This window comes from Odocoileus virginianus, chromosome 25, assembly GCF_023699985.2.
Source record: "Odocoileus virginianus isolate 20LAN1187 ecotype Illinois chromosome 25, Ovbor_1.2, whole genome shotgun sequence".
NCBI lineage: Eukaryota > Metazoa > Chordata > Mammalia > Artiodactyla > Cervidae > Odocoileus > Odocoileus virginianus.
Genome location: NC_069698.1, coordinates 34,884,421 through 34,956,509, shown reverse-complemented (window position 1 = coordinate 34,956,509; position 72,089 = coordinate 34,884,421).

The window sequence follows — 72,089 nt, the reverse complement described above, 5'->3', positions numbered from 1 at the left end:
GTGTGCATGACGCTCCAAGTGCCCACTGTATGTCTCAGCGCCCATCCTCAGCACCACACTCTCAGCCCAGAACCTGTCAGCAAAGCACCTGACACTTTCTTCCTTGCTGACTCTGAGGCTACTATGGTTTTACCTCCCTCCTTTCAAACACTGTCTTAAGAGAGTGCATTAACTCTGGTCCTCCTGGCTGAGTGGAAGAACCATCTTGAGTACTGAAAGGGTTTTATTCCTCTTACCTCTTACTTCGTGGATTTTGAATTCTTTCCAATCACTCCACCTTGGGTCACCCAGGAGAAGAAAGCTCATTTCACCTTTCCCCTTCTTGCCTTCCATGCCTTCTCTATTAGTCTGACTCCTTATTGCATGCAACAGTACAAGACTCTTGCTGACATATATATCTATATCTATCTATATATCTATCTATCTATCTCTCTCTCTCTCTCTCTCTCTCTCTCTCTCTATATATATATATATATATATATATATATATATATATATATATATCTTTGTACACATATATGGGCTTCCCTGGTGACTCAGGGGTAAAGAATCTGCCTGCCAATGCAGGAGATGGGGGTTGGGTCTTCTGGGTTATAAGGAAATGGCAACCTACTCCAATAGTCTTGCCTGGAAAACCCCATGGGATTGCAGAGTCAGATATGACTGAGTGACTAAACAACAACATTATATATGTGTGTGTGTGTGTGTGTGTGTGTTTGTGTGTGTATAAAAAACATATTTTTGCAGCATCTAGAAAAATTTACTGAATCTCTAGAAAGGTAGGGAAAAAAAACAGGTATGGAGAAAGATAAGAATAAAATAGAAGAAGCAACACTCAGAACTCTAGCCTAAGTCATGCCAAAAAGTCAGTTCCTTGAAATCTTAATGCCAGCCTTGGATCCTTGATGTCACTCCTGGAGCACCACCACATGTGCTCCTGGGAACTTGGTTTTGTCGCTACTGCTGCTGTAGCTCACAACTGCCAAGTGGAATCTCCACTCCCTTTGCTTGCTTGAATCATCAATTACCCTTGTGATCCCATGGTGCCTGCATCTGATAGGCTAACCCTATATCATCTGTACCCATTCTAGCTGGAAGAAAGGCTAGACCATTTATTTTCAGATTCTGTTCGGGAAGGAAGTGATAGGTGTCTACCATGACTCATGGAGTGAGCAATCCCCAGTAAAGAGAATTGAGATGATTGCCAGGGAATGAATCCAAAATAATTAATATAATTCATCCTTTGAATTGTATAGTATCCACATACAACTTTCTTCAATTTTTTAAGGTTTAAAAAAGTGCTTCTACACAATTAATGCCTTATCTATCACCTATATGCTGGAAGCACCTATAGCCCTTATTTAAGGAGGGACAATCCAAACTTTAATCAATGTTCTACTTTAAGTCCTAGATCTCTTGCAACTTTAGGTCTGCTCTGATCCATTTCGATGTTCTGTGACATGTGTACTAAACTGTAAACTGAACAACAGCATGATATGAAAGAATATATACCAAACTACCCGACATAAAAGGAAATAAGAGGAAACACACATGTGTTGGGTCGCCAAAAAAACACTTGCTGAAGTTTTTTCATTTCATCTTATGGAGAAATCCAAATGAATGTTTTGGCCAACCATATGTATGTATATATATACACATACATACACACAAACACACACACACTCACACACACACTAATGTGATAAAGAAGAAATTGTGGGAGAAAACTATAATCCTATCTCTACAGCTATTCATAAAGGCTTTTTTTAATGACTCCTTGCCTTTTTCTCCCTTCTTATAATTTTTCCCAGCAGCAAGCTGGTCGGTTTTCCAGCAGAGGAATCGAATTCTAATTTCTAAAGGGCCCCGTTGGAACAGCATTAAACTTAGACCATTGCCAAGGCAGTACCATATAGCTGCCAAGATATCCAGCGAGTTCTGTTTAGAGACTTTAGATTCTTTAAAGTACATCATCTATGTTAGCACCTTTGATGGCCAAGATCAATCATGAGAGCCAGCATCATAGCTCTCCTTTCCAATGGATAATTTCAGTGGCTTGAGGAATCCAAAATGGTGAGGCAGAAGTTTTCTCTTCTAATTTAACATAAGGGACACTTGCTGTGTCCCTTAGTAGAAACATTTCTCCCCTGAGTACAAACACCTCTGCACTAGTATAGCGTCTTAGGGACAGGAAAGGAAATATTTCTAGCCAAAATCAGATGTTATTGAGAACATGTGATATCCGGTTCCATCCACTAGTTCCTCAATACATGAGCAATACAACATCCTGTGTTAGCTGCTGGTTAAGAATATCAATAGGGAGCTTCCCTGGTGGCTCAGTGGTAAAGAACCCAGCAGCAAGCAGGAGACACTGGTTCGATATCTGGGTCAGGAAGATTCCCTGGAGAAGGAGATGGTAACCCACTCCAGTATTCTTTCAGGAAATCATGGACAGAGGAGCCTGGAGGACTGCAGTCCATAGGTCACAAAGAGCAGCAGCAGCAAGAGTGTCAATGTGTCCTAGAGAACAATATCCTAAACACAATTGTGACTTCTTAGCAAAGATGATAATTATTTGGCCATCCCCTTATTCTGAAAGATCAACAGCTACAGGGGACCCTAATCTCCGGGCCACAGACTTGTACCTCTGGTCAGATCAGCAGCCGCATTAGATTAGAAATAAAATAAAGTGCATAATAAATGTAATGGGCTTGAATCATCCCCAACCACTCCCCGCTCCTTGGGTCCATGGAAAAATTGTTTTCCACGAAACTGGTCTCTGGTGCAAAAAAGTCAGAAACAGCTAAAGAAGATCATGGGGTATGTGGTAAAATTTGTGAATCTGATGGGCAACTTGCTCACTAAATTGAGTTCCTTGGTCAGGAGCAAGATTGTGTGGATACTTCATGATGTTGTAAAAGGAAATCAGTAAGTTCAGGGTTTGGCAAATGCATGAAAAGCAGAGCAGAATAACTTCTACACAGTGGTGATGGCTTAGTCGCTAAGTCATGTCTGACTCATTGCAACCCCATGGACTGTAGCCTGCCAGGCTCCTCTGTCCATGGGATTTTCTAGGCAAGAATACTGGAATGGGTTGCAATTTCCTTCTCCTGGGAATTTTCCAGACCCAGGGATCAAACCCAGGTCTCCTGCATTGCAGGTAGGTTCTTTAACAAATGAGCCAGGAGAAGTAGAAGTGTCTAAAATAATCAACCTGCAATTATATTTCTATTTCAGGGTCATATTTTCCACATACTTATCAATAGTTTTCTCCACTAAGGGCCTTCTGATGAGCTTTCAGGTAGAAGCAAATAGTCTTACATCCAAACACATATTCATTATACATTTTACTTCCTCTTTTTTCATTCTCCTTTTAATTTCCTTAACTTCACCACCAAATACTAGCCATAACCTAGTAAGCAATATAGCTACACAGCTCAAGACATTTTTTTTGTAGTCCAGGCCATATGGACAATCTGGGCTTCTCTTGTGGCTCAGGTGCAATGCAGGAGACCTGTGTTCAATCCTGGGTGGGGAAGATCCCCTGTAAGAGGGTATGGCAACCCACTCCAATATTCTTGCCTGGACAATTCCATGGACAGAGGAGCCTGGCAGGCTAGTCCATGGGGTCGCAAAGAGTCGGACACGACTGAGTGACTAAGCACAGCACAGCACAGCACTCCAGGTTCTGCCCAGTGGGAAGATTTTCATTTTCCTTCAGAGCAAACCCTGCGGTCAGCTATGATACTGCAACAGTACATTTCCATCATGCTAGGCCCACTTTTCCTAGCAACGCTTCATGAGGCTAAAAGATGCAAGCTGAGGGAAGGACAGCATTATGGCAAAATAGAAATATCCAAGCCACTTGCACGATTATTTTTTTCAGAATCCTGCTTATAACACAACATTTATAAGTCCCTTTTATTTTCTGAGATTTGCCTTTACCCTCTGTCACACGTGTGTCTTTTCAAAATGAAAGCAGAACACATCTGATATTTTCTGCTTTGGGAGTAGAGGAAAAAAGGGTCAGCCAGACTGAGAGTTGCATGTCAGTAGCTAGGTTCTCTGTTTATTTGCCCCCATTAAAAGGCCACATCTGGAAAGTGCAGCTGCTACAGGAGCAGCCATCCGATTAAGCTTCCAGCAATTTACTATCATTCTCCAAGTTCATATCCAGCCCCTGTAAGCAATAGGCAAGCAGGCAGATTAAAAGCAAATGTGAAGAACTCATTACCCCTGTTCCTTTCAAAACTGAAAATGGCACTGATACTCGTGTTTCCCTTAGATGTACTATTTGTTAGGGAGATGGAGCTCCAGAGGTTTCCACTTAGTCCTTTTTAGCATAATAGCTCTTGTTCTCTAGGGCAGGAAATAGAAGAGTGGATTCTGCCGATTGCTAAGCGTCTCCTTCACTTCTACATTTGAGTACAGAACAATAACCTCAGGGGAGCATCAAGGTCCCACAGGGCCTGGCATATGGCAGATGAACCAAGACCCCACTTGTGTCTAACTCTTAGGGCATTCTGGGCCCCCAGGAATTAGAATGAACACAGATCTAGTAACAACAACAAAAGCAAACACTTCTGAAGTCTTGGAATAGCCCTTCCAAGTGCCGAAAACCTTCCAGCTACCTAACTGACCACAGACCCTTGAAAAGGCTAGAAGTCAGAAACTCTATTAGTACTTTGACGTTATCAGTGGTTGTATCTCCAAAGACACTATTTTTTTTATTTAAGCCTCCTGGGTGTGTGAACTGACTTAAGTGTGGAAACTGGACATGGATCTATGAGTGTCAAAAGATGAGTCAAGTCAGCTTTCTGTTCACCAGATCTGGAAATTTTCCATTTATATAAATCAAATATGAACTTTGGAGTTTCCCATCCATTTTAGTCCTAGGGTCCCATGATTAATTTGGCGATACCAAAAATCCCAGCTGGACTAATCACTGTTATCTTCAAGGAGGCTTTGCAGACTACTGCAATAACTGCAACAAGCCGTGTAACCATGTCACGGGCTTAACTATTCATAGCTGCTCCGTGTGAGGAATCATGATCCAACAAGATCAAGGCCTACAGAGTAGCCGAGATGTTAGATGTGGCTAGGTGGAAAGTGCTACCTTGCACCCTGCTACCTCCGCTGAAGTCAGAGAACCCACTTCACGGCAATGTCTCCACTGTTTCTGGCTTAGAGAGAACTGTAAAAATGATCTTCAAGCACGTTTGCTAGTCACCCAATGCCTTGGTGAAAGAAGTATACACTGGGCCTTCTTAGGGGACATAATGTGGGGGTGAGTAGACAGGTTACATATAATTAATCCTTCCTGCAACATCCCCATCCTTATAAGTCATTACATTCTCTGTATTAATTCTCACATTGTGTGTGTGTGTGTGCACTCAGTCGAGTTTGCCTCTGTAGCCCCATGGACTGTAGCCCACCAGGCTCCTCTGTCCATGGGATTTCCCAGGCAAGAACACTGGAGTGGGTTGCCATTTCCTTCTCCAGCAGATCTTCCTGAAGCTGTGTTTCTTGCAGCTCCTTCATTGGCAGGTGGATTCTTTACCAGCTGAGCCACCAGGGAAGCCCCCGATTCTCACATTATAATCACCTAAATAATTTTTAAGTGTCAACACCTGGGTCCTACTTCTGGACATTCAATGTGATTGATCTGAGTTTGCTTGAGCACTGGTATTTTCCAAACATCCAGGGGATTCTAACACTGAGCCAAATTCGGTCCACTGCCACCATTTCCCAACGGATGTATAGCCTGAAAACACTCTTGCTAGTAAGTTCCATAATGATCAGGATTCTTAAATCAAGCAATAGAATCCAACTCCAATTTAAGCAGTGATATATAGTAAAATCTGGGAGTTGGTGATGGACAGGGAGGCCCGGTGTGCTGCAATTCATGGGGTCGCAAAGAGTCGGACACGACTGAGCGACTGAACTGAAATGAACTGATATAGTGAAATGATGATCAAGTGCCTCACAGGACTGCAGGGAACACTATAGAAAACATGGCTTGGAAAAAGTCACAAAGAATAATGCAGGCATCATGCAGGATTAGCGTAAAACCCTGCAACAAAACTAGTCTGTTTTGTACATCACAGCTTACTCTATAACAACGCGGGCCACAAGAGTTGGAGGTTGCTACTGTCCTACGCTCTGTAGCCCTGGTTCTCCATCTCACTGGATCATGAGTCCTCATAGCCAAAAAATGATAGATATTTCCCTTATCGTATCATAACATCATAATGAAACATATCAATATATAACACCACTAGGGAAAGAAAAATTATGTGAATAGAAAATCTTGAAACATTTACTTCACAAGTGATACACATTTAATGTTAACTATAAAAGTTAAAAATCTTTCTAAAACAGGTTATACATTCTTTCCTACTTACAGGTGACATAAAACGAAATTTAAACTTGGTATTACTGAAATCATTTGGAACAGCAATTGTTAACTTAGGGTATAAAACCATAGTTACTAAGGTCCTGATAGCCTTCTATGATCCCATTTAAACGTTCCAAATGCTAGAGTTGTAGGGTCCTGTGCTTTATAGTTTTTCTTCCCCTTGGCTTCCAGATTCTTCTATTGTGTCTCTTAGAGATTTTACATGGTCTGAGTCTTGGGTATTTCTGTGATTAAAGTGAAAGCAAAGGTATTAGCCACTCAGTTGTGTCCAACTCTCTGTGACCCCATGGACTGTGTAGCCTGCCAGGCTCCTCTGTCAATGAACTTCTCCAGGCAAAAATATTAGAGTGGGTTGCCATTCCCTTTTCCAAGGAAACTTCCTGACCCAGGGATCAAAGCTGGATTTCCGGCATTGCAGGCAGGTTCTTTTGCATCTGAGCCACCAGGAAAGCCATAAATTTACTTTTGCTATTTTGAACGCTCAGGAGGCAGTTATGTTTACTTCTGTGGTTCCCAGGTAACTAGTGACATTAGGTAATAGAATCTCCACTTGCAAGAAGAAGAAAAGAGAAGGAAATATTCTTTGGTAAGATTCTATGAGAGCCACTTTGAAGACATAACCTCATTGGACCTTCACAACAACTCTTTGGGAAAGCTGAAGCTGGAAGGTTCCAAGATAGATTAAGAAATAGAATCTATTTCCCTTCCTTTTAAATTTTGACTGGACTTTGCATCTCCCTTGATGAAAAGAAAGTGATAGAAGGGATGGAACTTCTAAGGCTGAGTCACAAGAAGGCTTGTGTCTCCTGCCTGGGTCCATTGGGATGTTCACTCTGGGAAAAGCTATCTTCCATGTAAGGAGTTCAACTCCCCTGAGACTGACATGCTGAAGATGTCAGGCACTGGTGTGTTCTTCCACAGGCCTACCTGAGCCACCTTGCCGTCATCTCCAACATGGTGCCAGCCATGCACGAAGCCACAGCAGCCCCTCCACCACCTGAATACCGCTGAGAGATAGTCAATGCTACTTGAAACTAATGAAGCACCAGTTGGGCCCACCCAAATTCCTGACCCGCAAAATCATGAGGTATAACAAAAATTGTTGCTTTGAGTTCCTTGGTTTCTGGGTAGGTTTTACACAGAGCAATAGATAGCCAGAAAAGACATTAAGTTGACTGGTTCTTTTAGCGAAAACATGTGTTCAAATCAGGAGTCAAACTCAGATTGTTTTAACATCCTTTAATTTCATAATGGGCTTTCCAGGTGGCTCAGTGGCAAATGCGGCAGGGACATAGGTTTGATCCCTGGCTTGAGAAGATCCCCTGGAGAAGGCAATGGCAACCCACTCTAGTATTCTTGTCTGGGAAATCCCATGGACAGAGGTGCCTGTGGACTACAGTTCATGGGTTCACAAAAGAGTTGGACATAACTGAGTGACTAAACAGCAATTTCTTACTGTGTCCAATGAGAGACTAGGATATTTATACTTTGAAACTATTTTTTAAATAGACAAAATGTCAAAGTCTCTTTGTTTTTTAGTATCCCAATTTTGTATAAAGTTTACAGCTTAACAAGTGTCACACTTTCTCTTATCTTTCATTCTTACAACCATACATTGAAATAAATCCTATTGTTTCTATTTTATAAAAGAAGAGGCTACAAACAAATGAAACTGTGTCTTCAGTCTGGGTTCTCTTACTCCAAAAGGGACACTCTTACCATTAAGTTAAAATACTTTTTCATCTATTCCATACTTGGTCCTTTGTAATGAAATTTTTAAAGACAAAATAATCTATCTTCAGTTTGGATTCAAGTGGAGGGCTTAGTGTTATTACAATCTTCATGCCAAAATAAAACTTCAGGATGAAAAAGCAGAAATTTATGCCAAGGAAATTAATACTGTTACTTTCAGTTCCAATTCTTACTTTAAGTTTTATAGTATCCCATTTACTAAAGTTGTCCCTTCCTGCACTAAATAGTTTCTGCTCAGCTGAGAAATCCAGAAAGTGTTTCTATCAGCAAAATGTTCATTAGCCCCTTTAAATGCTAAAGTGATGTAGCTGATGGCAGTGGGCATTGATATTAAGTTCCATCCTTTCCAATTAAAATATTATATTCCTCTTCCTGATCATTCTTTTAGACCCTAGCTGATCTCTATGTTCATTTTTATGTTCAGTCTTACTTGTCTAAAAACTATGAAATCAATAAATGAGCTAGACAATTATAAAGAGCAGTAGACATTTCTTCATAGTTTCAGACTATACCTTGCCCACTTCTACTGAGTTTTTTAAAAAAAAAAACATCCATTTTTAAAGATACCATTAATTGCCTTAAAACATTTTCAAAATTGAGCAAAAGAATACATTCTAAATAAACCAGAATAAAAATATGCTTCCATTTACACTGTTATTCACGTGGATGATGGAATAGTAGATGTCACCTACTTCCCCCTAAATCCACCTCACGACACTGATGTAGTGAACAAATATAGTTCATCTCCTTGTACAGTTAAAATCTAGCCAAAACTTACAAACATTCAGTGCACAGTGTACTATTCAGGAACTTACTGTGAAAAGTACATCTAGAAAACAACCAGGTAAAGGAATATCAGGCAAAATAGTGAAATTATTTAAAAAAAATTGTTGGGCATTGCTTTGGTGATTGACAAGGATAAAAACCCAGAAATTGGAAAGAACAATCTCCTAGTGACAACTGCATATTGGCACTTGCTATCTGCCTCTGTAAGGATTAAATCATGTTCTGATTCTCAAAACCTTCTGAAAGGAGTTCAGAAAAGAGGGCACTCTTCTCTGAACTTCTCAGAAAAGAAGCACTGTGTACTCTGGGAGAGACAGGCAGAACAGGTCTTCAGATAGTTCAATATTTTCAGGAGTTGATTTTATGAATCCAACCCTGATATCTCCTAACATCTAGAAAAGCGCTAAAAACCCTTCATGGTGACATATGCTTCTCAAGATGAACAATAACCTTCATGAGACTAGCAAAAACCTGCAAAAAAAAAATGTGTGCTTGATTGCATGTATCCCCCCTTCACCAAAATCACATATATACTGACCTTCCCCTCCGTCACTTTGGAGCAGCATCTCAGAGCTACCTGAAATGCTGTCTCCCTGGCTATAGTCCTCATTTTGCCCCAATTAACTCACAACTCTCATGTTGTGCAGCTTTTTAGTTGACAGTTCTGGGAAGGTCTGTCTGATTGAAGGGAAGTTTTACCCTGAGGGTATAGAGTTAGGGAGATGAGAGCTGACATAAAATGCAAGTTTCAAAGCAGCTATACAATTACTGTGATATTGTGCTTACTCAAATATTTCTTTATCCTGGCAAGATCTGCTAAATTATGTAATATTCTCCACATTAATTCTTGGACCTGAGTAATCAACAGCTACTCATTTTCAACTGGAAATTTTCTCTTTAAATTTTCCCTCTTTTTATTCTTATTAAGTTTTGGACAACTTCATCTGCTTCGATTAGATATATACTTTGCAAAACCGATTTGGAGCATGACCAACTGAATATAGATTTCATTATGAAAACCAAATGTGGATTTCTCTCATTTTTCAAAGACTGCTACACAGTAATCTCATTAATACTCCTAACCCTGGATAAGAAACTTTCTTATGTATGCACAACACAAAAAATCAGCAGAAAACCTGTGGTAAATGGAAATAGACAGTGGTGTTGAAAAATGTAGTTATTGGCTTCTTTTCTTATCTTTCTGTTTTTCAGTATTGACATATTTTCAGTTGTTACAGTGATTCATTTCAAATGCAGGTCAACCATCCTTTTTAACCATCAAAATATTCAAGTATCTACCTTGCAGATCTTTGGGAATTAAGACGAAATCTCTACGTTTAGTATTGAAAAAATTCTAAAACTGCCTACAGGCTAGGAATAAAAAAATAGAAAAAAAAAATAGATGGTGGGTGAAAATTAAAACATCATGAAGATTCTCATTAAAAAAAAAAAAACACTTTAAAACTAGAACAAAGACTGTAATGTTTTAAATCTACATGAGAAATAATTCTCTAGTCCATCTCTAGTCCGATATCCTCAATTTACTGTTGAGTAAACAGGGTTTTTTTTTCCATTTATTTTTATTAGTTGAAGGCTAATTACTTTACAACATGGCAGTGGTTTTTGTCATACATTGAAATGAATTAGCCATGGATTTACATGTATTCCCCATCCCGGTCCCCCCTCCCACCTCCCTCTCCACCCGATCCCTCTGGGTCTTCCCAGTGCACCAGGCCCGAGCACTTGTCTCATGCATCCAACCTGGGCTGGTGATCTGTTTCACCCTAGATAATATACATGTTTCAATGCTGTTCTCTTGAAACATCCCACCTTTGCCTTCTCCCACAGAGTCCACAAGTCTGTTCTATACATCTGAGTCTCTTTTTCTGTTTTGCATATAGGGTTATCGTTACCATCTTTCTAAAGTCCATATATATGTGTTAGTATACTGTAATGGTCTTTATCTTTCTGGCTTACTTCGCGCTGTATAATGGGCTCCAGTTTCATCCATCTCATTAGAACTGATTCAAATGAATTCTTTTTAATGGCTGAGTAATATTCCATGGTGTATATGTACCACAGCTTCCTCATCCATTCGTCTGCTGATGGGCATCTAGGTTGCTTCCATGTCCTGGCTATTATAAACAGTGCTGCGATGAACATTGGGGTGCACGTGTCTCTTTCAGATCTGGTTTCCTCAGTGTGTATGCCCAGAAGTGGTATTGCTGGGTTATATGGCAGTTCTATTTCCAGCTTTTTAAGAAATCTCCACACTGTTTTCCATAGTGGCTGTACTAATTTGCATTCCCACCAATAGTGTAAGAGGGTTCCCTTTTCTCCACACCCTCTCCAGCATTTATTGCTTGTAGACTTTTGGATAGCAGCCATCCTGACTGGCGTGTAATGGTACCTCATTGTGGTTTTGATTTGCATTTCTCTGATAATGAGTGATGTTGAGCATCTTTTCATGTGTTTTTGTGCCATCTGTATGTCTTCCTTGGAGAAATGTCTGTTGAGTTCTTTGGCCCATTTTTTGATTGGGTCATTTATTTTTCTGGAGTTGAGCTGGAGGAGTTGCTTGTATATTTTTGAGATTAATCCTTTGTTGCTTCATTTGCTATTATTTTCTCCCAATCTGAGGGCTGTCATTTCACCTTGCTTATAGTTTCCTTTGTTGTGCAAAAGCTTTTAAGTTTCATTAGGTCCCATTTGTTTATTTTTGCTTTTGTTTCTAAAATTCTGGGATGTGGGTCATAGAGGATCCTGCTGTGATTTATGTCGGAGAGTGTTTTGCCTATGTTCTCCTCTAGGAGTTTTATAGTTTCTGGTCTTACATTTAGATCTTTAATCCATTTTGAGTTTATTTTTGGGTATGGTGTTAGAAAGTGTTCTAGTTTCATTCTTTTACAGGTGGTTGACCAGTTTTCCCAGCACCACTTGTTAAAGAGGTTGTCTTTTTTCCATTGTATATCCTTGCCTCCTTTGTCGAAGATAAGGTGACCATAGGTTCGTGGATTTACCTCTGGGCTTTCTATTCTGTTCCATTGATCTATATTTCTGTCTTTGTGCCAGTACCATACTGTCTTGATGACTGTGGCTTTGTAGTATAGTCTGAAGTCAGGCAGGTTGATTCCTCCAGTTCCATTCTTCTTTCTCAAGGTTACTTTGGCTATTCAAGGTTTTTTGTATTTCCATACAAATTGTGAAATTATTTGTTCTAGTTCTGTGAAAAATACCGTTGGTAGTTTGATAGGGATTGCATTGAATCTATAGATTGCTTTGGGTAGTATAGCCATTTTGACAATATTGATTCTTCCAATCCATGAACATGGTATATTTCTCCATCTGTTTGTGTCCTCTTTGATTTCTTTCATCAGTGTTTTATAGTTTTCTATGTATAGGTCTTTTGTTTCTTTAGGTAGATATGAGTAAACAGGTCTTAAAGCATTCATTAACTTGCCTGAAATTTCAAAAATTGGAATAAAAATCTTAAGACCACTATTTCTATATAAGATGGAATTCACAAGACAAAAGAAGATTCTCAAATATAGTGTATAGGTATTGTCACAAATTATTTGCATGTGTATTCAGCAGGCTTAGGAAAAATCTTAATAAAGTCCGGGTTAATCTTTCCAGTTTTTTCCAACTTACATTTTTGTGTTTGTAAAATCAATATGTGCATGAGATGAAAACATTAAATGATTTATACCCTAGTCCTACTTATCCAGCTCCATCCTTCCAAAGGCAACACATTAAAACTGCTCCTATTTGTATTTTAAGTATCATTGTATCTCTAAATAATTTACTTACACTTATATTTATTTATCAACTTCATGCATTATATACGAAATTACTACCCGACAAGACAACACTCCAGCTGTTATTCCAACCATACTCCCACCACCATCTTCTATTCCCTATACCAGCCTCCTAGTACAGTTATATTTAAACTTCTAGTTATATTTATATTTATGCTTCTGTTATATTTATGTTTCTCTTTTGTTTACTCTACCAACTGCAAGCACTGTATTCCATTTCCATACTTAAGAAGATATGATCACTCCTGTTCATCCCCTCCCTTCTGTTTGCCCTCCACCTTCAATTTTTTTTTTAATCCATACTTTAACTTTCTAAAGTATTAAGGGTGATAATGTGTCCTTCCACCACTTTGTCTATATGTTGACTCAATGTGTCGGATATGAGAAAAACAGCATTTATATTATTCAGGCTAGAAAACATTTTTCACTTAAGTTTGCATAGAATAGGATTACCATCCTCTTTTACATCATTATTTTTTCTTTCCTCTTCCTGGAATCTCTAAAGGTCTTCATTGTTTTCTTGTGTTCTCTGCCTTTGATATGTCCGTAGGTTTATCCTCAGGCTGGCATACTACTGAAGCTGTGCAATGCATGTTTACATTTGGTTACCTTCTAGAGTTCTCCGTTCTGTCCCAATCACTCAAAACCTTCGGTAGCCCTACTTCACTGAAATCTTCTGGGGATTTTCTGTCGTTGGTCTTCAGAGCTATATCTAAATGAAAGTCCTAGATCAGATGCATTCTTTCTTAATTTACTCACTCACTTTACTTAAGCACATCCTCAAGTACCAATCAAAGAAAGGATAAGGAGAATTAAGTTTTCTGACGAAAATATTTTCCCATTAGAGCTTAGCAATCAATCACTGTTTCTTTATCTTCCAAAGCCAGTATCACTAGTAAGAGTTAGAGTTTCAATTGATTTTGACCTCTTATTGGGTGACTTTTTGAAAGATTTAGGATTATCTCTTTATCTTTCTTTTTAAAAATTTCACAGTGATATATCCAGTTAATTCTTTTTATTTTTCCAGCATGTTTGGCATTAGTAGGCCTTAAAGAAATAGAAACATATGTCACATCTTAGTCTCAAGAATTATTATATAATATACATTGTCTTTAATATATTATAGCCTGCTTTAATTTTCTCTGGATTTTTAAACACCTGAGTTGACATTGTATACCTTTCATCTTTTTTTTAATGTTTCCTATCCCCTGTTTTTTATTCTTCCTGTGATAGACATTCTTCATTGAATTTAAAGCTTTTTATGTGTGCATTTGCACACAGTTCTTACATTAGGGATATAATATCCTTTGAAGTGTTTTGAAGTTCTTAACTACATTCTTTTTTTAGGTTATCTTCTATTGCCTGAAATATCTTTATTTCCCCTTGGGATGATTCTTGAGTTTGATCATCAACACACAATCAGTGTGTCCTAGGAAGACAAGAGTCATATTATCTTCCCTAGTTTTTACCACTTAGCTTATTTCATTTCTGTAGAAAATAAGTCACTGTCAGTTTCTGCTTTTGTTTTGTCCTTGTTTTGTGTTTTCGTCTTTGTTTTCCTTTTCTTGCCAGGATAAAATACCAAGCTTCTAGCCACTCTATGCTCCAGTGTAAGTGAGGTAAACTATCACATTTATAGGCATGCAGGAGCTCTAATTAGTCTGTTTACAATGGTCGTGTCATTAGCTATCGTTTAATGTTTATATAAGTAGTTGAGTATTTCATTACGACTGACTTAAAACCCATGCCATTCATTAATTTTACAATCTCTTAGTCTGCAACCTTCTTTCACTGTAGAACTTTTCATAAATAGTTACACTGCAAACTTCCTGTACTGTGGCTCAATGAGATAAACTCATTCATCTGATTTCTATTTGCAATAGATGTGTTGAAAGACCCTGACAGCCATCCCCCATCCTCTTCATTGCTATAAGCTTAAAAGTGTCTTATATAGTTATCATGATTTTAACAGAATCTCAGAAAGAAAAAGTATATTCCACATGGGCTCAATATCTAGCCTTGAAGTAGAAATTAAAAATTATTTAATAATCTAGAACAAATTACAGTTTGATAGAGAAGGGGCAAATTACAAAATACAACATACTCATGGGCTCTATTATAAAATAAAATACAATATAAAATTATAATGGTGCTTTTATATTTCATATGCTGTGACAAATACAACTGGTCGGAGAGAAGTTTATGACACAAATTAGCTCGTAACTAGCATAATTTAGAGTGGACTCCCAGGTGGTGCAGTAGTGAAGAATCTGCCTGCCAATGCAGGAGACACAAGAGACTTCATTTCCATCCCTGGATATGGAAGATACCCAGGAGGAGGAAGTGGCAACCCACTACAGTATTCTGGCCTGGAAAATCCCCTGGACAGAGAAGCCTGGTGGATTACAGTCCATAGGTTTGCAAAGAGTCAAACACCACTGAGCATGCAGCATAATTTAAGGCAATATCAAATGTGAGAGAAGCATTTTCTGCTCACTTTCAAAAATACGAACAGAAGAGAAAATGAACTTCTAAGAAAGTTTTAAAGTTTACAAATTTAACGAGAATATTAAGAATCTGATGAAACTAGAAGTATCTATGTGTTTAAAAGTGGTAGAAGGAAATGGAAGACATTAACAAAACTAAGGAGATTGAGGATAACAAGGAGAAGAATTTGCTAAAAGTTAAGAATATAAAGCGAACACATTAATTGAAAAGAGAACATCAAATCATCTGTCTGCTGGAGTATGGATGCAGCAGGTGATAGTGAGAGACAAGACTGGTGATGTAAGTTAGGACCACACTGCGGAAGACAGTGCTTCTCATGCTGTAGTTTGAGCAATTTTGCTGGATGTTCACATACTCCCTGGACAATATTCCTGGGCTATCAGGATAAGCAACTTAGTGATAAGGACTTAAAACATTATTGGAATATAATGACATATAGTGACAATCATAGAAAAGTTTAAGAATTATCACTATAGTTTTACATTAACAGACAATAAAGATCTCAGGAGTGGTATGATCAGAAGGGAGATTTAGTTCAGCTAATCTGGAAGCAGGATAAAAGATGGAGTCAAATGGCATAAGTGTGACATTCTGGGACCCTGTAGGAGGTTATAACTAGCCCAAACTAGAAATATAAAAGTTCAAGTAGAACAGTACATTATGGATGGGAACATAAAATGTAAAAACAAATTCATTACAGATATTGACTATCAAATTTGGTGTATAACTCCACTTGGAAACTTGGGGGAAAAGTAAATAATCCATAAGATATTATGGTGCCATTGTGGGATGACAAGAAGATGTTTGTAACATTTGGTTTGGTTTAGAGCTCGTATTGCATGCAAATTTAACATTATCATTTCTTGTACTTGTAAAAATTATAATAGGGAAAAGAATGAAAGGATCCTTGGGAAGATACTCTGTGTTAGCAGAAAGGAATGGATATTTTTTCTGATTAAGATGAACCCATTAATGGTTCACCAATTAACCTCAGAATTAGCAACTGTGAATGTTGTAGGGGGAGTATTACTAGATGGACACATAGAGAAGTGAGAGCACCCCTCAGCAGCAGATGCTTAGTGTATGGCTTAAGGTGAGAAGGATGGTGTAGTAGGGAGGTTAGCCCTTCCCTAGACCTGTAGCAAGGAGCTGGCTAGAAAACCATAGTAATAAATCGGAGTGCTAAAGGAAACTGAACAAACCTATGAGGTAAAATAGCATAAGAAATTAGAGTATTTACATATAAAGAGAAACCAATAATGCTTCATTACCATAATCCAGATATTTAAATCACCTCTGAGAGTTTACTCATACCCTACACTTATTTTATCTTGAGTATCACTTGTATTAGAGAGAAATTTATATTTATTCAATACCTGAGATGCCATTTGATTAAGACTCATACTGGATAATTACTTAGCTTGAAAATTAATGTCAGTGGGATTCAAAGAAATAAATCTTGAAGTAAGAATCAGCAGATTCAGCTTTTTTTCTAATCTTCTGATAAGCTGTGATTTTTTACAAAGTAGATATTTGCATTCATTTATTCATTTACTAGGGCTTCACTGTAGCTCAGGCCTAAAGAATCTGCCTGCCATGCAGGAGATCTGGGTTTGATTCCTGGGCTGGGGAGATCCCCTGGAGAAGGGAATGGCAACCCACTCCAGTATTATTGTTTAGAGAATTCCATGGATGGAGGAGCCTGGCAGGCTACAGTCCATGAGGGTCACAAAGAGCCAGACACTACTGAGTGACTAAGTGCTCACAGTCATTTACTAATTAACCGAATGCCTACTTCCTCTGATCCAAGTTCTAAAAGTTTGGGATACATCACTGAAGACAACTATTCCAGCTCTCGTGGAGATTGTATTCTTGAAGAAGAAGACAGAAGTAAAAAGTGAACATAGTATATAAGTAAATTTGGTACATTAGACCATGTTAAGTGCTGTAGGAAAAACTTAACAGTAGAACAAAGAAAACAGTGAGTGCCAGAGCTGGGGGAATAAGTGTCAGTGTTTAGAATGGTTGAGACAGGTTTCATTTCAAATACAACATCTGAGCCGACACTTGAAGAAGTTAGTCATGAGGATATCCAGAAGGTGTGTGTGTCTGTGGTGAGTACGTTTGGGTGGAGGGGGGGAAGATGCTATTAATATTTTCATATTATCCATAGGGTACAGCTTTTCATCACAGTGGTAACAAAATTCTGACATAGGTTTATTTAGTATATATAAATACAGAATTATTTGGTCTCTCCATGCCTCAGTTTTTTTATCTACTGATAAAAATAAAATTAAGAAACTGAACCAGATCCAAAGTTATCTAAGTCATAAAAATGAGGGTTAAGTGGTGATGATATTCAAGAGAATATGTATAAAGTCCCTGATATAGGAAGTACTTTGACCCATTCATGAAACAGAGAAAAGGCCAGTTTCACTGACACAGGAAGAGCATGGAGGATTATCATGTAAGGCAAGACTGGACTGGAAATGAGATCATGGATCAGTGTTTTGCAACATTAGTTGGTGGTGAATTCAAATTATCAAGTCAACATTTACATGCTTTATACAAATTAAATACATTGCACAAAAGATAAAATAATACATTAGTAAAGGTAAATTTTATTTCCTGAAGCATCTGTTTCACATATGCCTGTTAATGCTTGTGTGAATTGGTCTCCACATAAGATTTCTTCTAGGGAACATATTCCAAAAAAATTGAATAGAGATCATGTAGGGCCTTAAAAATGATGTTAAATTTTAGAAAGCATAACACAAAAGAGATGTCCAAACTCTGTCAAGGTAGCTAAAGAAAGCAGATCTTGACATTGCAGGCAGCTGTATATATGCACACCATAAGAGAACTTCCTAACAGCTCCATCAATTCAAATGCACAATTGGTTTTTCATCACTGGAAGTTGGATGGTAATCTGTCAGAGATACTGTGAAAGAATTCTTGCCTACTTGTAGGACATGAACCTCAAAAAGCAAAAACCTTAAAAAGTTCTGCACCAAAGCATGGAGTATGAAATGATACATGATGTCTTTCTGCATCAGGAAGCATGTGATTGATTCAGGTTTAAGTCCTGCACATGAAAAATAACAGTAAACAACCACAAAAAATATCAAAGCGAGTGATGTAGTTCAAAGTTAGGTACGATCACTCTTAGTCAGACTGAACCAAGGAAAACTTGATAAGGAAAAGGGAATTGTAATAGAACCTTACGGTGGAACTTGCTAAGCATAGTTAGAAAATACAAGAGTTCCCATCATGAAGAAACAAATATACATGAGTTGTGATGAGCAGGTGCAACCTGTTTGGTGGCTGTAGAAAAACCCATCTGGCAAAGTCTACTGAGGACAGGGACCTGACTGAGACCTGGCAGGTTATAAATGGGGAGCTCAAAATTGGGCCAGAGTTTGTTGGACTGTATCTTGAAGTACTGACCTGATGGAAGAATTAGTTCAGGAAAAATATTTGGACAGATGTGTCCACTGACATGAGGGAAACTGTAAGAGAAAACTGAATATATATATATGTATATATATATATATATATATATATATATATACACATGCATGTATGTGTATATATATATATATATAAAGGGGTCCATCAAGCTTTAGTCAGGAAAACAACAATATTCCAGGGATTTTAATCAGGAATAAAATACAATGCATTAGTTATTTATAAAAATTCTTGGAAGGGCCGCAGGAATGACTCTGAAAAAAAAAAAGGAAAGGGATAAACTCTCCAGCTGACTTCTGACTTTCAAAGTACTGAACATTGCAGAAATTGGAGGTAACCTAAACCTATGCTGTGAGTTGCTTGTAGGACCCAAAAGAGTGATTCCCAGAGGGATAACTAGAGGCCACTGAAAACATCCCATCTATCAAAGCCTACACAACAACCTACTGCAGATAAAGGAGAAATGGTATGGCTTCAGGTTCATTTCTGCCTTCTGAATCTCATACTAGTGTCTCTAAATGTTGAAGGCTAAACCTTGCTGGTAAAGGATGCAGCATAAAATTAAAAGACACTTACTCCTTGGAAGGAGAGCTATGACAAACCTGGATAGCATATTAAAACGCAGAGAAATCATTTTGCTGACAAAGGTCCACATAGTCAAAGCTATGGTTTTTCCAGTAGTCAGGCATGGATGTGAGAGATGGACCATAAAGAAGGCTGAGTGCTGAAGAATTGATGCTTTTGAATTTTGGTGCTAGACACTTGAGAATTCCCTGGACTGCAAGGAGATCAAACCAGCCAATCCTAAAGGAAATCAACCCTGAATATTCATCGGAAAGACTGACGCTGAAGCTGAAGCGCCAATTCTTTGGCTACCTGATGTGAAGAGCTGACTCACTGGAAAAGACCCTGATACAGGGAAAGATTAAAGGCAAAAGGAGAAGTGGACAGCAGAAGATGACATGGTTAGATAGAATCACCTACTCAAGAGACATGAATTTGAGCAAATTCCAGGAGACAGTGAAAGACAGAGGAGCCTGGCATGCTATATTCCATGGAGTTTCAGGGTCAGCGAAAACCTAGTGACTGAACAGCAACAACAACAAAGGATGCAGGGGCTTCCCTGGTTGCTCAGTGGTAAAGAATTGGCCTGCCATGCAGGAGACACAGGTTCAACTCCTGGGTCAGGAATATCTCCTAGAGAAGGAAATGACAACCCACTCTAGGAAATCCCATGGACAGAGGAGTCTGGTGAGCTGCAGTCCATGGGGTAGCAAAGGAGTCAGACATGATTTAGCACCTAAACAATAACAACAAAAGGATGCAGTCACTAGACTTCTAGATCCTTTGCCCAGAAGAAAGCATAGAAGGGTGTATAAATGAAAGCTTGTTAAAAATGCATCCACTTATACCCGGCCTCTGATCTCTGCAGTGACATCAACTCCCCATTATTTCTTAAAGGCTCCTCAAATCTTTCTTCTCTTGCCCCACAATCAACAGTATTTTTAATCTAGACTGAATAGACATTCTTCCTGAAGTCTTTTCATGACTCATCATGAAGATTTCCATATTCTTTCTTGTACAGGAGTAGATTATTTTTTCTCTGCATTCTTTTCATCCCTTAGGCAATAAACACAGAAAATCCTAATAATAGAATGTGGAAGAAAAAGGGGATGGAGGAAATTTTTAATACTACTTCAGAAAATTTATCGCACCACAAGCTAAGCATCTTTTCCTTTTCCTCTGCAAGCACTTAAATCAATTAGCCAAGTGAAAATTTTTAAAAATTTTAAAAGGAAAAAACACAATATATTCATCTATCTTTATCTCATCTACTAGAGTCGATATAGCAGTGTCTCAATATGTTCATCATTGTCGCATAAATATTCTTCAGTTCAGTTCAGTTCAGTCACTCAGTTGTGACCCCGTGGACTGCAACACACCAGGCTTCCTTGTCCATCACCAACTCCTGGAGCTTACTCAAACTCATGTCCATCGAGTTGGTGATGCCATCCAACCATCTCATCCTCTGTCGTCTCCTTCTCCTCCCACCTTCAATCTTTCCCAGCATCAGGGTCTTTTCCAGTGAGTCAGTTCTTCCCATGGTGGAAGTATTGAGGTGGCCAAAGTACTGGAGTTTCAGCTTCAACATCAGTTCTTCCAGTGAATATTCAGGACTGATCTCCTTTAGGAGGACTGGTTGGATTTCCTGGCAGTCCAATAGACTCTCAAGAGCCTTCTCCAACATCACAGTTCAAAGACATCAATTCTTCAGTGCTCAGCTTTCTTTATAGTCCAACTCTCATATTCATATGACTACTGGAAAAACCATAGCTGTGACTAGATGGAATTTGTTGGCAAAGTAATGTCTCCACTTTATAATGTGCTGTCTAGGTTGGTAGTAACTTTTCTTCCAAGGAGCAAGCGTCTTTTAATTTCATGCCTGCAGTCACCATCTGAAGTGACTTTGGAGCCCCCCAAAATAAAGTCTCTCACTGTTTTCATTATTTTCCCATCTATTTGCCATGAAATGATGGGGCCAGATGCCATGATCTTATTTTCCTGAATGTTGAGTTTTAAGCCAGGTTTCACTCTCCTCTTTCACTTTCATCAAGAGGCTCTTCAGTTCTTCTTCACTTTCTGCCATACATATTCTCACAATATCTTAAAAATAAATTCATTTAAAGGCTACTTAATGTTTCTTAGAATAGCAAATGCAAGCAAGTCAGAACAGTCTAACTGAGAAATTCTTGGTTTAAACAGCACTCTAACACTGAAATGATCACTGCTTAAAATCTGAGTTAATAAGCTTTGCTTATGGACAAGTGACTTGTGGCTAAGTCAAAAGTTATTTAGCAATTATTTCTCATTATTTTAATGGCATGCACACAGCCAGTTAAGATTTCTTGCCAGGGATGATTCCAGAAAGGCTGACTGGCAAATGAAAGCTTTCTCATCACTCAATCATTTGGAGAAGAACAGCTATTTTCTATATAATCAATTCCATCAGCCATTATGATAGTCAATAGCTCAACGATCCATTGAGCAGTAATCAGATTCATTTATCTCAGGCATTGAAATAAAGTGGGTTTTTTTTTCAACATTTCTGTTCATACATTAGTTTAATTCCATGCCTAAGTGACACAAAATTAAAATTTTGTCATAAGAAAATGAAATGAGCTTCTATTTGAAGCTAAACATATGAGATTTATGTTTAATTCCTTATTCTTTAAAAATAGAAGTTATTTGATAAATTGCATCATGATTAATTTACATATAATCTGCAGATGATACAGTATACAGTGTGTTACATGAGTGAATTGAATAATCAAATAAAATGACTAATTGCTGATAAACACACCATATATTGGGAGTGTCTGGATTTGAGAGGTAAAGCAAGTAACACATATCCTCAGAGAAATTCACTCTTTATCCTCAGATGCTTTTTCTAACTAAAAAATATAGACTTAGAAAGGAATGAGTTGAAATCTCAATGTGAATATTATAGTTTTTAATTCAGGTAAATAATGCTGGTTGAATAATTAGAACCCATGTGGTAAAAAGATAAAGCAAACAGGAAAAAACATTTTATGGTTTAAGGTGAATAGTTTAAAGGAGATAAAAATCATAAACTCTTACTGAAAGTTTAAGTCAATTTAGAGTAATCATAGGAAGTACAGAAAGGCTTCATGCCATGCCATGTATTATTGATGCAGAAGATGGGTAATTATTAAAGATAATCATTCAAGAAGACTGCAATTGATGCATTTATTAAAGAAGAACTGTAATCTGAAACCAATTCAAAATGCAACCAGCTTAACCTGCTCCTGCATTTTTTATTCACCTTCCAGATATCATTTTTTAAACTGGTTGTTGACATTGCTCTCAGATTCTCACCTAAATTTTACTTAAAAATTTTACTTAATTTTACTAACCTTGTATTCCAGATCAAAGTCACTAATGTTTTGTCTACATCAGAAAAATTTCCCAATGTTATGGTGTTAATGATAGATACGTCAATACAAACAGAGACTAAAGTCACAGTAAATGAAATAAATGTCACAAATCTGCACTGAGATGGTTTGTAGTAATTCCCCTCTGAAAAAAAAATTTCTTATCTATTGTTATTTTTCCTGAAGAGGTTATACACTGAAAAGTTTCCCAAAGGCTTAACCTTTATATATCAACATATATAATTTAGTAATAAATGAGACACCAAAATATATGGAGATATTAACATTTTTCAAATGACATTATAATAAACTCTAATATAACACAGTTTAAAATTAAGAGAGCTCTGAACATAAAAACAAAATTTTTATATAGGTGTATTTGCAGGAGAGAAGGGGACAACAAAGGATGAGATGGTTGGATGGCATCACTGACTTGACAAACATGAGTCTGAGCAAGCTCTGGGAGTTGGTGATGGACAGGGAAGCATGGTGTGCTGCAGTACATGGGGTTGCAAATAGTCAGATACAACTGAGCGACTGAATTGATTTGGTGTACCAGGATGCAGGTCAGGAAGCAACATTTAGAACTGGACATGGAACAACAGACTGGTTCCAAATAGGAAAAGGAGTACATCAAGGCTGTATATTGTCACCCTGCTTATTTAACTTATATGCAGAGTACATCATGAGAAACGCTGGGCTGGAAGAAGCACAAGCTGGAGTCAAGATTGCCGGGAGATATATCAATAACCTCAGATATGCAGATGACACCACCCTTATGAGAGAAAGTGAAGAAGAACTAAAGAGCCTCTTGATGAAACTGAAAGAGGAGAGTGAAAAAGTTGACTTAAAGCTCAACATTCAGAAAACTAAGATCATAGCATCCAGTCCCATCACTTCACGCCAAATAGATGGGGAAACAGTGGCTATTTTATTTTGGGGGGCTCCAAAATCACTGCAGATGGTGACTGCAGCCATGAAATTAAAAGATGCTTACTCCTTGGAAGGAAAGTTATGACCAACTTAGACAGCATATTAAGAAGCAGAGACAATACTTTGTCAACAAAGATCCATCTAGTCAAGGATACAGTTTTTCCAGTAGTCACGTATGGATGTGAGAGTTGGATTATAAAGAAAGCTGAAAGCAGAAAAATTGATGCATTTGAACTGTGATGTTGGAGAAGACTCTTGAGAGAGCCTTGGACTGCAAGGAGATCCAACCAGTCCATCCTAAAGGAGATCAGTCCTGGGTGTTCATTGGTAGGATTGATGTTGAAGCTGAAACTCCAATACTCTGGCCACCTGATGTGAAGAGCTGACTCACTGGAAAAGACCCTCATGCTGGGAAAGATTGAGGGCAGGAGGAGAACGGGATGACAGAGAATGAGAAGGTTGGATGGCATCACTGACTCAATGGACATGAGTTTGGGTGGACTCCAGGAGTTGGTGACGGACAGGGAGGCTTGGTGTGCTGCAGTTCATGGTGTCGCAAAGTGTCAGATAAGACTGAGCAACTGAACTGAACTGAACAGGATTCCCTGGTGGGTCAGATGGTAAAGAATCTGCCTGTAATGCAGGAATGTGGCTTCTATCCCTTAGTCAGGAAGATCCCCTGGAGAAGGGAATGGCTACCCACTGCATTATTCTTGCCTGGAGAATTCCATTTATGGAGGAGCCTTTCCACAGCCTACAGCCCATGGATTGCAAAGAGTTGTACATGAGTGAGCGACTAACACATTTATTTGGTGTAAGAAATCGTCCATTTTCAGAGAGGTGGCAGGCTGTGACTCTTTTGACATGCAGTATTTGGAATTCCTTTTGCAAACCTACATTCATGAAACTATCTGAACAATCACTGAAGACTATTTTACCCTATGCATGGATTTTTTATTCCTTCCTGAATTTACTTTAGGTAAACATTTCTTAGTCTCTTAAGAAAATACCTACAGAATTGTTACTATGCATATACCAAATTCCAACTTGGTGTTGGAGAAGACTCTTGAGAGTCCCTCAGATTGCAAGGAGATAAACCAGTCAATCCTAAAGGAAATCAACCCTGTATATTCATTGGAACGACTGATGCTAAAGCTGAAGCTTAAATACTTTGGCCACCTGATGCAAAGAGCTGACTCATTGGAAAAGACTCTGATGCTGGGAAGGATTGAAGGCAAAAAGAGAAAAGGGTGGCAGAAGATAAGGTAGATAGCATCACCAACTCAATGGACATGAATATGAGCAAACTCTTGGAGATAGTAGACAACAGAAGAGCCAGGCATACAGCAGTCCTTGGGGTTGCAAAGAGTTAGACACAACTTAGCAATTGAACAACAAAAATGAATGATGTACACCAAATTGGGACCACCCTCTAGTCTCACTAAAAATAGCTTTATTTTCAGTGTTTTAAATTTATTCTCACTGAAATAGCTTACCACTGCCAAATTTCATGTTATTAAGTTTCCACATTTAGCAAAACTTCTAATAATCTTTCATTTTAAAACTTTATTTTAATTAATTATTAATTAAATTTAATAATTTATTTAAATTTATTTTAAATTTTATTTTATTTCATTTATTTAAATTAATTATTTAGGATAATTGCTTTATAGTGTTGTGTTGGTTTCTACCATTCAACAAGGTAAATCAGCCATAAATATACATATATCCCCTCTCTCTTGAGCTTTCTTCACACCCCCTCAATCTCATCCCTCTAGCTGTCACAGAGCACTGGGCTGAGCTCCCTGTGTTATATAGCAACTTTCCACTATCTGTTTTACACAAGGCAGTGTATATATATATCAGTGCTACTTTCTCAGTTCCTCCCACATCTACTTCCCCAACTGTGTCCACAAGTCCATTCTCTATCTCTGCATCTCTATTTCTGCCCTGCAAATATGTTCATCAATACCATGTTTCTAAATAATTTATATATATACATATATACACACACACACATATATATATATATATGCACCACCATATAATATTTGATTTTCTCTTTCTGACTTACTTCACTCTGCATACAGACTCTAGGTTTATACACCTCAATAAAACTGACTCAAAGTCATTCCTTTTCATGGCTGAGTAATATTCCATTGAAATATATATATATATATATATATATATATATATACACCACAACTTCATTATCCATTCATCTGTCAATGGACATCTATGTTGCTTCTACATCCTGTCTATTGTAAATACTGCTGCAATTAACATTGGGGTATGTGAGTCATTTTGAATTACATTTTTCTCAAGGTATGTGCCAAATAGTGGGATTGCTGGGTCATAAGGTAGTTTTATTCCTAGTTTTTTAAAGGAATCTCCATATTTTTCTCCATAGTGGTTGCATCAATTTACATTCCCACCAACACTGTAAGAGGGTTCCCTTTTCTCCACATCCTCTCCAGCATTTATTCTTTGTAGATTTTTTGATGATGGCTAGCCTTACTGGTGTGAGGTGATACCTCATTGTAATTTTAAGTTAAATATCTCTAATAATGAGTGATGTTGAGCATCTCTTTATGTGTATGTTAGCCATCTGTATGTCTTCCTTAGAGAAATGTATATTTAGGTCTTCCACTCATTTCTTGATTTGTTATTGTTATTCAGTCATTCAGTCATGTCCAACTCTTGCGACCTATGCCAGGCTTCCCTGTCCTTCACTATCCCCTGGAGACTGCACAAACTCTTGTCCATTGGGTTAATGATGCCATCCAACCATGTCATTCTCTGTTGCCCCCTTCTCCCCTTGCCTTCAATCTTTCCTAGCACCAAGGTCTTTTCCAGTGAGTCAACTCTTCCTATCAGGTAGCCAAAGTATTGGGATTCAGCCTCAGCATCATTCCTTCCAATGGATATTCAGGCTGTTTTCCTTTAGTATTGACTGTTTGATGTCCTTGCAGTCCAAGACACTCTCAAAAGTCTTTTCTAGCACCACAATTTCAAAGCAACGATTCTTCAGTGCCCAGTCCTCTTATGGTCCAACTCTCACATCCATACATGACTACTAGAGAAACCATAGTCTTGACTATATGGAACTTTGTAGGCAAAGTGGTGATGTCTCTGCTTTTTAATATGTTCTTTAGGTTTTTCATAGCTTTTCTTCCAAGGAGCAATTATTTTTTAATTTCAGACCTGCAGTTACCACTTGTAGTGATTTTGGAGCCCAATAAAATAAAGACTGTCACTGTTTCCATTGTTTTCTCCATCTATATGCCATGAAGTGATGGGACTGGATGCCATGATCCTCGTTTTTGGAATGTTGAGTTTTAAGCCAGGTATTCACTCTCCTCTTTCACTTTCATCAAGAGGCTCTTTAGTTCTCCTTCCTTTTGTGCCATTAGGGTGGTATTTTCTGCATATCTGAATGTACTGATATTTCCCCTGACAATCTTGATTCCAGCTTGTGATTCATCCAGCCTGGCATTTCACATGATGTACTCTGCATATAAGTTAAATATGCAGAGGGTGACAATATACGGCCTTGATGTACTCCATTCCCAATTTGGAACCAGTCCATTGTTCCATGTCCTGTTCTAACTGTTGCTTCTTAACCTGCACACAGGTTTCTCAGGAGGAAGGTAAGATGGTCTGTTATTCCCACCCCTTTAAGAATTTTCCAGTTTGTTGTTAGCCACATATCAAAGGCTTTAGTATAGTCAATGAAGCAGAAGTAGACATTTTTTTGGAATTCCCTTGTTTTTCTACAATCCAAAGGATGTTGGCAATTTGATCTCTGGTTCCTCTGCCTTCTAAATCCAGTTTGTAAATCTGGAAGTTCTCAGTTCACGTACTGTTGAAGCCTAGCTTAAAGGATTTGGGGCATTACTTTGCTAGCATATGAAATGCATGCAATTGTGCAGTAGTTTGGCATTGCCTTTCTTTGGGATTGGAATGAAAACTGACCTCATTCAGTCCTGTGGTCATTGCTGAGCTTTCCAAATTTTCTTACATACTGACTGCAGCACTTTCACAGCATCATCTTTTAGGAATTGAAACAGCTCAGCTAGAATTCCATCACCTCCACTAGCTTTGTTCATAGTGTTGTTTCCTAAGGCCCACTTGACTTCACATTCCAGGAAGTCTGGCTCTATGTGAGAGATCACACCATCATGGTTATCCATGTCATTAAAACCTTTTTTGTACAGTTATTCTGTGTATTCTTGCTACCTTTACTTAGTATCTTCTGCTTCCATTAGGTCCACACCATTTCTGTCCATTGTGCCCATATTTGCATGAAAAATTCCCCTGGTATCTCTAAATTTTTTAAGAGATCTCTAGTCATTCCCATTCTATTGCTTTCCTCTATTTCTTTGTATTGTTCACTTAAAAAGGCTTTGGAGACATTTATTGATTGGGTTGGGTTGTTTGTTTTTCTCATATTGAGCTGCATGAGCTGCTTGTATGTTTTGGAGATTAACCCTTTGTCAGTTGCTTCCTTTGAAATTATTTTCTCCCATTCTGAGGGTTGTCTTTTCACCTCATTTATAGTTTCCTTTGCTGTGCTGAAGCTTTTAAGTTTAATTAGGTCCCATTTGCTTAATTTCGTTTGCTAAAGCTTTTGTCCTCAATCCCCACCTGAAATTTGAGGCTCTTCTTTAGATAATGTCAAACCTTTCAAAATAAAAAAGACTGAGGGTGGGAGAAGTTTCATCCATGTAACTGCCATTCCTATCCTAAAAAATATTTCTTAAAATGTCAAATGCTTTCTCTCTAGATGAACTGTGTGCGATTCAATATTTGTCAATAGGCACACCGTGCATTGAAGAGCTTCTAACTAATCAGAAGTCTTTAAAATTGCTTTTCAATCACCATTACAAGTTTGTTTGTTTGCTAATTTATGATTATCATTTTGAGAAATAGAAACTTCAAGGCCTGCTAGTAGCTCAATACTCAGCATACAGTTCTGTAGTTTAAGCTATCTTAAAAATATATTTGTATAAACAGGTTACTATATTATTCTATGAAAAGAACTTTGCTTTGAAAACCCATAATAAAGTTTTTACCACATGTTGACCATCAGATTAGAAACATTAACTGAGCCTAAAGTAAGCCTTATATTTGAAGAGGGTCGTGACATATGTAATATGCATTAGTGAAAGTAAAACTTACATTGGACATTTACTATATAAAATATAGGCATGTATAATTGGCTACTAAATGACTAGCAATGTATAGTCCAAAAATAAGGTCTCTTTTCACCTTACTTGGCAAGAAACATAACCATATAACAGTCTAGGGGACAGAGAAGAGTCACCAAGTGCCATTAAAACAGGGAGTTACTAAAGAGTTTTGATCCTGAAATGAAATAAATACATTTTTAGAAAGACTACTCAGACAACCATGTAGAGGATAAAGCTGAAGTGCTGAGCAAAGCAGCAGAGAGACCGATTAAGGAACTATAGTCACCGTCCTCAATAGGATGTTTAGGGCTGAACTAAAACAGAAATGGGCAAGAGGTGTTAACAACTGGAAAGAAAACAATTAAAGAAAACTGTACAGGTGTTGAATAACTTATTACTAAGTAGGGGGCACTTTCCCAGTGTCTCAACAGTAAAGAATCTGCCTACAATTCAGGAGATGCAGGAGATGCGAGTTTGAACCCTGGGTCGTGAAGATGTCCTGGGGCAGGGCATGGCAACCCACTCCATTATCCTTGCCTGGAGAATCCCATGGACAGAGGAGACTGGTGGGCTACCGTCCATGGAGTACAAAAAGTCCAACACAGCTGAAGTGACTGAGGATGTTTGCATGCATGCACTGAGGAGAGCAAAAAGGTTCAAATAATGACTGTAATTTTACTACATTTGAACAATAAATATTAACATCATTTACTAAACTGAGAAACATAGAGAACATAATCAAAGTAAAGAAAAAAGGTTCTATTTTGGAGATATCCTCCAAGTTGCCACAGTTAGAGTTTAAAGAGAGGGAGCATTTTAGGGGTAATTGGGTACAAATGGCAGCTGAAGTCACATCTCTTGGGTTGGGAGACCGTTCTCCATGAATCTTTCATAGTTTTGCATGTTTTGGAAGCAGATTCACTGATGGCCTTTGCTCTGGACTATATTTTCAAGGATGTTTGTGTAGCTAATAACCTTAGAAGACAGACTTGGTGTCTCCCTCCTGGCACAGGGAGTTTTCATTCCTATCCAGTAAAGAAAAGATAATGTCTTCCTACGGGGCAGAGATCAGGCAGACTTAACAGCCCACTACAAAATATTTGCTTTCTCTAAGTTCAGGATTCCTTCTACAATGCCATTCACAGAAGGGCCTTCTTTGTGTCAACCTATGGGAATCAGAGCTCAGAGAACAATGAAAATTCTAATTCTCTGGTCACTGCCAGTGCTGTGAATAAAATGATCCTATGTCTCTGACCAAAGAGTTGCATGAAACTGTGGTAAATGAACCGGTAATTAAAGTAAAACCTCAGGCCCTTAATAGTTCTTGACATCTGGAAAATTTCAACACTTAAGGGTTAAAAGAAACTGCCTCATGATATTGAAAAAGGCCAGCCAACTAGGCAGAAAGAAACAGGAGCTTTCTTCCCAGAGAGAAGAGAATTTTCAACAAGGAAATTTTCAACAGTGCAGAGATGTCAAGTAAGATGAGGACTTCAAAAGGTCAATTCAATTTGGTAAAATCAACAAGAACACTATCAAGGTGAGATAGGGTGCAAGAACAGCAACCAGTGGACTGAGGGATAAAGTTTAAGGAAGGCTATAGTGAGAGCAGATTGAAACAGCTATTAAAGAAGTTTGTTCTTGACATAAATTGTACCAATGTTTTCTTAGGTCAGTCTCCCAGAGGAATAGAAATAAAAGCAAAAAAACAAATGGAACCAAATCAAACCTACAAGCCTTTGCTCAACAAAGGAAACCATAAACAAAACAAAAATACAATCTATGAACTGGGAGAAAATATTTGCAAATGATACAACTGACAAAGGGTTAATTTCCAAAATATACAAAAAGCTCACATGATTCAAAAACAAAAATCAAAAAACCCAATTTAAAAATGGGAAAAATACCTAAATAGACATTTCCAAAGAAGACATACAGATGGCCAAAAGACACATGAAAAGATGCTCAGCATCACTAGTTAATAGAGAAATACAAATCAAAACCATAATGAGGTATCACCTCATAACAGTTAGAATGGCCATCATTTAAAAGTTCACAAATAATTAATGTTGGAGAGGGTGTGGAGAAAGGGAATCCACTTGTACTATTGGTGGGAATACAAATTGGTGCAGCCATTATGGAAAACAGTAGGAAGGTGCCACAAAAAAGTAAAAACAAAGTCGCCATTTGATCCAACAATCCCACTCCCATGCATACACCCAGACAAAACTACAATTTGAAAAGATACATGCACCCTATGTTCACAGCAACACTACACACAATAGCCAAGACATGGGAAGCAGCCTAAATGTCCCTGACAGATGAATGCATAAGGAAAATGTGGTACAGATATACAGTGGGCTGTTACTTATCCATATAAAAGAATGAAATAATGCCATTTTGCAGCCACATAGATGGACCTAGAGATTATCATACTAAAGAAGTAAGTTTGAAAGAGAAAGACAAATACCATATGCTATCACTCATATGAAATCTAAAATATGACACGAAAGAACACATCTAAGAAACAGAAAGCAGACTCCCAGTCACGGAGAACAGACTTGTAGTTGCCAAGAGGGAGAGAGAGTGACAGAAGCAAGGACTGACAGCCTGAGATTAGCAAACTAGTATATGTGCATGGGTGCTAAGTCACTCCAGTCACGTCCAACTCTTGGTGACCCCATGGAGTGTAGCCCATCAGGCTCCTCTGTCCATGGGATTCTCCAGGCAAGGATACTGGAGTGGGTGGCCATGCCCTCCTCCAGGGGTTCTTCCCAACCCAGGGATCGAACCCAATTCTTCTGCAATGAGGTGCATTCTTTACAGTCTGAGCCACCAGGGGAGCCCCCAAGTGCATATCTGTGTCCAAATGTCCCCTTTACATAAGGATGTAGGTCATATTGCATTAAGATCCATCCTTAGGACCTCATCCTAACTTGACTACATCTACAAAGACCCTCCTTTCCAAAAACGTCACATTATGAGGTACTGGGGGTAGGACTTCAACATATCTTTTGAGGGGGACAGGATTCAACCCACAATAAAATCTATACTCATCTTTCAAACAGAAGTCTGCTCCCACTGACTCTGATCTCTGTCTACACTGCTTAAAAGTGACACCAACATGTGCTGAGAAGAGCGCCTACCGGGAGCCCCTAATGCGTCTGACCTGAAGCAGAGCTCACTAAGTATTTTCCATGCGTCTGTATGTTTGGAATGGGGTGCCATAGCAAATAACCACAGATTAGGGTAAACAACAGAAACAGTAGACTTAAACAATAGACGTTTATTTCTTGGACTTGATCTAGAGTCGGAGACCACGGTGTCAGCAGATGTGGTTTCTCTGGAGGCCTCTCCTTGGCTCGCAAGTGGCCCCCCTCCTGCTGCCTCTGCACACAGTCGTCCCTCTAGGCATGCACAGCCCTGGTATCTGTAGGTCCAAATTTCCTCTTCTCTTAAGGATACCAGTCAGACTGGATTAGAACAGAAAGTGTTAGCCCCTCAGTCATGTCTGACTCTTTGCGACCCTATGGACTGTAGCACACCAGGGTCCTCTGTCCATGGAGTTCTAGGGCCCACCCTAAATTACCTCTTTAGAGAGTCTATCTCTAAATATGGTTACATTCTGAAGTACTGGGGGTTAGGGCTTCAACTAATGACTTTGAAGGAGGCATAATTCAGTCCATGGGACTTTCCAGGTGGCTCAGTGGCAAAGAAGAAAAAAGTGAAAGTGTTAATCACTCAGTAGTGTCTGACTCTTTGCGATGCCATGAACTGTAGCCCACCAAGCTCCTCTGTCCACAGAATTCTCCAGGCAAGAATACAGGAGTGGGTTGCCATTCTTTTCTCCAGGGATCTTCCCAGCCCAGGGGCTGAACCTGGGTCTCCTTTATTGCAGTCAGATTCTTTAATCTGAGCCACAAAGAATCTACCTGCAATGCAGGAGATGCTGGTCAATCCCTGAGTCGGGAAGATCCCCTGGAGAAGGAAATGGCAACCCACTCCAGTATTCTTGCCTGGGAAATCCCATGGACAGAGGAGCCTGGTGGGCTACAGTCGATGGGGTAGCAAAAGGATTGAACATGCCTTAGCAGCTTAAAAACAACAACAAATTCAGCCCAAATGGGCCCTAAGTTATACTTCCCAGGAAAATGTGGTAATAAGAAGCCAGGCATATTTCTGTTTGGTTGATAGCTGGGACTTTCTTCCTCTCCCTACCTGATTTTCTCTACCTTCATTCTAAGGTCCATTCCACAAAGTTGTTATGAGATCTCTAATTCATGGTGAAAGTACAATGGCCTCTCTCACTAGTTACTGGTACCTGGAAAAGGTCCTTAAAACTTACAGCATCATTAAAAAAATAATAATACAGGCACAAAACATTCAAATGTGAATTAAACAACAGTCAGACTTCCCCTTAATGTGGTCTAAAAATTAAACACAAAATTATGTAACCAAGAAAAAGAAAACTGCTAGAGTCCTTCTTAGAACTGAACAATTTCTGGCTTGAAAACTTTAGTTTACAGGAAAGGAAATGTTGCATATTTATGAAATAAGATTGGAAATCAAGTACATAATTTCCTAGTTTTTTACTAACCTAAAATAAAATATACGACCTTATATTTCACAGAAAATGTGATTTAGTGGCATAAATCATGAGTTGAGGGCATCAAAAAAGAAACTCCAAGTTTCCAAGTTAATTTAACTCTAACTCAGTTTTAGAGTCAGCAATCAATACCAAAATCCTCCATAACCTCCCCAACAAAATTTGCTAATGATTTATATATTGGGTGATCATTTAAATACAACAAATATTTGCCTTTCAAATTTTCTGATGAAGTAGCTGAATTGGATTAGGTTGCTTATGTTAAATAGCAACAGCAATGCATCATTATCAACTGTGAGCTTCTTTCTCAAATATGCCATCACAGCATTCATGTTAAAAAAATTTAATGCATTTCTTAATACCCTCAAACAATTATTCAAATTTTACTTAAACTTTTCTTGCCAAGAAAAAAGAAAATGCCTTAGTGTCTTGTATTCTATCAAATTTGTCTCCAATATTGTATTCAGCGAGTACCTCTGTATAGTAGGCAGTGGTTTTGCTATAACTGATATTTTCCTCCTAAATTTTAAAGAAGTTTTAACGTAATGTTTGTCCACCTGGTTCTTTACTCAGGCTTCATTAGCAACTTGATTATAGTCTTAAGGAGTGCAATGCTTTGATCAAAATTCATCACTTCTTCTTACATAACACTCTACTCATCATCTTATCAGGAAAGAAATAACACCACTGACACTAAATTTCAAGTCTCCAAATATCTGTGGCATTCTCCACTCTCAAATATCTTTGTGCATCAGTACCAGTTGAAGAGCTCCATGTCTTTTGTACAGTCACTTATTCGTTAAATTTACTCAATTATCATACAATTTTTAGAGTGTGTTATGAGCCAACTATTCTATTAGAGCTTAAAGACACAAAGATGAAAGAGAAAATGTATGCCATCAGGTGGCTTTCAATACCCTTTAATGCCTGTTCCAATGCAGAACAGACACCTGTGGACTAAACCGGAAAGTGGGCATGATTGACTACAAAGAGAATCTGGCTATGTGTGCATATGCATTTGTGCCCTGTGTTTAAACAGGAAGATAAGGTAAGATAACCATGATATTATTAGCAGGCACAAGCATCAATCTTCTCCATGAAGTCTACTCATAAAACCTATCCCTCACTTGGTAGTAGCAACCACCATTTTCAAGAGCCTGAGCTGTACTGGATTCACAAATGACTTAATCCACCCAACACAGGACAATGGGATACCTGCTAGAACCATATATACAAATCATTTGAAGCTATGATCCCATTTGTGTTAATAGAAATATTCTTGTTTACTCTCACTGAATTGACTTAACTATAAACAACTGAAATATTAATGAGGCATATACTCATCGCATGTTTAATTTGGATTAGTTTTTGTTAATTTTATCAAAAACTATCAAATCCCTACTGTGTGTTAGGCATTTTATTAGGCACTGGGAATAAATTAATCAGTAAAAACTGACAGAGGGCCAGCATCCTGGGAGCTCTCATGGAGAGAGAGGGATTATTTAAGTGTAACACAATGTAAATTATAACTGTGTTAAGTGCTGACAAAGTAAGACACTTAGAGGAATCTTTGACCCAGAGCAGGAGGCCCGTGAAGGATTCTTAGAATAAGTGAAGACTGATCCTATAGTCTCAGGGAGGAGAAATATGTTATGAAGAATTGCTTCAATGTAATAGGTAGAGATGATCCAGAAAGAGGAAATGAGCTTTAATGAGAAGTAGCCAATCACACTGAGGAATAGTGTGGATGAAGAACAGAAAGTAAGAGTGATAAAGGTAAGAAAAGAAGAATGAGATGCAGAAAAGGAGGATGGGGGCCAGGCTATGCTTGTACCAGGGGGTCATGTTCAAAATTTTGTTCTTTAGCCTACAAGCAATGGAAACCCATTAAAATATTTTTTTTAACTAGGTATTTCATTGAGGTATGATTGACATACAAAAGTTTGCATAATGTAATGATGAGTTTAAAAATAACTATGTAGCCATGTTGATAACATTGTATAAGAGGTGGTGATCAAAACCATCCCCAAGAAAAAGAAATGCAAAAAGGCAAGATGAGAAGGCCTTGTCTGAGGAGGCCTTACACTCAGCAGTGGACACAGGACTGGAAAAGGTCAGTTTTCATTCTGATCCCAAAGAAAGGCAAGGCCAAAGAATGTTCCAACTATCGCACAATTGCACTCATCTCACACACTAGCAAAGTAACGCTCAAAATTCTCCTAGCTAGGCTTCAACAGTATGCAAACCAAGAACTTCCAGATGTTCAAACTGGATTTTAAAAAGGCAGAGTAGCCAGAGATCAAATTGCCAACATCTGTTGGATCGTAGAAAAAGCAAGAGAGTTCCAGAAAAACATCTACTTCTGTTTCATTGACTACACTAAAGCCTTTGATTGTGTGGATCACCACAAACCATGGAGAATTCTTCAAGAGATGGGAATAACAGACCACCTTACCTGCCTCCTGAGAAATCTGTATGCAGGTCAAGAAACAACAGTTAGGACTGGACATGGAACAAAGAACTGATTCCAAGCTGTGAAAGGTGTATATCAGAAGATGAGATGGTTGGATGGCATCACCAACTCGATGGACATGAGTTTGAGCAAGCTCTGGGAGTTGGTGATGGACACGGAAGCAAAGAGTTGGACATGACTGAACAACTGAACTGATACATCCATGAAACCATCACCACAATCAACACCACGCATATATCACATCCAAAAGATTCCTCCTGACTTCTTTACTCATGGAGTATTTTTGTGATAAGAACACTTAATATAAGATCTATCTCTTAGCAAATTTTAAGTGTAAAACACAGTATTGCTAACTATAAGCTATATGCTGTACAATCAATCTCCAGAACTTACATAACTTAAACCTTGTACCCTTTGACCAAGATTCCCCCTCCCCCTAGACCCTGTATTCTACTTTCTGATTCCATTAGTTTAACTGTTTCAGATTCCTCATTTAAGTGAAATCATGTAGTTCCTTGTCCTTCTGTAAATGGCTTTTTTCACTTATCATAAGATCCTCCAGGATCATCTATGTTGTCACAAATGGCAGGGTTTCCAGAAATGTCTACTTCTCCAAGTGTTTTTCATAATAATATCATTTATATGATTCCTTGATCATATAAACAAATAATTCTTTGAATGTTTACAAATCTCAGATCTCCTAAATATATTTTATGTCACACTTATGTTAGGGGACACTCACTGATTGAAACTGCCCACCCTGGCCAGGCACCATAGTAACCATTTGCATGAGTTGTTTTATGACAGGAGATCCTGATAAGGAATAGGGAACTAATAAGCCACCGCCAACTGCAGGAGTTCAGGAAAGGTCAAAAGGAGACACCGCGTGTCCATCCACTTCCCAGAATCCCTCTCGCTAGCATCCATCTTGGCTGAGCGATGCGTGCGCCACCAGGAAAGCCTGAATTAGAATGATTGGCCAAAGATGACTGGGAAACTAATCCCATCACCATAAAACCCAAGACTGCAAGCCACGCAGCAGAGCAGTACTCCTGGGTTCCCTCACCCTCCTGCTCTCCACCCGGGGGCCCTTCCCAATAAAATCTCCTGCTTTGTCAGCACACGTGTCTCCTCAGACAATTCATTTCTGAGTGTTAGACAAGAGCCCAGTTTGGGGCCCTGGAAGGGGTCACCCTTCCTACAACACTTATATTTAACATCCCCAAATCTAAAATCATCATAACATTTTAATTTGCTTCAAAGTGGTTGTGGTTACTGTTCTTTTTCCTCAGATAGTGTGAACCTGGGTGAGATTCTTGCAAATACACCGATTTTTACCCTAAGGGCACATGATTGATTCTCTCTTAATTATTTATCACAGAGAAAAATCTGTATACAAATAGGGACAGTCTATTTTAAATTAATTAATGTCTTACTGTTTGTTTTCAATATATCTTCAGTAAATAGATGGAAGGAAAGCATGGTTGTAAAGTGTGGCAGTGTGCTCACTGAATCCTAATTACAAAGCTTGTTTTCCCACTGATATATCCAGTCCTCACTTTCAGCGATTTTCTCTAAACACTTTGAGAGGGTAACAGGCAGGAAGGCCAGGGGTCTCCAAACAGAGGAAATAGGCTGCAAGTGTCAGACATTTTTTATCTCTCTCTTAAGTGGCAGGAGGGAACAAACTACCAGTGTTATACTTTTTCCCCGTCTCTATACAAATTTAAAAAGAGGTTTCTTTTAAAATTATGTGTTGCCATGACAACACCTGGTTCCACCTGAACTTTTCTCAAACCTTGAGTTAACCAAAGTGGTTTTTCTTATGGAAATGTTTGTCTTAAGCTATGTTAATGAACTATGTATTTACCCTAGACTCTGTTTTCTGACTCAGAACCTGACTTGACAAGCCAGTATGTTTTAATCAGGCAAATGTTCCCTTAAGCTATGTTAATGAGACTGTATTTGCTTGAAAACCTGCCTTTCTTCAAGAATTGTGTAAATTTTGTGTGTGAGGGCCCTCGTGCCAGTCTAGTTTTGAGACATTTCCTTTCTCTAATTAGTAGACTGCTAGTAGCTATATAACAAACAGCTAAAGACTAGCGGGGCGGGGGGTGGGGCACTCCTTCTGCCCCCTTCTGATGTCTATGTCAGAAGCTTTCTCTATCTCTTTAACACTTTAATAAAACTTTATTACACAAAAGCTCTGAGTAATCAAGCCTCGTCACTGGCCCGGGATTGAAGTCTTCTCCTCCAGGGGCCGAAAATCCCAGCATCTTGTAAGCTCAGCAAAAACCTTTCAACTTCACCCTGAACTCTGAGTCCACCAGCAGATCCTCTATATTGATTTTGTTACTTTGCTCCCCCGGGATTCATGAATGGTAAACACAGCTGGATTGTCAGCAAACCTCTAATCTGGAAACCGTTGCTATCATCCCTTTTGTAAACTTTTTTGAATCCACATTAATTCCATCTTCAGTTCTTTGATGTGATGTTTCAATTCGGCCTTTTTTTTTTTTTTGAACTTTCACCAAACCAGCCATACATATCCTGCTGGTTTTGCCACTCATTTTTTTTTTTTTTTTAAGTTTCTCTGGCATTGTAATTCCCTACATCATAAAGTAGTTTTGTTTTCCTAAAAAAATCAGATGAAATGATAGTTTTCTGTAAGGGATACTTTGTTTCTTTTTTTCTCACTCTGGGGGATGATTTTCCTTTTAGAGTTACTTTTTCCGAGTCAAAATTAACATACCCACCCTCAAATTCTGATCAGGGTGTGGCTGATTGCTGTTAACATTCCAACTTTGCTAGTTTTCCCCTACTATTCAAAAGTAGAGTTTTCCTATAAAACCTTTCACAAGCTGAGATGGTGGGAAAGGAGGGAACAATTACCTTTGGGCGCATTTTGCTAACGGATGCACAGAATAAATCAAGCTAAAGCACAAATGCTTAGAGTATAAAAGCACGGTGGCCTGCTGTAGAGAAGCTGAGTGTAGTTCCCAGGGAAGCGCTTGGTGGCGCCACTCCTGCTGCTCAGGATGCGCACTGCTTCTCTAAGGGCTGGTTGCAAAACAAATGCTGAATAGTATTTTTGCTATTCTCCTTTTGCCATAAAAGCAAAAATTCGCTTAAAGGTTTTTTCAGTTAGTGAAAAGAGGTATTAATGTAGGTCTTTCATAAAAGCAAAATGGTATAAAGCAAACTTTCGAAAAAGCATGGCATGCCTGTATTTGATGTTTTTCACTAAACTCAGACTGTTATCATTTTTATGAGCCGGTGATTTTTCATTTTTTAAATATTCTTCCTGTTTTTCCTGGTGCTCCAATACTAACTTAACTTGCTTTGTCTTCTATCAACACTCGATCCATATGTCAAACACAAACAACACATTGTCACATGGCCTGTGGTTTCATGAATATGCCACCTGTGACTTTTTGTAATCGTTCTTCTCTGCTAAACACTGTATTTTCATCACTTTCACTGTTTCAGATATCTAGCTTATATGAACACTGAGGAACAACAAAACAGAATCACCATTATCCTGGGTCTTGACAAGTTTTGACATAGTTAGCATGGTTCAGTGTCCCATTCAAAACTGACCTCTAATAAGTGTTTATATCTTCACTGATGCCTACTCTGCATTCATTTCTATCGAAATTATCACTGCTTCCCCCAACACAGTTGTCTTCTGTTGGTGCTCCCTCTGTTTTCATCCTATTCACTTCCACAACTGCAGCAGTTTGAGCTAAAGATCTCATTATAATTTCAAGACCCATACATGGCAGTTCTAACATAATTTTGCTATCTTGAGAGCTTGACTCTCCTTAAGAAACTGAAGCCTACTGTACTGACACTAACAATGACTATCTCCCTGAGAAATATTTCATCCATTTCTTTTCTTCCATCTATTATTCACTTACCACCTTCAGCTAAACCACCCAACAGTGCTGCTTTTGTTACTTCCCTACAAAGCATAAGCCTGAGTTGTTCTCTTTCTTATATTCTGACTTTCATGTGCTCGTACTGTTTGTATTTCCTATGAATTTTATCGAAGGAATGACCATCAGAATCGTTATGAATTTTCTTTAGCATGAAACTCAGTTATGCAAAGTGTTTGCCAGTTTCCTACCTTGTTTTTTCATCACTTGACATTGGAGTGAACTGCCTTCAGATATCCACCCTTCAGATGAATCCCAGGAACCCAGACACCGCCAAACAGTTTGACTCTGCTTCGGAGTTTCTCCGTTAACAAATAATTTAACCACCTTCAGGAGTGAACCCATTATCCTGCCTTCTCTTTTTGGTAAGACGGGTGAGATTTGCTTTGTATGTTCTGTGACTCAGTGGTGCTTAGGTCTTCAGACCAGCACTCCTTCCTGCTTTGGGTTAGTCTGTATTCACACTAACGGTGATTCACCCAGCAGCAGAATCCTTCTATGCGATGACCTCAGTTATCACATCTTAGCTGGTGGACTGCCATGGGGATCTGATGGCAGGTGAGCTAGTCTCCAGGCTTCTGGAGCATCACTCACCCTTTATTGAAATATTTGACTTTTCTAAAATTTTAAATAGTCACCATGGTTACAGAAAGACAGAACTGAAAGGTGACAATGGGCACCAAGAGATCAGTTAGGAGACTGCCACATCAAGAAATAAGGGAGCCTTGAGAAGGCCAAATAGGGAAAGGAGTACATTAAAGCTGTATATTGTCACCCTGCTTATTCAACTTATATGCACAGTATATCATGAGAAACACTGGGTTGGATGAAGCACAAGCTAGAATCAAGATTGCCAGGAAAAGTATCAATAACCTCCAATATGCAGATGACACCACCCTTATGACAGAAAGCAAAGAGGAACAAAAAGCCTCTGGATGAAAATGAAAGAGGAGAGTGAAAAAGCTGGTTAAAAACTCAGCATTCAGAAAACTAAGATCATGGCATCTGGTCCCATCAGTTCATGGCAAATAAACGGGGAAACAGTGGAAACAATGACACACTTTCTTTTTGAGGGCTCCAAAATCACTGCAGATGGTCACTGCAGCCATGAAATTAAAAGACGCTTACTCCTTGGAAGAAAAGCTATGACCAACCTAGACAGCGTATTAAAAAGCAGACACATTACTTTGCCAACAAAGATCTGCCTAGTCAAAGCTATGGTATTTCCAGTAGTCATGTATGGATGTGAGAGTTGGACTATAAAGAAAGCTGAGCACCGAAGAATTGATGGTTTTGAACTGTGATGTTGGAGAAGACTCTTGAGAGTCCCTTGGACTGCAAGGAGATCCAACCAGTCCATCCTAAAGGAGATCAGTCCTGGGTGTTCATTGGAAGGACAGATGTTGATGCACCAATACTTTGGCCACTTGATGCAAAGAACTGACTCCTTTGAAAAGACCCTGATGCTGGGAAAGATTGAAGGGAATGACAGAGGATGAGATGGTTGGATGGCATCACCGACTCAATGAACATGAGTTGAAACTCTGGGAGTTGATGATGGACAGGGAGGCCTGGTGTGCTGCAGTCCATGGGGTTGCAAATAGTCAGACATGACTGAGATACTGAACTAAACTTAGAAGGTCATGTGTGAAACAGGAAAGGAGAAATGTGGACAGATTTAAGAAATACTAAGAGGAGAAGGGGACGACAGAGGATGAGATGGTTGGATGGCATCACCGACTCAATGAACATGAGTTGAAACTCTGGGAGTTGGTGATGGACAGGGAGGCCTGGTGTGCTGCAGTCCATGGGGTTGCAAAGAGTCAGACATGACTGAGATACTGAACTGAACTGAGAAGGCCATGTGTGAAACAGGAAAGGAGAAATGTGGACAGATTTAAGAAATACTAAGAGGAGAAGGGGACGACAGAGGATGATATGGTTGGATGGCATCACCGACACAAGGGACATGGGTTTGGGTGGACTCTGGGAGTTGGTGATGGACAGGGAGGCCTGGCATGCTGCGGTTCATGGGGTCGCAAAGAGTCAGACATGACTGAGCAACTGAACTGAACTGAACTGAAGAATGTAAAAGACAATGGATTGATGAATAGAATATGAGGCACAGGGAAGAAAGAAGTGTCAGGAGAGAATCCTGGGGTTCTGACTTATGTTATAGGATAGAGAGTGCCATTCACTGAGAGGGAGTATTGGGAAAAGACTAGGTTTTGCAAGTTGGGAACGAGCAATAAAGTATAAGATTATGAGTTTGAGTGTTTGAGTCATTGGAGGGAAGTTTAAAGGATACAAGTGAAAAAGCTGACATCTGAATAAAGGTTCTGGAGATGATTTGAGATGACCAGATATGTCAATCTGCTCATGTTTTCATAACAAAATATCACAAGAGCAGATTGGGAGCTTAAATATTAGACATTTATTTTATCAGTGATATGGCAGGTAGAAATCCATGATCAAGGTTTCTGCAAATTTATTTTCTGGTGAGAGCCTTCTCCGTGGCTTGTAAACGGCCTCCATCTCAAGTGCATGCATCAGTTGCTCAGTTGTGTATGACTCTTTGTGACCCCACAGACTGTAAATGCCAGGCTCTGTCGATGGGATTTTTTCAGGCAAGAATACTGGGGTGGGTTGCCATTTTCCTTCTCCAGGGGTCTTCCCCATGCAGGGATCAAACCCATATCTCCTGTGTCTCATGCACTGCAAGTAGGTTCTTTACTTGCTGAGCCGTCAGGGAAGCCCAAGGCCTCCATCTTACTGTGTGCTTGTGGAACCTCTCTTCTGCACACAGGGAGAGAGAAAAACAGAGAGAGAGAAAGACAAAGAGAGTTCTTTGGTGTCTTTTCTTATAAGAACACTGTGAGATCCTATCTGGGTATCATTTAACCTTAATTACTTCCTTAAAGGCCCCATCTCCAAATATGGCCACACTCGAGGTTAGAATTTCAACAAAAGTAATGCAATTACTCTGCAAAGCAATCTCTTACCGTCTGCACAATTCCTTACCTGCTCTTTATATGTGTCACTCTACTTTAAAATGAAGTCAAGGAAAATTTGTCCAAAATAAATACTAAGAAATAGAAGCGCTTAGTCACTTAGTTGTGTCCAACTCTTTGTAACCCTGTGGATTATAGCCTGCCAGGCTCTTATGTCCATGGGGATTCTCCAGGCAAGAATACTGGAGTGGGTTGCCATGTTCTCCTCCAGGGGATCGTCCCAACTCAAGGGTTGAACCCAGGTGTCCTGCATTGCAGGCAGATTCTTTATGCCTGCAATGTGGGAGACCCCAGTTTGATTCCTGGGTCCAGAAGATCCCCTGGAGAAGGGATAGGTTACCCACCCCAGTATTCCTGGGCTTCTTTGGTGGCTCAGCTGGTAAAGAATCCACCTGCAATAAGGAGACCTGGGGTTCGATCACTGGGTTGGGAAGATCCCCTGGAGAAGGGAACAGCTACCCACTCCAGTATTCTGGCCCCCATAATATTAATCTAACAAAGAAATAGATAGATGTAGACAAATAGATTTTCTATTTTTCTCCAGAAACACGCTGCTATTGACTTGCCTATGTAAGACTACTTGGGGCTCCTGATATAGTCAATGACCACATGGAAGTTCAGAGAAATAGTAATCTCATTTGCAGTTAAGTAAAAGTCACTCGGTCATGTCTGACTCTGCAACCCTGTGATCTATACAGTCCATGGAATTCTCCAGGCCAGAATACTGAAGTGGGTAGCCTTTTTGCAGTGAAGTCACTGTAAAATTTTGGTCCTTCCAGCCATCACAAATTAATCAGTGTCAGATCAGGTCAGCATCTTAATGAAAACCAAACAAAACTATTTTGGCTACTCATGGCACTGGAAATTCTGTAGGCAACACAATGTCTTCTGAGATCAGTGCAGAACTGTACTGTCAGCATTTCAATAAACAGTACTTATGTTAGCATTGCCAATATCGATGATGTAAAGATTCTACACTTGTTTGGCAAAAGAAAAAAACATTTCCCCTTTGATATTTGCCAAATTTTGTATAATATTATTACATCTTTCCTCTTCATTATATTTAGTTGTTTGTCATAGCCTTCATTCCCTTTCCTGAACTTTTGGGCAGAATTGTTCTGATGTAACTTATACAGTTAACTCCTTCAGGGGGAGTTCCTGTTGCATTCACCATCTATAGACTGTGTCACTTCTGTGTCATTATATATAATCCATAAAGAGCTTGGGCTTGAAAACTGCTATATCAACTTTGAAAATGAATACTTACCTTGAATTGATTGTACCGTAACTAGTGAGAAGTTTAATATACTCTGCAATATTTTTATGTTTCCTCAATGGATGAAAATCTATTTAGACATGGGCTAAGGAAAAATACATGGGATAGGGGCTTCCCTGGTAGCTCAGATGGTAAAGCATCTGCCTACAATGTGGGAGACCGGGTTTGATCCCTGGGTCGGGAAGATCCCCTGGAGAAGGAAATGGCAACCCACTCCAGTATTCTTGCCTGGAAAATCCCATGGACTGAGGATCCTGGTAAGCTACAGTCCATGGGGTGGCAAAGAGTTGGACACGACTGAACGACTTCACTTCACTTCACTTCAAGGAAAAATAAGTATTATACCCTTTAGCTTAAATTTGTCTACCAGAGCAGTTAGGCTAAAAATCATGCTAACAAAATCAAAAGCAACAAATTTAATTCACATGTTTCAAGGAGCATCTCTCAAAACACTGGCCAGAGATGTTTCCCTCATTCTGGACAAGGGTGGCAAAATGTCTAATATGAGAGGCAACTATAGCTGGGCTAAATGGGAAAGATGAGCCAACACTAGTTGGAAGATGTCAATATTGCATGGAAGCACACAAAGATAATCTGTTTTAAACCTGGTTCACCCTTCCTAGCAAGTTCTTTTTTTTTTCCCCACTTGGTAAATTGAGGTTCTTAATATATATGGTAAAGATCACTAACAAAAGCTCAGATCCAGTTAGCATTTCTAACAAAGTACAAACATAGTTTTAATAAAGAAACTGTCCAAGTATTTTATATACTGAAAGAGAGACAAACCTATAAAATGCAATATGGTGAGTTGAAAAGCACTGACCTAGCAATCAGAATCCTTGGATTCAAGACCTAGTGCTTCCACTAACCAGCTGTGGACTGGGCACATTTCACCTTATGGAGCTTAGTTTTCTTATCTATAAAATGAAGAAAGTGGAAAAATTCCTTAAGGGATTTTCTATAACACACAAAAAATGAATCATTGGTATTTCAGAAGCAAAGAAGAACTAGAGTCTCTTGATGAAAGTGAAAGAGGAGAGTGAAAAAGTTGACTTAAAACTGAACATTCAGAAAACTAAGATTATGGCATCTGGTCCCATTACTTCATGGCAAATAGATGGGGAAACAGTGGAAACAGTGGTGTTAGTCATTCTGTTGTGCTCAACTCTTTGTGACCCCATGGACTGTAGCCTGCCAGGCTCCTCTGTCCATGAAATTCTCCAGGCAAGAATACTGCAGTGGGCTGCCATTTCCTTCTCCAAGTGGAAACAATGAGACACTTTATTTGGGGGGGGGGGGGGGCAAAATCACTGCAAATGGTAACTGCAGCCATGAAATTAAAAAATGCTTGCTCCTTGGAAGAAAAATTATGACCAACCTAGACAACTTTTTAAAAAGCAGAAACATTATTTTCCCAACAAAAGTCTGTCTAGTCAAAGCTATGGTTTTTCCAGTAGTCATGTATGGATGTGAGAGTTGTACTATAAAGAAAGCCGAGTGACAAAGAATTGATGCTTTTGAACTGTGGTGTTGGAGAAGACTCTTGAGAGTCCCTTGAACTGCAAGGAGATCTAATCACTCCATCCTAAAGGAGATCAGTCTTGGGTGTTCATTGGAAGGACTGATGCTGAAGCTGAAACTCCAATACTTTGGCCACATGACGCAAAGAACCGACTCACTGGAAAAGACCCTGATGCTGGGAAAGATTGAAGGTGGGAGAAGGGGACGACAAAGGATGAGATGGTTGGATGGCATCACTGACGCGATGGTCATGAGTTTGAGTTGGCTCCGGGAGTTGGTGATGGACAGGGAAGCCTGGCGTGCTGCAATCCATGGGGTTGCAAAGAGTTGGACACAACTGAGCAACTGAACTGATTAGAAAAAATAACTTAAATGCATGCCCTACTGATGATCACTATCCTTATATGGGTAAATGAAGATTAGCCTTTGGTACAGACAAATACCAAGATTTCTGCTGATCTATTTAGCAATGAACTACTGGTAAAGCTCACTTTATTACTGAGAGCAATTTAAACACTCAAAATAGAATCCTTACTGCCTATCAAATTTCTAGAGAAGCTGAGAATGACGAATAGCTAAAGAGTTTTTTCCTAACTTTAGAATCATATTCAACTCTTGATCATATCTGTATCAGAAAGTGTTGAAAGTGTCAGTCGCTCAGTCTTGTCTGACTCTTTGCAACTCCATGGACTGGGGCCTGCAAGGCTCTTCTGTCCATGGGATTCTCCAAGCAAGAATATTGGAGTGGGTTGTCATTTCCCTCTCCAGGGGATCTTCCTGACTTAGGAATCAAACCTGGGTCTCCTGCGTTGTGGGGAGATTCTTCACTGTCTGAGCTCCCAGGAAAGTCCCATCTATTTAAGACACTCTGTAGTTTATACTTAAACTCTCAAGTACATGTTTCATGTATATTAGATTCTAGTTTATTTTCCTGACCACTGATTTTCATTATAAAATTATTTTCATCTCAAAATTAAGAAACATTTGAAAATAACAAAAAAGGCTTTTCTTAACTTATTAAAACAAGAGATTCTTTTAGGCCCCAATAGTTAGGGTTATGCCAAATGATTTATTTTCTTCATCAACAGCAAACTTTTTATCATTCAATCTTTCTGCTTAGACCATTAAATATTTAAGAAACTGTTAACAGGGAGTGTTTACTAAATCACTAAACCTCACTAAATCACAAAAGCAAGAGCAGCCAAACATTTCTTAAAATCTCTGCCAGATTTATAATTTGCAAAGTCATGCTAAAAAGCATTTTGGTTGGCAATTTCATTAAAGTTCTAAAGTTCTGCTGTTGCACTTTCAAAATCTAGCATGACAGCTTTTAGTTTCAAATAATTTGACATTGCCCCTCTAAGACATCTTTAATAATAGCACCAACAAATTAGATAGGAACACGAAGATGAAACCTTCTGACAGAGTCTGGAATCTATGTCATCTATAAATGTCCAATACCTAGTCTATTGTATAGGACAAAAAGAGCTATACCTAAGCCCTTAGTCAAATCTTAAGTTGAAAGCAAGTTAAGCTCACAGATATCATTTTAATTCTGAGTCTTTAGTTATCATTAATAAATGGATATTTTTTTCCCTCCAGCTTCAAGTACTTTTTTTCTGCTTTTATAACATGTCTCTACTTGATCAATTCTATGACGCTTCTAGGATAACATAATAAGCACCTGAAACTCCAGGTCTCCAAGAAAAATGAAGGTAATAGGGAAGCGAAGCTGGACCTGTCTTCTCCTCTTCATCTTCCCCATCTCTCCTGCCCTCCTGAGCCCACTTTTGATACTTTCCTTCTTTCCATGATGTATCTCTGCCTTCCGGCTTCACCCTCTCTGTCTTATTCCCCAAATGTCCTTTAGTTCTTCAACTCTTCCAAGTGATTTGAAGTCTAAAGTTGAAGTATTGGCTGCAGTGACCATATCAAACTGTGGCAGATATCTTCAGTCTGAAATGTCAGTGTTTGTGGTTAATTTAATAGCCATTCAAAATTCAAGGTTGAAATTCAGAATATATATGTATTTTAAATTGTTCTTTACAAAAATAGAATGTTTTATTAAATAGGGAAAAAATGAACAAACCTAAACTCACAGATCTCAACACCTCTTCTCAAGTTCACTCCCTATGTAAATCTCTGCCCCTCCCACTCCAACTTTTCCCCTTCCACACACACATACACACCCCTTTACAGCAAATGGCACTGTCGTCTATAAAAATAGGGGCAACCTGAAAGTTGAGAGTGAAGTTTTATTCAGAGGGAATGCAGGTGAACCCAAAAGAGCTGACTCTGAGGAGGCAGGGAAGGAGCCAGGCTACATACAAGTCTGCAGCAAGGGGCAGGTAATCTGAATATTAAAAGTTAACTGTTAATTAAAAGAAAACTAAATATATCTCAAGTGAAGAGACTTAGCAATCTTCTATGCATAAAAAGTAATGCTCAAATTTCTCCAAGCCAGGCTTCAGCAATACATGAACTGTGAACTTCCAGATGTTCAAGCTGGTTTTGGAAAAGGCAGAGGAACCAGAGACCAAATTGCCAACATCTGCTGGATCATTGAAAAAGCAAGAGAGTTCCAGGAAAACATCTATTTCTGCTTATTGACTATGCCAAAGCCTTGGACTGTGTGGATCACAATAAACTGTAGAAAATTATGAAAGAGATGGGCATACCAGACCACCTAACATGCCTCTTGAGAAACCTATATGCAGGTCAGGAAGCAACAGTTAGAACTGGACAGGGAACAACAGACTGGTTCCAAATAGGAAAAGGAGTATGTCAAGGCTGTATATTGCCACCCTGGTTATTTAACTTACATGCAGAGTACATCATGAGAAATGCTGGGCTGGAAGAAGCACAAGCTGGAATCAAGATTGCTGGGAGAAATATCAATAAACTCAGATATGCAGATGACACCACCCTTATGGCAGAAAATGAAGATGAACTAAAGAGCCTCTTGATGAAAGTAAAAGAAAAGAGTGAAAAAGTTGACTTAAAGCTCAACATTCAGAAAACTAAGATCATGACATCTGGTCCCATCACTTCATGGCAAATAGATGGGGAAACAGTGGAAACAGTGTCAGACTTTATTCTTTTGGGCTCCAAAATCACTGCAGATGGTGATTGCAGCCATGAAATTAAGAGACTCTTACTCCTTGGAAGGAAAGTTATGACCAACCTAGATAGCATATTAAAAAGCAGAGACATTACTTTGCCATCAAAGTTCCATCTAGTCAAGGCTATGGTTTTTCCAATGGTCATGTATGGATGTGAGAGTTGGACTGTGAAGAAAGCTGAGTGCTGAAGAATTGATGCTTTTGAACTATGATGTTGGAGAAGACTCTTGAGAGTCCCTTGGACTGCAAGGAGATCCAACCAGTCCATCCTAAAGGAGACCAGTCCTGGGTGTTCATTGGAAGGACAGACGCTGAAGCTGAAACTCCAATACTTTGGCCACCTCATGTGAAAAGTTGACTCATTGGAAAAGACCCTGATGCTTGGAGGGATTGGGGACAGGAGGAGAAGGGAATAACAGAGGATGAGATGGCTGGATGGCATCACCGACTCGATGGACATGAGTTTGAGTAAACTCTGGGAGTTCGTGATGGACAGGGAGGCCTGGAATGCTGTGATTCATGGGGTCGCAAAGAGTCGGACACGACTGAGCGACTGAACTGAATGCACGAAAAGGTACAAGTGTCTGAGTTTGCTGAAATCATTTCTTTCATATACATCTAGCTATCTGGGGCCAGGCTTGCTTTCTTGTTCACATATTAACTCCTTGTTTACTGTATGAGAGGCAAATGTGGCAGATGACCGCCTCTCACAGGCCCCCAGCTCCTCAGTGAAGTAGCTGATGGGAAGAAGTAGCTGATGGCTTCCAAATATCTGGCTTTGTTTTCACCTGGGCTCATAAATTTGCATTTGGAAAAGGCTTGTTTACTGATAGAGTGTAGAGCAGAAAATATTTCATTTCATAGCACTAACATCTACTTAGCTGCTCAAACATGGAAGTCATTCTTGGTTCTACTTAGTCTAACATCCACCTTTTCTGCAAGGCTTGTCATTTCTACCCTTCAAATATATTTGGGATCTATCTGCTTTATAGGTCTTCATTGCTACTAGGTTTATCCAGTCCGCCATCACCACTGCCCTTAACAACTCACTGCCTTTAAATACGTTCCCTGTGCCTACTCTGTTCCTTCCACTTCACAGCAGCCAGGGTAAGGTTTTTAGAACAGAAATAGTTTCTTGCTTAAACATGTTTAAATGTTACATACTGTAATTCAGATAAAACCCAGACTCCTTGTCAAGGCCTCCAGGATCATATGAATCCAAATGCTTGGTGGGCCTCCATCCAGTCTCCTTTCACAATTCATTATGCTTAAATGAACTTGACCTCATTTCAGTTTGAGGTTTTTTTATTTGTTGACTTTTTTCCCCCTGAAAGGTGTGTTTTGTTTGTTTGTTTTGTTTTTTTGACACAACCTGTCACACCTCAAAGGAAATGCCCCTCCATGGATGCTTTTCCTAAACATCTCACCTATGCAGGTTTCCAACACTTCCTCTCACACTCCATCCATTCATTGATCTTCATCACATGCGCTTTCATTACCTTCAAAGAATTTATCGTCCTATCTATAAATATGTAGCTATTTGGTTGCTTAACTCTTAATTGAATTTCCCTTCATCAAGCTGTTCACTCAATGAAAGCAACCTGATCAACTCTATGACACTCCTGGGATAATGTAATAAGTGTCTGAAACTCCAGATCTCTATTGTAGCCCCTCAATGCTTTGTATCACCTGTGTATCTCACAGTGATGATTCCTAGGAAGGGTTCAACAAATATGGTTAGGTGTGTGAATTACAGTAGTGTTATGAACTAAACTGTGTCTCCCCAAAATTTATATGTTGAAGTTCTAACTCCTAGTACCTCAGAATGTAAACATGTTAGGAGATAATGTCTCTAAGAAGACAATAAAGCCAAAATAAGGCCATTAGGGTGGGTACTAATCCAATCTGACTGGTGTTCTTGGAAGAGGAAATTTGAACACAAAAAAGAGAAACCAGAGGTGTATGCACACAGAGAAGGGCCCATATTAGAGTACAGAAAGAAGGTGGCCATCTGCAAGCCACAGAGAGAGGCCTCAGAAGAAATCAAATGATCTAACACCTTAATATTGGACTTTTAGCCTCCAGAACTGTAAGAAAATTAATTTCCATTGTTTAAGCCATCCAGTCTGTGATATTTTGTTATAGCAACCCTAGCAAACTATACAAGTGAAAATAAAATGAAAAGATAAAAATAAATCACATTATATGAAAAGTCATATTTTATTTGAATTTATAATTATAATAGAATGTAGTGTGAATTGCAGTTCTGTTCATTATCTAGTCAATCTGGTTAATAAAGACAGATAAATTCTATAATTTTACACTTCGATTTGGCAAACTTTTAAAAATTTCCAAAAAGGAGGCAAGAATATACAATGGAAAAAAGACAACCCCTGTAACAAGTGGTGCTGGAAAACTGGTCAACCACTTGTAAAAGAATGAAACTAGAACACTTTCTAACACCACACACAAAAATAAACTCGAAATGGATTAAAAATCTAAATGTAAGACCAGAAACTATAAAACTTCTAGAGGAGAACATAGGCAAAACAATCTCCGACATAAATCACAGCAGGATCTTCTATGACCCACCTCCCAGAATATTGGAAATAAAAGCAAAAATAAACAAATGGGACCTAATGAAACTTAAAAGCTTTTGCACAACAAAGGAAACTATAAGCAAGGTGAAAAGACAGCCTTCAGAATGGGAGAAAATAATAGCAAACAAAGCAACAGACAAAGGGTTAATCTCAAAAATATACAAGCAACTCCTCCAGCTCAATCCCAGAAAAATAAATGACCCAATCAAAAAATGGGCCAAAGATCTCAACAGACATTTCTCCAAAGAAGACATACAGATGGCTAACATACACATGAAAAGATGCTCAACATCACTCATTATCAGGGAAATGCAAATCAAAACCTCAATGAGGTACCATTACATGCCAGTCAGGATGGCTGCTATCCAAAAGTCTACAAGCAATAAATGCTGGAGAGGGTGTGGAGAAAAGGGAACCCTCTTACACTATTGGTGGGAATGCAAACTAGTACAGCCGCTATGGAGAACAGTGTGGAGATTCCTTAAAAAACTGGAAATAGAACTGCCATATGACCCAGCAATACCACTCCTGGGCATACACACCGAGGAAACCATATCTGAAAGAGACATGTGTATCCCAACGTTCATCGCATCACTGTTTATAATAGCCAGGACATGGAAGCAACCCAGATGCCTGTCAGCAGACGAATGGATAAGGAAGCTGTGGTACATATACACCATGGAATATTACGCAGCCATTAAAAAGAATTCATTTGAATCAATTCTAATGAGATGGATGAAACTGGAGCCCATTATACAGAGCGAAGTAAGCCAGAAAGATAAAGACCATTACAGTATACTAACACATATATATGGAATTTAAAAAGACAGTAACAATAACCCTATACACAAAACAGAAAAAGAGACACAGATGTACAGAACAGACTTTTGGACTCTGTGGGAGAAGGTGAGGGTGGGATATTCTGAGAGAATAGCATTGAAACAAGTATACTATCAAGGGTGAAACAGATCACCAGCCCAGGTTGGATGCATGAGACAAGTGCTCGGGCCTGGTGCACTGGGAAGACCCAGAGGGATGGGATGGGGAGGGAGGTGGGAGGGGGGATCGGGATGGGGAATACATGTAAATCCATGGCTGATTCATGTCAATGTATGGCAAAAACCACTACAATATTGTAAAGTAATTAGCCTCCAACTAATAAAAATAAATGGAAAAAAAATAAAATAAATATTTCCAAAATAGTTTATCAAACATTTCTTTTTATCTGAACATATGACAACTTTGACTAAGATTATGTTTCTAGAAGATGCTTACTTCTTCTAAGGAAAGCTATGCCAAACCTAGACAATGTATTAGAAAGCACAAAAATAAGATCCATAAAGTCAAAGCCATGGTCTTTCCAGTAGTCATGTATGGATGTGAGAGTTGGACCACAAAGAAGACTGAGCACTGAAGAATTGATGCTTTCAAATTGCTGGCGAAGACTCTTGAGAGTCTCTTGGACAACAAGGAGATCAAACTAGTCAATCATAAAGGAAATCAACCCTGAATACTCATTGTAAGGACTGATGCTGTTGAAGCCTCAATAATTTGGGCATCTGATGCCAAGAGCCACCTCACTGGAAAAGACGCTGATGCTGGCAAAGATTGAAGGCAAAAGGAGAAAAGGGTGGCAGAGAATGAGATGACTGGATAGCATCACTGATTCAGTGGACTTGAACTTGGGCAAACTCCAGGAGATAGTGAGGGACTGGGAGACCTGGTGTGTGGTAGTCCATGGGGTCTTAAAGAGTCAAACATGACTTAGTAACTGACCAATGACAAGGACACATTTAGGTCAGCTGTATCTGTTCAGTTGTTGATAAGATTATTCAAGAGTATCACCATCAGTCATTACCAAAGTTAAAGTTTACAGTCTGCTCTGTTGACATTGCATAGACTATGCAAGAGCAGTGTAGTCATAAAAATTCTTCCCAAACAAAAAATAGTAATTTTATACAGTTCTATAACTGTGTTCATCTCAACTTTCAAATTATAAATGAATTAATAATAATCAAATATTCTTTGAGCTCATCTGAAAATCACTATAAGCCAATTTTTTTTCAAACTTTTGAAGTCCTGAACATTGAAACAAGTCTAGTATGTCTCTATAAATCTAAACCTGTGTGTGGAGAGGGGACTTCCCTGGTGGTCTGGTGGTTAAGAATCCACCATCCAATGCAGGGGACTTGGATTCGATCCCTACTTGGGGAACTAAGATCCCACATGCCTGGGGCCCATGCTCTGCACCTAGAGAAGTCCCCACTAGAGAAAGCCACATGTCACAGCAAAGACCCAGCACAGCCAAAAATTAAAAAACAAACGAACAGTAAATTGCACATTGCATTTCTGCCCCTCAACCTCACTACTTTTAAGATGGATGTCAAGGAGATGTGTCAGATATGGTAATGATTGTAAATACAAAATGAACACACAGAAAAAGATTTTCAGTCTACAGCATCATCAATATGTCTGTATAGTTCTGATGCCTGTAATTACTCCTCATTTGAAAGCATTATTCTATCCCTTTGCATGCCATTCATTTTGTAGTTCAAATTATAAAGAGTTTGTCATAGATTTAATATGCCTATATAGAAATCTTGCCATTTTTTACACATAGTTTAATGGGTATCAGAATTTTTGTTTCTCTTTTTCATTTGGCATTACATTTTTCAGCTCTTGTTATCTATCACTCTTAAGTATAGGATTTTTCTAAATTCATGAATATGAAGACAGTATATCAAGCAAGATACAGCTATAAAACGTCATAGATCTTCATCTTTATACCTACTTCCACTCTCTCTCTCTCTCTCTCTCTCTCTCTCTCTCTCTCTCTTCTACTCAAATTACCTCATCAGGAATTATTTCACTTTACAAAGGAAAGATATTTTGAAATTTACAGAATCCCATATTATTTTAACAAAAGTTTCTGAATTGCATAAATGCCAAGAAACATATTCAGGTTCATCCATAATTTCCACTTCTCCTATTTGGAATTTCAGGAAAAAAATTTAAACGCCATTATCATTAACAGAATCAATTCCTCCTTTTTTCCCAAGAAAAGAGAGCTTTTAAGTTTGGCCTCTATCATCTGATTACACAGGTACCCATGTCAACTTCTTCCTCCATAAACAGCTTCGTACAACTAAATGCAGCTAACCCTGGACTCCTCACAAGCATGGAACATAGTAGGCATTCATCAATGGGTTAGAGGGAAAAGTGTGATGTTGTCCTGCAGACTGTGGAGACACAGCACAACCAACACAGTGAAACAGCGGGTGGCTCTTTTTCCAAGAGTGGAGGTTAGAGTTACAGAGCCCATGTCACATCTATTTTTCAAATGGCCTTCTGTCCTCTGCACTCAATTGTGTTGCCTCATAAATTTTTGCCATCTTCACCTCCACCAAATCACTTAAAGTCAAACCTGGTGGCACAATGTCTAAGTTGGTAGCTCTTCTCCAAGATTCTTTCTACTTCAGTTTCCTTTGCAAGGAGATCAGGTACCAGTACTCTTAGCAGACATAACAACTCAGCTTAATTCTAGTCAAAATGAGACCAGAAGGCTCACGATATGTGGCACTCTAGCTTTCCCCGATTTTGATGATTTTATATTTATTGAAATGTGAATGCAGGAAGGGCCAGTGGTGTATTCCTGGCTACTATCATTGCTATCTCGTACCCAAGCAAAAATAACTCAAGCAATCTAAAGTAATGGTGTCCCTGCCTGCTAAGTCGCTTCAGTCATGTCCGACTCTTTTCAACCTTATGGACTGTAGTCTGCCAGGCTCCTCTGTCCAAGCGATTCTCCAGGAAGAATACTGGAGTGGGTCGCCATGCCCTCCCTCCTCCAGAGAATCTTCCCAACCCCGGGATTGAACCCATGTCTCTCAAGTGACCTGCACTGGCAGGCTGGCCCTTTACCACTGAGCCACCTGGGAAGCCCCAAAGTAAAAGCATTAGCATGTAAACTTAGAAACCATAGAAAGGAGCAAACATATTTTAATAATAGGAAATATTCTATTTTTAACATAAAAACACACACTCAAAATTTGAGTGGGTAAGAGGACACCATATGCAAAGCTGTACTTTCATTTTACATTAAATAATCTCTCACAATTATCACTGCCAGGCCTCCTATATATCAGCTATCACTATGGCATCAAAGCAGTGCAGTTAATCTAATTAGGCAATATTCAATTACCTCTGTTAGGGAAAAAAGATACTTTCTCTTTCCGCCAGAGTCATTATTGATTAAATGGAGAAGGGTTAGAAAGAGCATCGAGAAGCCCAGATTTTTCAGGCTTCTTGAGCCAAGATTAAAGTAGAGTTTGGGCAAAAAGTTGATTCTTGCATTTCCTCTAGTTGGTGGATTAAGCACTTAAGCAAATCATGAAGTTCAGAGAATTGCTTACATGGGGGGTGGGAGGATCACTCTCCATGCTGAAGTGCAAGTTAACCCTAAACTTATAAACATACTCTGTAGATTGGTGTAGAAAGATGAAATTTGGAGACATGAAAATTAGCTGAGCTCTTGGAACCTTGCCCTTAAAGAACAGGAGTCTGCTCTAACAATAAATTAAGGCAAGAATTAATTACTGCAGTGATAGTAACTATGGAGTGATGTCCCCAAGAGACACACACACACACACACAAAAAAAGGTTATCTTCTGAGAACTAAACTAAGAAAATCAAGACATCATGAACAAAGGACACATTCATTTTTTAGCAATATACAGGTAAAATTAATCAGACTTTTAGAATACACTCTCAACAAAGGCTGCCTAAATAATATTTGCATTTGGATTTTTAAGCCTTGTGTGTATGCTCAGTCATGTCCGACTCTTTGCGACCCTATGGACTGTAGCCTGCCAGACTCCTTCCGTCCATGGGATTCTCCAGGCAAGAATGCTGGAGTGGGTTGCCATGCCCGCCTCCAGAGGATCTTCCCAATTCAGAGATCGACTCAGTGTCTCTTTCAGGCAGGTTCTTTACCAGTAGGGCCACCTAGAAAGCATGTTTAAGCCTTAATCACGCCCCAAGGGAACTCCTGATTTCTAACCTCAATAGTAGGTACATTTTCCTCTACTAGTGATTTACATCTCAGTAGACAATTTTACCAGGTCTTCTCAAGTGGCGCTAGTGGTAAAGCCCTAGTCTGCCAATGTAGGAGATGTAAGAGGCGCGGGTTCAAACCCTAGGTCAGAAAGGTCGCCTGGAGGAGGGCATGGCAACTCACCCCAGTATTCTTGCCTGGAGAATCCCATGGACAGAGGAGCCTGGCTTCCTCTGAAGACTCTAGGAGGGAAGCTTTCCTTTCCACCTTCTAGCTCTGGTGATTCCTAAGTCTTCGGCTTTTGGCAGTTTGACTCCAATATCTGCCTCCAGACTTCTCTGTGTCTCTGTCTTCTCCTCTTCTGTCTGCTGTATGCACTTTATACTGGATTCAGGGCCACACATTTAATCCAAAGAAATCTCATCTCATGATCCTTAACTTACTTACATGTGCAAAGACTTTTTCTAAATAAGGTATGTTCACAGGTTCTAGGACACAGGCATCTTTTTGGAGATCACCATTCAACTCTCTACACCAAAGGTTTTTCATTTTTAGGTCTTTGTAAGTCTTTTTATTTTATTTTATTTTTGACTGAAGTACAGTTGACTTACAATATTACATTACTTTCAGGAGTGTAGTATAGTGATTCAGTATTTTACAGATTATGCTTCATTAAAAGATAATAGCTATAATTCTCTGTGCTACACAATATACCCTGTTGCTTATCTGTTTTACACATACTAGTTTGTATCTCTTAATCCCATATCCCTATTTTCCCCATCCCACCTTCCATCTCCCATTTGGTAATCACTAGTTTTTTTTTCTATGTCTGTGAGTCTGTTCCTGTTTTACATCTATATTCACTTGTATTATATTTTAGATTCCACACATAACTGATATCATAAAGTACCTTTCTCTGTCTGACTTATTTAATTAAGAATAATACTCTCTGTGTCCATCCATGTTGATGCAAATAGCTGAATGTCATTCTTTTTATGGCTGAGTAATATTCCATTGTATATGTAATATATACCACATCTTCTTTATCCATTCATCTCTTGATGAGCATTTAGCCTTTGTAATTCTTGTTTCCACTGCTTGGAGAATGTTCCTCTGGATATTTTGCTTTGTCATCCAGGTCTCAGGCTTCCCAGGTGGTGCAGTGGTAAAGAATCTGCCTGCCAATGCAGGAGGTACAAGAGACGCAGGTTCAATCCCTCGTTCAGGAAGATCCCATGCATAAGGAAATGGCAACTGCTCCAGTATGCTTGCCATGGAGAATTCCGTGGACAGAGGAGCCTGGTGGGTTATAGTCCATGGGTCACAAAGAGTTGGACATGATTGAGCAACTGAATCCAGCAGTTTTCAGTCGGCTCAGATATTATATACTATCTTTACTCAGCTCTCCCTGTCCATCCTACCCAAAACTGCTTCTCTTCATTTCCCCACCCCTCCCCCGATTAACATGTTTATTCTTATCACAACATTCATCTAAATATGGGGGTTTTGTCCTTTTTATTTACTTCTTATTTTCACTCTCTCAGTTCAGTTCAGTTCAGTCGCTCAGACATGTCCAACTCTTTGCTACTCCATGAATCGCAGCACGCCAGGCCTCCCTGTCCATCACCACTCTCGGAGTTTACTCAAACTCATGCCCATTGAGTCGGTGATGCCATCCAGCCATCTCATCCTCTGTCGTCCCCTTCTCCTCCTGCCCCCAATCCCTCCCAGCATCAGGGTCTTTTCCAATGAGTCAACCCTTCGCATGAGGTGGCCAAAGTATTGCAGTTTCAGCTTCAGCATCAGTCCTTCCAATGAACACCTAGGACTGATCTCCTTCAGGGTGGACTGGTTGGATCTCCTTGCAGTCCAAGGAACTCTCAAGAGTCTTTTCCAACACCACAGTTCAAAAGCGTCAATTCTTTGGCGCTCAGCTTTCTTCACAGTCCAACTCTCACATCCATATTCACTCTCTCACTCTCAAGCAAAATCTCCATAAGGGCACAAACTCTGTCTGTTTTACTTATTTCCAAATCCCTGGCATCTAGCTCAGTGACCAGCATGTAATAGCTGCTCAGTAAATATTTATCATGGAGAAGGCAATGGCAACCCACGCCAGTACTCTTGCCTGGAAAATCCCATGGACGGAGGAGCCTGGTGGGCTGCAGTCCACAGGGTCGCAAAGAGTCGGACACGATTGAGCAACTTCACTTTCACTTTTCACTTTCATGCATTGGAGAAGGATGGCAACCCACTCCAGTGTTCTTACCTGGAGAATCCCAGGGGCGGTGGAGCCTGGTGGGCTGCCGTCTATGGGGTTACAGAGTTGGACACGACTGAAGTGACTTAGAAGCAGCAGCAAATATTTATGAAATATGTAAATACAGACTTCGCAACAACTTTATGAAGTAGGATGAAATTAGCCATCTGAGGAGTTAACTTGGAAATAGGCTAAATAAGAAAAAATTTGAATTAAGAGAACCAGCACACATCTCAAACAAGAATGAGTTTTACTAATATAGTAAAAGGTTACCTAATCAACTATGTATTATTTATATAAAGAATTAAAAAGTATTTTCCCCCTCTGTCTGTAGAAAAAGCATAATCTATTGAAATCCAGAAAGTGAGAAGCCCTAAAACAGGAAAATAATAACATGTTTCTAGGATGAGATAGATTGCTTTTCTAAGAATCACAGTGTGTAAGGACTGGGTACATAACTCCTGGAGACCACAGCAAAATGAAAATAAAGGGTCACTTGTTACAAGGGCAGGTGAATGCATAATAAGGATACTAAAAAAATAAAGCATTTCCTTTTTCTGCAGTTTCTCTGTCAATTGTCATGGTGTTTTAAATTTATTATTTAATGTTTTTCTAAGTGAAGAAATACTGCTCTTTACAGCACCGGATTTTAATTCCATCACCAGTCACATCCACAACCGAGTGTTGTTTTCACTTTGCCTCTGTCTCTTCATTCTTTCTGGAGTGATTTCTCAACTCTTCTCCAATAGCATATTGGGCACCAACTGACCTGGGGAGTTCATCTTTTCAGTGTCCTATTTTTGCCTTTTCATACTGTTCATGGGGTTCTCAAGGAAAGAATACTGGAGGTAAATTAGAAGGGTCAAACAGGAGATGGCAAGAGTGAACATTGACATTTTAGGAATCAGTGAACTAAAATGGACTGGAATGGGTGAATTTAATTCAGATGACCATTATATCTACTAATGTGGGCAAGAATCCCTTAGAAGAAATGGAGTAGCCATCATAGTCAACAAGAGTCCCAAATGCAGTATTTGGCTGCAATCTCAAAAATGACAGAATGATCTCTGTTCATTTCTAAGGCAAACCATTCAATATCACAGTAATCCAAATCTATGCCCCAACCAGTAATACTAAAAAAGCTGAAATTGAACAATTCTATGAAGATCTATAAGATCTTCTACAACTAACACCCAAGAAAGATGTCCTTTTCATCAAAGGGGACTGGAATGCAAAAGTAGGAAGTCAAGAGACACCTGGAATAATAGACAAATTTGGCCTTGGAGTACACGATGAAGCAAAGCAAAGGCTAACCAACTTTTGCCAAGAGAACCCATTGGTCACAGCAAACATCTTCTCCCAGCATCACAAGAGAAGCCTCTACAGACAGATATCACTGGATGGTCAATAGTGAAATCAGACTGATTATATTCTTTGCAGCCAAAGATGGAGAAGTTTTATATGGTCAACAAAACAAGACCAGGAGCTGACTATGGCTCAGATCGTGAACTCCTTATTGCCAAATTCAGACTTAAATTGAAGAAAGCAGGGAAAACCACTAGACCATTCAGGTATGAACTAAATCAAATCCCTTACAATTATACAGTAGAAGTGACAAATAGACTCAAGGACTTAGATCTGATAGACAGAGTGCCTTAAGAACTATGGATGGAGGTTCATGATGTTGTACAGCAGGCAGTAGTAAAGACCATCCCCAAGAAAAAGAAATGCAAAAAGGTAAAATGGTTGTCTGAGGAGGCCTTACAAATAGCTGGGAAAAAGAGAAGCTAAGGGCAAAGGAAAAAAGGGAAGCTATACCCATTTGAAATGCAGCTATTCCAAAGAATAGCAAGGAGAGATGAGAAAGACTTCCTTGGTGATCAATGCAAAGAAATAGAGGAAAACAATAGAATGGGAAAAACTAAAGATTAATTACTTCAAGAAAATTAGAGATACCAAGGGAATATTTCATGCAAAGATGGGCAAAATAAAGGACAGAAATTGTATGGACTTAACAGAAGCAGAAGATATTAAGAAAAGGTGGCAGAAATACACAGAAGAACTATACAAAAAAGATCTTCATGACCCACATAACCACAATGGTATGATCACTCACCTAGAAGCAGATATCCTGGAATGTGAAGTCAAGTGGGCCTTAGCATCACTATAAACAAAGCTAGTGGAGGTGATGGGATTCCAGTTGAGCTATTTCAAATCCTTAAAGATGATGCTGTGAAAGTGCTGCACTCAAAAATGTTAGCACATTTGGAAAACTAAGCAGTGGCCACAGGACTGGAAAAGGTCAGTTTTAATTCCAATCCCAAAGAACAACAGCACCAAAGAATGTTCAAACTACCACACAATTGCACTCATCTCACATGCTAGCAAAGTAACACTCAAAATTCTCTTAGCTATACTTTAACAGTATGTGAACCGAGAACTTCCAGATGTTCAAGCTGGATTTAGAAAAGGCAGAGGAACCAGAGATCAAATTGCCAACTTCCTTTGGATCATTGAAAAAGCAAGAGAGTTCCAGAAAAACATCTAATTCTGCTTTTTTGACTATTCCAAAGCCTTTGATTATGTAGATCACAATAAACTGTGGAAAATTCTTGAAGAGATAGGAATAGCAGACCACCTTACCTGCCTCCTGAGAAACCTATATGCACATCAAGAAGCAACAGGTAGAACTAGACATGGAACAGCTGACTGATTCCAAACCAGGAAAGGAGTACATCAAGGCTGTATATCGTCACCCTGCTTATTTAAGTTATATTCAGAGTACATTATGAGAAATGTTGGGCTGGCTGAAGCTCAAGCTGGAATTAAGATTGCAGGGAGAAATATCAATAACCTCAGATATGCAGATAACACCACAGTTATGGCAGAAAGCAAAAAAGAACTAAACAGCCTCTTGATGAAAGTGGAAGAGGGGAGTGAAAAATCTGGCTTAAAACTCAACATTCAGAAAACTAAGATCATGCCATCCGGTTCCATAACTTCATGGCAAATAGATAGGGAAACAATGGAAACAGTGACAGACTTTATTTTCTTGGGCTCCCAAATCACTGCAGATGGTGACTGCAGCCATGAAATTAAAAGACGCTTGCTCCTTAGATGAAAAGCTATGACCAACCTAGACAATATATTAAAAAGCAGAGACATTACTTTGCCTACAAAGGTCCATCTAGTCAAAGGTAAGGTTTTTCCAGTAGTCATGTATGGATGTGAGATTTGGACCATAAAGAAGGCTAAGTACCGAAGAACTTTTTGAACTATGGTGTTGGAGTAGACTCTTGAGAGTCCCTTGGACTGCAAGGAGATCAAACCAATCCATCCTAAAGGAAGTCAGTCCTGAATATTCATTGGAAGGATGGGTGCCGAAGCTGAAACTCCAATACTTTGGCCATCTGATGTGAAGAACCAGTTCATTGGAAAAGACCGTGATGCTGGGAAAGATTGAAGGTAGGAGCAGAAGGGGACAACAGAGGATGAGATGGTTGGATGGCATCACCGACCCCTTGGACGAGTTTGAGCATGCTCCAGGAATTAGAATCCAGGGAAGTCTGTCATGCTGCAGTCTATGGATCGCAGAGTCTGACACGACTGAGCAATTAAACTGAACTGAACTAAGTGAAGAAAAATTGATATTTTTAATTACCAGCATGGCTTTTACTGTTTATCTTGATATCGCACAATGTTAGTTTTTAATGAAAATATAAGAGCATTTAACTTGTATTTTATATCATCAACATCATACAAATTGGTTTGGGAGCTCGTACACTCATGTATATTTCATTCATACCAGAAAAGTGGAAACAGCACAAAAGTAACTCAACATTTTTATTTCACTTCTTAATACATGCAGATTTCCCCTACAGTTTCTACATCTGGCTACTGATGAGTGAAGAAAAGATTGAAAGGAAAGGAAATTACAGGTTGCTCTTTCTTTAACATTTTATGTCATCATTTTCATCACTAATACTTCTATACAGAGAAGTAGCATGAGTAAGAAGGAACATAATAGGGTTCTGTGTTCACTTGTGTTTCTCTTCTTTCTACTCTTTAAGCAAGTCCTGACTAGAACAAAAAGCATGGCCTCTTGGGCCTGTTTCCTCAGGGCAGCTAACAAGCTTTGAGTCTCTTTGAAGTCCCATACACTAAAGTCTGCTGGTATTCTATGCTTATGGAGCATCCTGAACACAACGTGAGGATGGAGTGTCAAGAAATAGCAGACACACATGCCAAATTTATCTCCTCTGCTCACAGACATGTTCCATTGTCCCATCAGACTTCACTTACAAAACACAACTGCAAAGATAACATCATTAAGAATTCCAAGACTTCAGTAACAGAACATTACACCAAGGATGGGTCCCTTTTAAGTGTGAGCTCTATGTGACTGTACAAATCAAGCAACTCTGAACTCAGTCTTGCAATGAATAGTTTGGTTCTTCTGGGCCAACCTGCTCCTACAGTGGACCTGGATTCATCTGGCAATCATCTCAGTAACCTAAATCATTAAAAGAATTTAATCAGCTTCTCCTGCTCTGAACCTATGAGGCAATCTTACAATTGTAATTTGCCATCTCATATAGACATTTCTCCAAGTCGCAAGGAGCAATTTAAATTACCCACTATTGTCATTTTGCTGTATTTCTCCAAGTTGCAAGGAACAATTTAAATTACTACATTGTCACTTTGCTGTATGCATAAGACTATTGTGAAGAAATTTAAGAAAGAAAATGGCCAGAACCTGGTCATCTGCATTCCCACATCCAAGCCATCACCCTAGATCCATATCTCCATTATTTCACCTTGTACTCCAGAGAATTTTTCTCTTAAAATATTTTACATGGAAGTTTACTAATATCAAATGATACTAGTAATGTGATAAGAAGCTCATTTTAAACCAAATGCTTAACTTATTGGTAGACTATTGGATAGCCTATTGGTAGGCTATATGCTTAACTATTAGTAGACTATATTGAATATATGGAAAGATCACCCACATGTGATTTAGATTGCCTGGATTATAGTTCCCAGATATTCTTCATACTAGCTGGGTAACAATGGCAAGTTTTATAACTCCTCCAATTCTTCAAATTCCTCATCAGCAAAATTAGAATTTTAGAGTAAATAATCCCTCACATTCCATTCTTATTTAGAATTCTATGATTCCTCAGTATCAAACAAACACACACAAAAATACACAAAGAAACTAACACAAAAAAAGCATGTGCTATAGTTCGGAGGCATGTAATACCTCCTACAGATCCTGTGGTCCCAAACATGAGGCCATATTAGTCAAGTAGGGTAAGAGTGTTTTCACAGGAAAGTAGATATAACAGAGCCATTCAACCAAGACCCAATTAATAAATGTATATTCATATGTATGCCATGCTTTGAAAATTCTTTTTGGGAAAAAAAGTAAATATTACTTCCTGAATGAAAAGAGAAATCTTTGAAATAGAAAATATTTCCAGATGTTTTTCAACAGGGATGTTTGTGGATGTTTCAAAACCTTTAGATGGGATTTTAAGTGTATACTTGTCCCTCAAACCTATAGTATACTGTCTATTGGCTTCTGTGATAGTCTGTCAAACATTTTGGGCTAGAATGAAAAGAACCAATATTTTTCTACTTCCCTAAAGTCTAAGAGTTTCTTTTTTAATGTTCAACTTCCCACATTACATTGTCCAAATCTAAACCACATAAGGTAGCTTTCTCTCACAAAGTTATTGCTAATCTTTAGTGAGTAGATTTTACATTGCCTCCCTTTGACATGTAAAAATACACATGTAAGATCATAAAATTTGCCACTAAAGTAGACTTAACTGGGCCATTCCTCTGATACTCAGTAACAAATCATAAACCAAGTCATTTAATTTCTGTGAGGCTTAGCTTACTAATTTTTTAAAGAGAAAAGACTGGACTAGATGACTCAGTTATTTGAATTTATTCTATTGAGTCTATCCTAAAATTCTAAGAATTTTTGCCAGCTAAGGTCCATATAGTCAAAACTATGGTTTTCCTAGTAGCCATGCAATGATGTAAGAGTTGGAAGAAAGACTGAGTGCCAAAAAATTGATGTTTTCAAATTGTGGTGCTGAAGAAGACTCTTGAGAGTCCCTTGGATAGCAAAGAGATCAAACTGGTCAATCCTAAAGGAAATCAACCCTGAATATTCATTGGAAGACTGATGCTGAAGCTGAAGCTCCAATACTTTGGCCACTTGATGAAAAGAGCCAACTCATTGGAAAAAACCCTGATGCTGAGAATGATTGAGGTTAAGAGGAGAAGGGGGTAACAGAGGATGAGATGGTTGGATGGCATCACTGACTCAATGGACATGAGTTTCAGCAAACTCCAAGAGATAGTGAAGGACAGGGAAGTCTGGTGTGCTTCAGTTCATGGGGTCACAAAGACTCAGATGCAACTTAGCGACTGAACAACAACAAGAATCTATAGCTACTAACATATTTTCTGCCATTTTGAATTTTTACCGTTTTATTTGTTTAGTTATTTTTGGCTGGCTGGGTCTTCACGGCTGCACAGGTTTTTCTTTAGTTGCACCAAGCAGGGTCTACTCTCTAGTTGCAGTGCATGGGCCTCTCATTCCACTGGTTTCTCTTGTTGCGGAGCATGAGCTCTAGGGTGCATGGGTTTCATAGCTGTGGCTCCCGGGCCCTAGAGCACAGGCTTAACCGTTGTGGCACAAAGGCTTAGTGGCTCCATGGCTTGTGGGATCTTCACAGATCAGGGATTGGACCCATATCTTCAGCATTAGCAGGCAGATCCTTTTTCAGTGAGCCACCAGGGAAGCCCTCATTTTGAATTTTTGATTAATAACTTATTCTTAAATTACATTCAGACTTTTATGATTATAAAAATACATTTGTATGACTTGAACTTGAATCTTAAAATATAACCCAAGTTTATACATATTCATACATGATAAGATAATGTTAACAAATAGGATTTCATTTCCAAAATAACAACTGATATTGGCTAAGTGCTTTACATTAATGTGTTTATATATTTTAAATACTCAAAATCTGTTTTGACACGGACATAGTTATTTCCACTTTACAGGTCAGAACAGTGAGGCTTAGAGAGGTTAAGTAATTTACCCAAGGCCCCAAAGCCAGTGATTGATAGAGTCAGGATTCCAAAACCATCCCTCTCTTTCCATAAGCCACCCTTGCAGTTGAGCCAAGATTATGCCTCCTATATCTCTATGACAGTCAAAAACCACAACAAATGAATAAAATGACTTTCTAACAACAGGTCAAATAAAATTAATGCAAGCAAGCAGATTTTTAGCCTATAAGGCAAAAGTGTGTGTGTGTGTGTATGTATATATATATATATATATATATATATATATATATATATATATATAAAGCCTGCAGTCATCAGTTTTTTCTTTAAATAAATGTGGGGAAAGGAAGAAATTATCAGAGTTAAAGCAAGCTGAAGAGCACTTGAAACTCAAATCATATGACAAGAGTGGTTGTAAAGCTTAATTCTTTATTTCCTGCTTTCAATTGGATCTAAAACATGTATTACTAAGTTTAGTAGGCAATTTATTACCAATATAATAAAAAGAAGAGAAAAAGTAAGGAAATAAAGAGAAATAATTCATTAAGTGTTCTCTACTTACAGTATATCATGTCCTTTCTATACCACTGGTAACAACAAAAGAAAGCTGTATTTGGAGTAACAGGTTCTTTGGCTAACATTCAAGATACATTAAAATTAAATGTCCCCAATTAATAAAATGATATGAAGTTTGATTGCCTACAGCTGTCATTTATGGAAAAAATAATAATAGCCCACAACTTAGGAGAAGTTGTGTGAAATATGTCTGTAAACCAGTAGGAAGCCTGTTGTTATGAAACTCTGAAATGCTGATGTAGCCCTAGGATCAGCAAATATATGATCTTATTGCAGATATTCAAGGCTCACAGCAATTCAACAGAAAATTAATTAGTATCACCTCAACATAAATCTCAACAGTATTAGCTAAAATGCCAATTTTGTATTCACTTTTCATTAAAGCCAAAAATACTAATTAAAATTGATTTTTGCCTGTGTTTTGGTAAACGGCTGCCAGTTAATGGCTTTCAGTTGTAATGCAGACCTTTACTTAAATTAGTTTTGTATGTTGTCTCCTTCCTTTTTATAAAGAAAATAAAGTGTGAAAGGATAGGTGATGAGGGTGCAGAAAAGGGCAGTTCACATGCAGGGGGAAGAGCAAAGCATGAAGAATTCTGGGGCTTTTGCTAACTCTAGCATGACCATGCTCCTTTATGAGCTATTTTTAAATATGGTATTTCATAGGCAAAAATAAATAGGGCTCCTTAACATATAAGTGATAAGAATTCATTCTTATAAGTTGCTTGAATAATTAACATATTTCTTTTTAAAGAACTTTCTGAGTAAAGTCATATCCTTATTTGTCTAATGTAATCCATCTGTGGCTTCCTGGGGGTCGCTAGTGGTAAAGAATCCACCAGCCAATGCAGGAGATGCAAGAGATGCAGGTTCAACCCCTGGATTGGGAAGAACCCCTGGAGAAAGAAATGGCACCCCACTCCAATATTCTTGCCTAGAAAATTCCATAGGAACAGGAGCCTGGTGGGTTACAGTTCATGGGGCCACAAAGAGTCAGACATGAGAATCTGACCACAACTATTTGTAAAAATAAACAAACAACAACAACAATAAACATGACCATGAACTTGGCCCATGTTTAGAGGATCATTTGGAACCAATCAAGAATAATTTAAGTTTCTATATCTCTTTCACTAGTGCTAAACAGAAAAAGAACAAAACATAAATCACTTAAACATTACACAACAAAGGCTTTAAATATTCTTTTAACTTTTTAATTAATAAAAACAATTGATACAGTGCCAGTATTGAGTTTTGGGGCATCAGCATTGGATATATCAGTAGGAGGGGTTGAGTTTTTCCAATAAGTAACAAGGTTTAGTGAGTCACTTATAGTCAGGTTCTCTGTGGCGCCACAACTTAGAACCAGAAGCTACAAGGGCAAATCAAGTTCAGAGTTCTAGAGTGGCATAGACACAGAATGAGAAGTTGTCCAATAGTTTTGGATTTATATCAAGTATATGGGAAATATATACAAAGGAGATCCTAAATAAGAAGATCAGTTTCAAGAGTCTAAGAATCAATAAGCCTAGGCAATAATCCATCTTAATTAATATTTCTGGCTTTCATGAAAATTGATTATAAAATTAAGATTGAACCTTAAAATTTTATAATAAATACTAAGATTCCTAAGAGATTGGAATGAGAAGGGAGTAAAATGTATTCATGCGCAGATTCAGGGACCTTCACGGAACCTGTGTTATTTTCTAAAGGACTCTGGGAACTTGGGACCTTTAATTCTTACCCCTACTTTCACCCCTAACTATTACAACTACAGATTTATATTTTCTATTCCATTCTCACACAAAAGCAAAACATATATCTTCTTAAGATGTTATGAGGATAGAAATTTTAATAAACAAATATACTGAGCTAATAAATAATAGTTGTAAATCTCTCAGGTTCATTTTCAATGTGTTTACACAAAGGATAATTATTTAGTATGCCCTTGACATTAGAGCAGCATAAATCCCAACCATTATGAATGCCCTAAATCAGAATTATCACTACACCAAATAGATGCCATCCTAAAATGGCATAAAATATGACTTAATATTTCAGTTTGGACCATGAATTTATAAAAAAGGAAGTCATTTGGGGCTTTCCATAGACTTACCTAGGGGCAAGTCTTAAGATCTCTTTATGCAAATATATTTACATAGCTAGGATCATAACTTAGATTCTGATTTTTAAGCATGTCCTTTGGACTGCAAGGAGATCATACCAGCCAATCCTAAAGGAAATCAACCCTGAATATTCATTGGAAGGACTGATGCTGAAGCTGAAGCTCCAATACTTTGGCCACCTGAGGTGAAAAGCCGACTTATTGGAAAAGACCCTGATGCTGGGAAAGATTGAGGGCAGAAGAAGGGAGCGACAGAGGATGAGATGGTTGGATGGCATCATCAACACAGTGGACATGAGTTTGAGCAAATTCTGGGAGATAGTGAAGGATAAGGAAGCCTGGTTGGCTGGAGTCCGTGGGGTTTCAAAGAGTGGGACACAACTGAGTGACTAACACACACACACACACACACAATATTTCATTATATGCAGACTTTTAGCTGTGTATTATTTTAAATAGACATCTTTGAACTAACCTTGTATGTAATGGTCTTGATTCAATTTTTCTATCTTGAGTTCTTTCCAGGATGTTCTTATGGTCCCTTCTGTACATATATTCTCATTTTCTCTATCTCACCAGTTCATTAGAACTGGAGAGTTATGTGAAAGAACTTTGATAACTGCAAAATAAAAATGGGTTATCACTAACAGATTTACTCTGTTTTGAGTATTGACTATGCCAAAGTCTTTGACTGTGTGGATCACAATAAACTGTGGAAAATTATGAAAGAGATGGGAATACCAGACCACCTGACCTGCCTCTGGAGAAACCTGTATGCAGGTCAGGAAGCAACAGTTAGAACTGGACATGGAACAACAGACTGGTTCCAAATAGGAAAAGGAGGACGTCAAGGCTGTATATTGCCATCCTGCTTATTTAACTTATATGCAGAGTACATCATGAGAAACGCTGGGCTGGAGGAAGCACAAGGTGGAATCAAGATTGCCGGGAGAAATATCAATAACCTCAGATATGCAGATGACACCACCCTTATGGCAGAAAGTAAAGATGAACTAAAGAGCCTCTTGATGAAAGTGAAAGAGGAGAGTGAAAAAGTTGGCTTAAAGCTCAACATTCAGAAAACTAAGATCATGGCATCTAGTCCCATCACTTAATGGCAAATAGATGGGGAAACAGTGTAAACAGTGTCAGACTTTATTTTTTTGGTGTCCAAAATCACTGCAGATGGTGATTGCAGCCATGAAATTAAAAGATGCTTACTCCTTGGGAGGAAAGTTATGACCAACCTAGACAGCATATTAAAAAGCAGAGACAGAGGAATCAACCTGCCTGACTTCAGACTATACTACAAAGCCACAGTCATCAAGACAGTGTGGTACTGGCACAAAGACAGAAATATAGATCAATGGAACAGAATAGAAAGCCCAGAGATAAATCCACGAACCTATGGTCACCTTATCTTCGACAAAGGAGGCAAGGATATACAATGGAAAAAAGACAATTTCTTTAACAAGTGGTGTTGGGAAAACTGGTCAACCACTTGTAAAAGAATGAAACTAGAACACTTTCTAACACCATACACAAAAATAAGCTCAAAATGATTAAAGATCTAAATGTAAGACCAGAACCTATAAAACTCCTAGAGGAGAACATAGGTAAAACACTCTCCGACATAAATCACAGCAGGATCCTCTATGACCCACCTCCCAGAATATTAGAAACAAAAGCAAAAATAAACAAATGGGACCTAATGAAACTTAAAAGCTTTTGCACAACAAAGGAAACTATAAGCAAGGTGAAAAGACAGTCCTCAGATTGGGAGAAAATAATAGCAAACAAAGCAACAGACAAAGGATTAATCTCAAAAATATACAAGCAACTCCTCCAGCTCAACTCCAGAAAAATAAATGACCCAATCAAAGAGTGGGCCAAAGAACTAAACAGACATTTCTCCAAAGAAGACATACAGATGGCTAACAAACACATGAAAAGATGCTCAACATCACTCATTATCAGAGAAATGCAAATCAAAACCACAATGAGGTACCATTACACGCCAGTCAGGATGGCTGCTATCCAAAAGTCTACAAGCAATAAATGCTGGAGAGGGTGTGGAGAAAAGGGAACCCTCTTACACTGTTGGTGGGAATGCAAACTAGTACAGCCCCTATGGAAAACAGTATGGAGATTTCTTAAAAAACTGGAAATAGAACTGCCATATGACCCAGCAATCCCACTTCTGGGCATACACACCGAGGAAACCAGATCTGAAAGAGACACGTGCACCCCAATGTTCATCGCAGCACTGTTTATAATAGCCAGGACATGGAAGCAACCTAGATGCCCATCAGCAGACGAATGGATGAGGAAGCTGTGGTACATATACACCATGGAATATTACTCAGCCATTAAAAAGAAGTCATTTGAATCAGTTCTAATGAGATAGATGAAACTGGAGCCCATTATACAGAGCGAAGTAAGCCAGAAAGATAAAGACCATTACAGTATACTAACACATATATATGGACTTTAGAAAGATGGTAACGATAAGCCTATATGCAAAACAGAAAAAGAGACTCAGATGTATAGAACAGACTTGTGGACTCTGGGAGAAGGCGAGGGTGGGATGTTTCAAGAGAACAGCATTGAAACATGTATATTATCTAGGGTGAAACAGATCACCAGCCCAGATTGGATGCATGAGACAAGTGCTTGGACCTGGTGCACTGGGAAGGCCCAGAGGGATCGGGTGGAGAGGGAGGTAGGAGGGGGGATCGGGATGGGGAATACATGTAAAACCATGGCTAATTCATTTCAGTGTATGACAAATACAACTACAATATTGTAAAGTAATTAGCCTCCAACTAATATAAATAAATAAATAAAAAGCAGAGACATTACTTTGCCAACAAAGGTCTATCTTGTCAAGGCTATGGTTTTTCCAGTGGTCATGTATGGATGTGAGAGTTGGACTATAAAGAAAGTTGAGTGCAGAAGAATTGATGCTTTTGAACTGTGGTGTTGGAGAAGACTCTTGAGAGTCCCTTGGACTGCAAGGAGATCCAACCAGTCCATCCTAAAGGAGATCAGTTCTGGGTGTTCATTGGAGGGACTAATGTTGAAGCTGAAACTCCAATACTTTGGCTATCTGATGCGGAGAGCTGACTCATTTGAAGAGACCCTGATGCTGGGAGGGATTGGGGGCAGGAGGAGAAGGGAACGACAGAAGATGAGATGGTTGGATGGCATCACTGACTCGTTGGACATGGGTTTGGGTGAACTCTGGGAGTTGTTGATGGACAGGGAGGCCTGGTGTACTGTGGTTCATGGGGTGGCAAAGAATCGGACACGACTGAGCGACTGAACTGAACTGAACTGAGTAAGCAACTATGTTCTAATCATTCCCCAAGTGATAGTGATTTGTTCCCTGTGGTCTGAGCTTGTAGGACTATTACCTATAGTGGTGAGAGTGCCATCTCACCACAAATAAATCTACACATTGATTATTAAAGTTGCAAAATTGCTTTATCACAGGATACTTCAGTTGTTAACACCACATGAAGAAATTATGACAGAGAAGTAACAGGTGTACCTGTGAAAAATGATTATTTTTAAATCATGGATATTAAGAAATC